Source organism: Ostrinia furnacalis, unplaced genomic scaffold (genome assembly GCF_004193835.3).
Source record: "Ostrinia furnacalis isolate ACB-3 unplaced genomic scaffold, ASM419383v2 OfSCF0519, whole genome shotgun sequence".
Lineage (NCBI taxonomy): Eukaryota > Metazoa > Arthropoda > Insecta > Lepidoptera > Crambidae > Ostrinia > Ostrinia furnacalis.
Genome location: NW_021130758.1, coordinates 265,200 through 326,118, shown reverse-complemented (window position 1 = coordinate 326,118; position 60,919 = coordinate 265,200). Strand labels below are relative to the sequence as shown.

Below are 60,919 nucleotides of genomic sequence, written 5' to 3'. Positions count from 1 at the left end.
GGCTTATTATTATTATTATTATTGGCAGCATATAGCAGGTTTCATGATTGCTGAACTTTCTGTACCTTGTCTGTTATGTTAACAATACATTGTTTTATATGACGTCCATTTTACGTACACACTATCAACAAATGAAAAAATATTAATAATGTTCCTAATTCATTACTATCCTTTTAAGACTGATTGTTTTATCTGATTGTACTTAGGTACTAGGTACTTATTATTTCTTATAATAGCGAGTTTTTTTATAAACCTTATTTAGTTAATTTATGTTTTGTCCCTAACTCTTGTTGATGCCAGTATTTGACATTGATAGAAAGTGAGAAAACATATTTTAACTAAAATAGGTTAGTAGGTAATTTGTTTTAATAACCATTCACGTGGGTACCGAAATTCCCGAATTTCCCGGTTTTCCCGGTACTGGCTTAGACCTGGTACCGGTAATTCAGTAACACTCCTTAGTACCGGGACTTGCAACCCCTAGTGCAACGGCATGATCGCCTCACACATAGGGCGACCTAGGTTCTACCGGGCCATGGGTGCTTCGGGCCATTCCTCCACCGTATAGGCCAAGAGCCTGTAGATGGTTGTCAGTTAACACTGCAGTCTTGGCACGTGAGTCACCGCAGCAGACTGACACGCTCCAACAGTGCCCAGCCTAAGCGAACGAGTGGCGGTTGGAAATGACCTCTCCCTACCAATCGGGAAGAGGCGTGAGATAGATAGATAAATTGTTTATTTGTTGTAACACACTTTTTATAATGCTTTTAACACACACATTATGTATAGTTGCTATTGAAATTCAATTCAATATCGAAATAAAGTTAGTCAAGAAACACACTAGGTGACACCACTGGTATTTTGTTACACAGGTTAATAATAATTTCAACAGTTGCAACATAACAAAAGTGACAAAACAACATAAGATAAAGATGACTAGCGTTTCAAATAGTCCCCTGCGTCAGAGTGATGTGTGCCGCAGCGATGCAAAAAGCAAAGAGCTCAGTATAAACACTACCCTCAATAGGGCAGAACACTGATTTTCAGCTTTTGCTAGAGAACGCATAAAGCGTACAGGTACGGAATGAACCCGCTCGCTTTCTAAACAATATCTACATTAGTATAAAATATATTCTTATGAGACAAATAATCTTATGGTATAGTGTGCAGTGGAAAGGGGGAGCGAGAGGCCTCAGCCGACTTTCCGGTTATCCACCGCCGACACCCTGGGCGCAAGAGGACAGCTTATGGTCTCCAACTGTCTCTTCTTAACAGGCCTGGGTCGCTAGACATGGAGGTGTCTGGTGGCGGCTAAGGACGAATACTACAGGCAACAGCCAATGGCGATGTCCCGCGTTTCCTCATATCACTCATATGGATCATGGCAGAAACAGTCAGGTTTTTAGTGGGTGTAGGTAGGGGCTACCCACCTTTTCTGGTAGGAAGAACCCCACATAACCCACTAGCTGCCCCCGCAGCTGGTGGGTATGAAATGTTATGCATTTTCCGGATAAAAAAAGAATAGTTAACAGGAAAAGTTTGTTTTGAATAGGACCGATTTGAAAAAAATCTCTCATCATTAAAATTCAATTTTTTTTTCTGCTGAACATAGGCTGTATAAAATATTCTCAAAATAGTAAAAAACCTTTGACAATTTACTATTTGATAAAGAATTTACGTATTTATTATTGATTAGGACTAATGTATACCATGATTTATAATTATGAAGTCGGTGTTGGAAGATTTGAAGATTTTAAAGTTTCCTTGAGCTGTCACTTGACAGCCTGGCACACTTTTACGATGGTGGATCAAAGTATTTTGGTTTGACTATAGAGCGTGAGAACACGCACACAGTCACAATTATTTTAGTGTGAATAAAAACAGCATCGAAAATACCTAAACTTGACATGCCACGCTAGACGTAAACGCTCTTAAGTACTAAAATGCTACAAATGCCGTCCAAAAAACAATATCAATTAAAATATTGTTTTTTGGACGGCATTTGTAGCATCAATTTGGCCTAGTAGTGACATAAAATATTATTCAAAATGATTGGCAAAAAGCAATGTCATGTATGAAAATATACATTTTATATCGTCGACAATAACAGTGCCAATATTAATAACTGACCCAACGTAATATTTTGTGATTTTATAACGCACCACCTCAGAATATACATGCACGAACCGTAACTTGACATGAACCTACCATAAAGTTACTTATACTCAAGACATAATGTTCAAAATGCATTGTTAATATTTGTGAAATGCTGGTGGTGGTTGAAACGTTTAACATAGGAAAGACATCTATGCATTAATATTCAGTTTCTTTTAGATTTTGCTTCAATTTGTCAGATATTGTCAACAATAATATTGACAAGTCGGTATTTTAGTGTTATAATATGACATTCAGCCCAGCATAATAACATTATGAGCTTTATTAACAACAAAATGCATTATTTTTAAACATTATACCAAGCAGACCCCATTTCTGTTTCATCTAGAAATAATGTAAATAATCTATCCTCAATAATGGCTAACTGTAGTCATGAGAAATTGTTATCAACTTGTATGAAAAGGAGAACAACCACTTTCTATGAAGCGTTGGGCCCAGTACTAAGTTATTTGTACAGCTACAAATTTTATGTCGTTTTTATGCCTTCATAAACTAGTTTATTATTGTGTTTATTTGAGGTTGCTAACTAGTGTCATTCTCGAGAAAACTAAATTAGAAAAAAACTAGAAAAAATGTTACTTTTATACAAAATCAAGTCGTCAGTTACCCAAATCGCAAGCAGAATCCGTTAGAAATAGCATAAAATGTTATTAATCGATAGTTTTATTTCTTCTTCTTCTTTTAATTAGTTTTAATTCAACAAGCATTCGCAACAGTCTCATCCTTTAGATCCTTTAGACATACTCTCTAATCTGTGGTCTCATCTGTGATTCGCAAGTGACATTGCTGCATTGACAGATGACAAAACGAATTATTTTCATTCATTATTTCATTCAATCATTTTAGTTTTGTCATCTGTCAGTACAAACCTTCTTAAAGATCAAATACACTGAATTGTCCCACCCGTGACATTGACAGGGGGCGCCACCGTCAATACCGGATCGCTGGTTCCGATTTTTGCCATGTTAGAAACTATATAGTTGAACGATGGTGGCGCCCCCCTGTCAATGAGTTTGGTGGGACAGTATAGTGTATTGAGTCTTTAATCGATTGACTTTTAACGTTCCATTTTACGTTATCTTAGATTAAATCATTAATTCGTTTTTATTATTGTATACGACTTACGACATCAGTTAAAATTATCATTTTTACCGTAAAATACTCCCTAATGTATGCGTAATATAATATCAAAAACCTACCAATGTACAACTCTGTACAAACTTGGGCCCAAAATGGTTGTTCTCCTTTGGCACAATTAGGAGAAAAAATATGTAATACACATACATATTTCAAAGCAATTTGTATAAATTACTATACTCAATCAAACTCAATTCAAATTAGGTATACCACATGTGCCCAATGTGAAATACATAAAGGAGTTAATAAATGTTGTAGATCAAAATCAAGAGTACTTTAGTAGGAACTATTGCTAGATGTATGTACAAGACGTGTAAAAATAACGTGGCAATGTTACGTCTAAATTACTCATAGATTAATGCAACATATACCCACAAAAATACATACAAACACCAACATTGAAATGTACATGTATCTCCTATTAAAAAAACCAATATTCATTGTATTAATCTATGAGAACTTTGCGCCATGTAATTACGTCGACTCGTAAAAAATGACATTTTAGATCAATACTCATATCTATTTCAACATTACTTAGAAACCTGGCTAGGAGTTCACTGCTGCCGATATTTTATATGATATCAATTTAATAAAAAACAAACAGCACGTTGACAAATGTTGACATTTTGACTTTGTTAAGGCAAAGTCATATTATACATACGGGTCAGAAAAGAGCCAAGAACGAGGAAACCAGATTGTAATAGATTATCTATAGTCTGGTCTGTGAGCACGTAGAATTTTGTCCAATGACCCCAAGCTACCAATCCTTATCACTCGCGCGTAATTATGTTGCTGTCGCGCTCGCACACACACTGCGGGTGCCAGTCGCACAGTCGCGACAGTAATATAATTACGCGCGATCGAAAAGGATGGGTAGCTAGGGGTCATTGGACAAAATTCTACGTGCTCACAGACCGGGCTTTAGTGTATAATGTCAAATCTGTGTGACTTGCCTACCCAGGTGAGTTACGATGGCCGCGAATGTATAATTAAAATCCAAAGAAAAACAACACTTCCTATTTTGTATCCAACTCTGTCGTGCTATCCAACTATCAACATTAAAAAAGCAAGCCTCCGACAGTTGGGAATGTATATCGGCTGACTAAAATCTGATGTCTACCAACACAGTGAAATGGAATAGTAAAATGTCTTCGAACTAGAGCGTATCAATTTTTTATTCAGCTGAGCATAATGTGAGTGTATAAATAATTTATTACCACGTGTTGTCGAATAATTGACAACTTTAACCTTCTGAAATCTTGTTACTTCTTAAAACATGTTGTGTATCTACTGAGTGATTGCATTGTCCCAGTAATTTCAACTTATCTTTGTAATAATCGTAACAGTGACATTTGTGACAGTCCTTTTTTCGAAATGCTCCACCGAGCTAAATACATACAAAATATGCCAGAGTGAAGCGATTTCGTAATTTATTACGCCTGTCACCTTTATGTTAATTTGAACTCAGTACGAAGATGCTTTACTTTCTCATTCCACTGTGACAAATTATACTAGTACAAAAGGTATGAAAGGCGGGCTGTAACAGTGACAGTAACACAGTGACAGTACCTAGAGCGTGACCTCGGTGGTGGCTCGGTAGTTGCTGAGTAGGAACGGCGTCGGAACCAGCTCCGCTCGCCGCCGGAGCCGCTGCAAAGAGCGGCTGCGGTCGTGTGCAAGCGGCGCAACTGGAATGACAGACGGTCTACTTAGCTTGATACCCATTGTAGTACTAAAAAAGTAGTTGAAGCTAATCTTATGAAGATAGCAAAGTAAGTTTATTCAGAAAATGTATCTATTAAACGTCTAATACAGAGTATCGACCAGAGTAAATACAAATGAGTAGGTCATCTTCATAGAAACGCACGGGCGCGGTTTGTATGTGAGCGCGCCAACACGTATGCGGCGCGCACGCACACACTGACAAAATTTAGCGGGGATTAGCGGGGAGCCAGTCGTGGTTGCGCCGAATTTTGTCAGTGTGTGCGTGCGCGCCGCATACGTATATTGGCGCACTCACATACAAACCGCGCCCGTGAGTTTCTATGAAGATGACCTACTCATTTGTATTTACTCTGTTGATACCCATTTTAACACGAAAAAAGTAGTTGAAGATAATCTTATGAAGATAGCAAAATAAGTTTCTTCAGAAAATGTATCTATTAAACGTCAAATACCGACATTTAATTCGATACGAAGTATCGACCGACAGACATTAAATATCGGAGTAGAAAAAAAACCAACTGAACATCTTGCTGTCACAGTTAAGCTTCGAAAAAATAGTAGTTATCTACTAAGGCTGGCTTGCACCATCTTACTTCAACTTAAAAATCACTCTATACAAAAAAACACCGGTTATCGTTATAGTTACGGTCAAAGTTAGGGGGTGCAACTCAACCAAGTATAAATATTTTGACCAGTTTTTGTAACTTGAGTCGCATCACGTCATGCCCTGAATAGGACGTTGCACACCTCTTCTTTTCTTCTCTTATTTCTTCTATAAGGGCTATATTTCACCGGGACACCGTGGCGGCGCAACCAGTCGACGCTACCAACAAAATGTATACAGCTCTATAGAGAGTTACTCACCTGGTGTCCGTTTGGTTGCGCAAAGCTGCATACATTTTGTTACATACGGTGAAATATAGCCCTAAGAGTGGCAATAAATGTGCATGAGTCATGAGTGAGTTCATGGGTGAGTGTAGCATCTAACTGATAAGTAGTTCACATACCTGGGTGACGCGGCCTGGGCAGCGAACACGTGTGCGCGGGTCAGACCCAGTACTGGTTGCGGCGCAGCATCGGGTTGGCGGGAGCGGCGCCTCCGCGCACCGGGAACGCCGACTCGCTCGCCTCGTAACTGCTCCAGTCTTCGGCCTGCTCAAGATAAAATTATGACACGTCAACACGGTAAGACTTATTGACAAGACTGACAGCGATGTGCAGCTGACGAGTATATGGAGAACATACGGAGTCCATGAAACACCTACTGTGCGAATGCGACGCGCTAGCTAGAACTAGAATGGGTCTCCTGGGGTCGGCTTATCCGACACCAGAAGATTATAGGTCCCTCTCACCCAAGCACTTGATTCACTATATGAATAGGATCTTTGCGGATAAAAAGGTAAAAGGGAAGCACAAAAGATCCTAATGGGTCGACGTGCACTGCGCCCACGCGCGGCCCTAGATAAAATAAGACAGCGATGTGAGAGTATGCTAGGCTGATGAACACGGCTACGCGTACTTTACCGCATGTTTTGGCCGAACGGACGCGGTTGGCCGCAATCGCAAACGCGCATATGCGCGACGGTCGCCGCTGCGCGCCGTTTGATGTGAATCCCGGATTACTAATGTTTGGCCAAAAAACGTTTCCCAAATTATCACATCGCAAACAACGTTTCGCAAATTTTCATTTGGCAAATTCTCATTTGGCAAAGCAACTTATTGCAAACTTTTAATTCGCAAATATTGTTTTTGGCATATTATTGTTTAGCAAATTATTGTTTGGCAAAGTATGGTTTGCCAAATGTTTCATTAGGCAAAAATATTTCACGATAAACTATTTACAAAATAATTTGATTGGTGCATAGAATGGATACAAATTAGCTTGTGGTTATTATTTTGTTTAGTGGGTAGTTAATATAAAATTTGTTCTACATTAATTTCCTTATTTCATTCTTTTTATCGAAATTTCCAAACGATTCATTAACAATAGAGGTGATTCTAGCGCTCGGCGGCCGCTGCCGCGGCACGCTTCGCTCGCCTTCGCGCATTAAGGGTCACTGTTCTAACCTAACCTAACCTACTTTTTTCTGTAATACCTACTTTTTGCAACCATACTATTTCCTGCAATGTTTTACATAAAATTCTTGTGAAAACCATGATCATGTGCCTTATACTTTGATTTGTGGGTAACGGTGGGTAAGTATGTGAAGTGTCAATTTGGCCAAACAAATTATTTGGGATATAATATTTGGCAACATAAAACATTTGCTATATAAACGTTTGCCAAGTAAAATTTGCCCAAATGATAATTTGACCAAATGAATTAGTTGCGAAAAGTACAGTTGCTAAAAGTTGATTTGGGAAATGAAACTTTGGCGATAAGTTGTTTGCGAAGTGAAATTTGGCGAAAAGTAATTTGGCCAAACGGAAGGATACCGTGAATCCCGCCTTAGTTCACATCACCAAGTCCACCAAGATAAAAAAATCGCAAGATTCAATAGCTTTTATTGGGGGGGGGGGGTCTACAACTTCATACACCAGTGGACTAAACTCGATGATGAAAAATAAAAATTGGTCTAAAGTCTGTTCGCCGAGAGTTGATAAAAAAAAATATCAGAGGTTCTAGACTCATTATAAATTGCGGCCCGCTAATTATTTTTGTCGATATAATGAAAAAGTTGGTAGATTATCATTATTATCTCTTTTTAATTTACGGGAATTATTCCGGTTAGGGCATACGTGGGGATACGGATCAAACACGTGGCGTCCATGTGTTGGATAAAAAGTATTTCATTATTATCAAGTGGCTTATAGTGTATCCCAATGTTGGGCCCTACCCACTGTCATACCATTCATTTCGGTCTTATGTAAAATAAATCTATTCCGTTTCACACATTGCGGCCCACCGGCCGGGGCGCTTGACGACAGCTACGTGGCTCGTACCATGGTACTCAGTGCGCGTTGTGACAAACGACGCCCGCCATACAGAATGCGATAATTAAGCGACAGTCGCTATTGCAAGACATTTCATAATATTTATTAACTCTCGGCGAACAGACTTTAAACAAGGTTAACTTACACTTACATCTGTGTGGTCCTCAGTGCCGTAAGGGTAGCGCGTGTTGAGGTCCAGCGCGGCGTCGGCCAGCGGCGTCACCTTGCACGCCACGCTGCCGCTCGACGGCAGAGGCGTGCTCGCGCCGGTGTGCACTGACTGCTCTGACGACACGTACCTAGGGAAAGATCAATGTGAAATGAAAACGACTGTCAAGTGCACATGAGAGCTACCCTCGGAGATGACATCACCCCACCATGTACCTCGTCAGCGCAACCACGACCATGGATTCCGTGGAGGGTAGTTGAACGGGAAGCATGGTCGATCTGTTTTAATGGTTTCAATTTATTATTTAATGGACTTTAGTGTACAAATTTGGTGTTATTTTGTGTTCTAAAGTGCAGTGAAGTGATAAATTATAAAAACCATTGAAATACTTCGAATTTGAGCGCGCATCGAATGTCGAGTGGGTTGTCGTATGAACAACCCGCTTTGGACCCGGTGGCGTCTCGAAACCTGCTTACAGGCATACTTAACTCCACGGAATCCATGAAAAATCAATAGAACTGAAACACTACGTTCTATTGATAATAACTTTGTCAATTATTTTTCACTCGACATTGGCAAAAATAAACCTCCCAGAGAGGTTTGGTTGCCATTTAAAAAAAAAACCACGACCATTCTGACAAGAGACAAAGAGTGTCCGACTAAGAAAAAGAAGCCAAGTGACATCATAAATCTATACTAATATTATAAAACTGAAATTGTGGAACATGACGCTCAACCACCATAAGGAGTTAGAGCATTTAATTTACACAATCTTGGTTTGTCTATATATACTGGGCAGGGTAAAAAACTTCGTCACCGCGATGCAGGATTGTATGCGCGGTGGAGTTTGCCATAGTAAGATCGTAACAGCGCCATCTGTTGGTACGGTTTGTAGTGGCGCAATTTATTAATCACAGTTTGTTTATTTGGTTGAACGCGCTAATCTCAGGAACTACTGGACCAATTTGAAAAATTCTTTTTGTGTTGGATAGTCCGTTAATCCCTGAAGGCTTTAGGCTATATATCATCACGCTAAGACCACTAGGAGCGGAGCACCAATGAAGAATGTTTCAAATCAGTGATTTTTTTCCTTTTGAGAGCTGACGCTGCGTAAACGGTTAAAGTTTCGCATAAATTATGTATGATAGGATTTTCCCCTTTAAAAGTTCTACAAAAAAGTCCGCTACAGCATATGTCTATCTTTTATGGTTGGCTCACTGTAACCTTTTTGTCTGGATGTCTGGATGTTTGTTCCTCTTTCACGCAAAAACTAATAAACGGATTTTGTTGAAACTTTACAGTATTATTATTTATAACCCAGGCTAATATATAGGCTACAATTTATGACGATATGTGACAAACTAAATTTCAATAAATAGTTAAGAGGTGAGAAATATCCTTAAAAACGCCATCTATCGACGTGCTTTTGACGGTCGTAAACATTCATGAGAGCGAAGCCGTGAAACGTATCATTAGTCCTAATTAGGAACTAAATATTACATTTATAGAACTGTTCATAATATTTAAAATTTAGTCATTATAGATATTTTATGTAATTGAATAATTCACTGTGTTTAAACGAGCAAATCAAAGTCTAAATTAGTGACCGCCATCTATCGACGTGCTTTTGACGGTCGTTAACATTCATGAGAGCGAAGCCGTGAAAAGTATCATTAAAATTTTATGTAATTGAATCATTCACTGTGTTTAAACGATCAAATAGTATTCAAACATTTAGATAATAACGTTAAAAACCATTTAAAAATCCTATGAGAACTTTTTCGACTTCTACACGGACGAAGTCGCGGGCAAAAGCTATTTGTAAAATCATCATCATCATCATCATCATTTCAGCCATAGGACGTCCACTGCTGAACATAGGCCTTTGTAAAATAATTAGACTAAATTATTAAAAGTGCCTATCCAAAGTCATTAGTCCACGCGGACGAAGTCGCGGGCACAGCTAGTAATAATGATAAAAGTGATAATTTAATATTTTTTTTGTTAATTAAATATTATTAGTAATTTGTGAAATATCAAATTACTAAAATTACTAATAGTCCCGTTAGCCCCTCGTACTAATCCATACATGCCGCATGTGCCCACCCATTAATGTGGAAACAGCGCCCACCCCCCGCCGTGCGTATAGAAACGTAATACGCATGTGCGCTACTTTCAGCGAACGAAGCGACCATAGCCGAACGGTGAAGGTGTCGCACTGGCCGAATCGTGATAGGTACGGCTAGCACGAAAAACTTTCGAGTTCGAATCGTTTGCGTATTCGAATCGCCATCAAAAGATTTAGTACGAAAACTACAACAGTGCCCTTGTGAACGTGTCGTAAAGTAAACTTAGAAATGAAAGAAATGGTTACAAGAAACTTATTTTGAAGATCAAAATTGTCACGTTATCGTTTAATTCGAAGGTTGAGTATCGAATTTTGTCGAATACGCAAACGATTCGAAGACGAAAGTTGTTCATGCTAGAGGTACCGAGGAACCCGGATTCGATCCCCGTCGCCGCTCGATTATTGTGGTGAACCCAACTCGTATCTCGAGCATATTTAGCTTATCAAGACGGGTTAACGGGACTATTAGTAATTTTTATTTACACATTGCGAATATTCTTTTAAAAAATACAAAATCTGTTTATACTATTTTCGATACATAGCTGTTCGCCCGCGTTAATTTTAAGAAATCTTTGAAACTCGAATGGAAAGATGTTGAAAAAAAAACAGTGGTTGCTGTGTTCCTAACTGAAAAGACATTGATTCAACCAAAAAAAACCTCGTCCAGACTTTTAGACAACTAAAGACGTTAGTGTGTTTATGGAGGATTTCCACCTTTTATGTAGTTTCAGATGATAGGGGAGGTAATAGCTTAAATGTATGTGTAGTCAAAACATTGATTCAATCGAGTAATACAACGTTGACAGTGCATGACACAGTATCTACAGTAGATTATGACATCTCATTCAATCTATAACCAGAGCCCCGATTACGGTAACTTTTAACGTTTCCAATCCAGACACGCTTCTCGATTCTGCGATACGATTGGTCGTTCAACAGCGTACGTCAGCTGTTTTGACCAATCGTATTGCAGAATCAGAAACGCGTCTGGATTGGAGACGTTAAAAATTACCGTAATCAGGGCTCTGGGCTGTTGTTAAACTGTATTTCTGAAGTTCACAATGTAACTTACCGTTTAATCGGCGGCGTGCCCGACGAAGGCGAAGGCATTAGGTGATCGGGCGGCCTGGGCAGCGGTATGGGAGCGACCGCGCCCTGGCTTTGCCCGTGAATCTTGACGAGGGCGTTCTGGTCCCGCATCAGGTACCGGCGGCATTTAAGCAGCCCGAATATCACTACGATAGCCAGGACTGTACCTGACAGTGCCATCAGTATCATCATATAGTAGGACGCCGTTTCGCCGTTTGATACCTAGGAAAAAGACATGATAGTTTCATTGAAGATTATAAATAATGACAAGAATATCACATAAAGAAGAAATGTTGTCAAAACTTACCAGAACTCCCTCATGACTCTCCGGATCATTGGGTCCCGGCAAATTCTTCTTAGGCCTATTGCCAATGAACACTTTAACCTCCCCCGCCGCAGGCTGGAAAATAGTCGCGGCCAAAAGAAACTTAAAACTATCCTCTATCCCATTTAAATCACTTATCTTCTTCTTAGTGACGTAGTATATCACACCGGCTTTTATGTCCTCGTGAGTGAAATACGTCACCTCTCTAACACTCGCACTCGTTTTCTCCCCTGAACTCCTAATTATCTTCTTTATAACGCCGTGTCTGGGCTTTCTTAGTATGGTGTACACAGGATCACTTGCAGTCAGTTTTGCTAGACCCGTGGCATCCATAATATTGAGATTGATCTTAGCTTTTTCAGCTTCGACCTTCAAATCTCCTAACAGCTTCATCAAAGGCTGCACTATCACTTCTATCGTGAAGGGCCTCGTTGAATTACTATTATGAACATATGCTACGAGGTCGAAGCTATCATTAGCAGTAGTCATGTCATTCTGCATGTAAATAACGACCTTATCTATTAAGTCTTTATGAGAGAAGTAAGTCACTGGACTCCTGCCTACATAGATGATACCATGAGACGGTTGTCTGGTGATGTTATACCACACTTTAGTCTTCTTAGCATTGGTCTCCACGTATATCTGATCTGTGGTCACCGTGGCTACGTTTGAACCTTGTTGCAAGTTGATCGGGTGCATAGAAGTCGCATTTAAGATTACTGGCAAGACATCTATGGTGAATACAGTGTACGTAGGCTTGAACTGTCCGTCCCACACTCTAAAATAGAACGTCGCAGTTTGTAATATACCAGAATGTTCATATATGATGCGTCCGCTATTTATATCTTCTTGCGTGAACTTATTTATCGAAAGAGCTTCGTCTATGGTCTGGTTTTTGTCTAACATGACTATCCTCCCTTGAGTAGGGCCGCTGATGATGTCGTAATGAATGCCAGATGGACCTGTATCCGCGTCTTCGGTCAATAAGTCGTTTCTGGTAATCGTATAATTCTCTCCTTGGACGACTTGTATTTGCGGCGAGTCTGTCAGCAGTCGGAATGGTTGGTCATTGACTGGTATTATATGAATGGGGATCGTGACGTTACATAAAAGGACGTAATCTGGCAGCAAGTATAACGACATGTCGATTTTGTCCTGTAAAGTGTCGGAATCATCGTGCTCGTAGTTTACGACTCCGCTTTCGAGTTGCGACTGTGTGAGTGAGGACATGGACGGCTGTAACTCTCCGTGAGACGGCGAAGACCACTGTGCCTCAACTTGTGGCTGCCTCAAGCCAGCTTGAGTCTCTAAATATGATATTACGTTAGTCACATTCACTTTTATCGGCACCTTGCCTCCTTCTTGCACCTCAATTTGAGGCACGTAAACGTATTTTGACAAGCCGCCAGATGATACAGAGACCTCTATGTTAAACGTTTGGTCCATAATCGGTTTTGCCAATGCCGCTTCGACGGTAAAGATGAAGGAATCATTGGTGTATAGATCTGAGAAAGGGTGCGTGTGCTCGTAATACACTTTAGAATCGTTGACATCTTGTTGAGTGAACTGTTTTATTGTTCTGTGGTGGTTGTCACCATTCAGCATAATAAGTCTACCGAGGGTAGGAGCTCTCTCAATTTTGTATACAATTGTTCTGGTAAGATCTGAGCATTTTGACATAAGAAAGTAGTTGTTCAATGGCTCCCTCATGAGTGGGAATACGCGGAGTTTATTTTTTCGGACCAGTTTCAGTGAGACTGATTTTGTAGAGATTAGAAATGTGATTTTAGATAGTTCGTGCAGACCGTCTGTGACGTTGAAGATCATCTTGCCTTTCGTGCCATCTGAAAGACGAGCACTTAGATTATTAAAAGAGCTTACACAAAAATAGCATAGCTAAGTTGTTTCGCATATTATTATGAGACATAATATTTTAGATGAATCGTGAAGTGTATACTCACTCTTATGCACGAATATGACTCGTCCGTTGTCAATGTCGGCTTGTGTGAACCGACTGACGGCGGTCTCCAGGTCACCCTTCAAGGATATGTAGCCAGAGACTATGTCTACCACGCTGATTGTGACATTCTCCAACGGCGTGTCGATATCATTCACATCTGAAATCGGAGATTATAATACTTATAGTACATGTTGGCGTGCTGAACAAAAATGAAAGACTGACGTGAACAAAATTTGATCTGCCTCTATAAACATTATCCTAATCTAATAACGAATAATGTGGTTTACATTTGCCAAAACACAGCAAGGGAAAAAGCTAGGAGCTGGACCCTATTCTCTCTCATCCCACCGGGATAGGAGATAGCTCAAAGAGGACCTGACTCAATTCGTTTCATACCGAGCCGGGCAACACTGCGTACTAATCTCTCGTTTAGGTACTACATTCAGTTAATTTACAAACACTATAACAACTAATAATAACACTTAAACCTACAATCATTTAATTTACAAACACTAGAACGACTCTACTAATAATAACCATAGAGATAGAGAGATGCCAACTAATGCGCAGAGTTCGAAACTCAGTGTCACATTAGAAATTCACACACACAAAGTAATCAAAATATGTACTCATTATCCACTACGGAATCAGTACTCAACGTTCGAATAATCTTTAGTACAACGCAAGCAATGTAAACTGCTTACATTATGACGTCGCTGCTGTCATCATTGCTGTCACGAGCAACGTATTCTGTTTTTGGGCAAATTGCTGCGACACTGGCCCCGCCCCCTTGTCACATCTCCCTTTAGTTTCTGTGATCTGTGCTAATAACACTTAAACATACAAATACTTACACAACTCGTTCCTTGTGAAGGTAAAGGTGCCTCCCTCCCATACACAGAGCCCGGTGTTGGCAGCCACGATTGGCGTCTCATCGTTCACCGGAACTATGTTTATTCGGACGTGGAAGGGCTCGCTCTCTTTGCCGCCCTCTGTGATCGCTGCGAGTTTGAACGCATCTGCTGACTCTTCAGAACCGTCGTTGACATACTGAAAGAGATGTCATTTGAAGATGGAATGTAGTCATATTATTACATAAGTTAAAGCCTGGTCCGTGAGCACGTAGAATCCCGTCCAATGACCCCAAGCTGCCCATCCTTGTCGCTCGCACGTAATTATGTTGCTGTCGCGCTCGCACACTCACTGCGGGCGCGCGTCGCACAGTCGCGACAGCAATATAATTACGCGCGAGCGATAAGGATGGGTAGCTTGGGGTCATTGGACTGGATTCTACGTGCTCACGGACCAGGCTTTAGAGGTAAGATAGCCAGTTCCTCCGTGGTTGATTCCGGGTGAAGGTCGCTTGCACCTTCGGCCTGATACTGATCATCACTTACCATCAGGTGAGATACAGGCCAAGAGCTTCCTCGTTGTGGATAAAAAAAAAGTTTTATAAAACCTGGCTGGGACTTGAATACAATGGTGCAGCTTTTTCGTATGTCTCCGTATTGGACGAATTATTGAATACTGACGTAGGTAAGAACTTCAAATCCTGCGCTGTGCGGATTGTGAAGAATTTGAAACGTACGTTAAGTTTACCACAGTGGATATGTCGACATGTAAATGTCTTCCCATTTCGTTAATCATCTATAGATTTCATTATCATGAACTGTATAGCAATAACAAGACACAGTTATATATGAATAAAATTATAAATTAATATGTCATCACTGTACCTGTATATTTCCAGAATTGAGTTTCAAAACGGGCAGCAAAGTCAGTTCTTGATCAGCCATCACAATCTTGCCGAATTTGGGTTTGTCCAGGACCTTGTAGCTTACAACTTTGCCCCTATAATACTCCGTAAGAGTCTTGAACAAGTCTGGTTTGACACTGACCGTGTCTCCTTCGACCACGGTCAAGTTTGACGCAACCACGTAGAAGTGTTCGGGTATGATGATGACGCTAAGTTCTATGTCTCTCAGCCAGCTAATGCCGTTGGTTACGTCCATTTTGATTCGGTCTCGTGTTCGATTGACCCCCGACTGGACGTATAAAAGTCTGTTGGCGTTGATGATTGACTGATCGAAAACTTGGGTGTGGACTGGTTCTTCGTAGTTCTCCAATTCTATGGTGCCGGGAGTTGAGGCTATTTCTAGCCAGCCGTGGTAAGGGCCTTCGGTCACTTTGTATACGATGTTTGACGGCTCGATTTGCGGATGCATTACCTGAAGCAAAAACGTGGGCTTTAGACAGCTACAGATGTTATTCGGGTTAACGGCGCGCGCGCTTCCGAGCTTAAAAACATCTGAACCAGGGTTATTGACTACCCCAGTACACACATTACTGAAGTGTTTTGTGCGTAATTTAGCGTATTCATTTTTTTTTTGTCACCAACCGTGACTAGACAAGACCATTTGGATATCGTAACTCACGAAATATAAACTCTACTATAGTTTATACTCGTACATACCTCGAGGACATCTTTAGTGATGTTAACGCTAGTGGACTCTTCAACCACAAGCGGGCGAGAGGCGGTCACGCGCAAAGGCTCCCAGTAGCTCGACGGGAATATCCTGATCGGGTACGAGCCTTCGCCCCACGTTTCGAGGCACATCACTTTGAATCTACAAATATAATAACGTTATATCATCTAAAACATTATAAATCGTCTAAAATTCAAAAATGTTAACTAAGGCTTTTGACAATGCCACTCGGGCAATAAAATTTGTGAAGTTCTAGATTTTACACAAAAATGTGTCGATCAAGTAATTTTATCAAGGAGTTTTCGACGCGTGCTGCTGATGCTAAGCTTGAAGCTTATCAATTTCAGGTGTAAGGAATGCAAAGCAAATACTGCGCTTGATTTATGGAGCAAAAACTGAACTGCCAGCACCGAGCTGAATTGATAAGGCGACGTTTAGCTCCTGGTGAACATTATAACCTACTCGACCAGTCCACTAAAGATCTTATTTTGATTCAAGATTTACCAATAACAGATTATTCTTACCTGAACTGATCAGACGGCGTCTTAGGCTCCCTATGCCTGTACGCCACTCGGCCTGCCGCGACATCTAGTTGTGTGAACGTGTACGCGCCTTGTCCTTCGCCGACCTCTATCGAACCATGCTTCGGCTCTAAGGTCACCTCGTAGCGGATGTCTTCTTCAAGGCAGTTCATGTTTGTGTCCACCTGTGACGATAATAAACGTGGGTTTAAGAAAGGCATGTCAGATATGTTTTAGAGAAAACAACTATCACGAATCCTTACTACCCATTAAGTACATATAACGCCCCTTTTAAGGAAATTGGTAGCCAATGTCAATTCAAAATGAATAGAAAAAAATATTTATCAACCAAATATTATATGCAGTTGCTCACCTGCATATCTCTAGCTGTAATAACAACAGCTTTTCCATTTTCTACAATAGAACCATTTGTTGGGTACATCCTTATGAATGGCGGCGACGCCTGTATCTCCAAATTCCCGTTCACGTCGAACAACCCGTCTGATATCCAGAACGCCATCTTCCCGTACTCCTTCCCTTGATGCTTGAATAACACCAGATTCTTATTAATATCGTCCTGAGAAAACTGAGCGATCTGTTCCGCAGGATTGTCTGCCCTAAAAATTCCACCATTCGGAGGATCTTTCGTAAACCTTTGCACCGTGTAGATGATATCCGAAGGCTTAGTATCCAAGTCGGCATCTGTATAACTCAGATCCCTAGCCGTGATCAGGCGAGCTCCCCCGTGGACTATGTGAAACACGTTTTCATTGGCACGCACTGGACTATTATCATTCTTGAGTATTATATCAATGTGGAACACGCCTACGTATTGGAAATCCTCCGGCTCCGGACTTAGAGCCATGAAGTGGAATGAATCGTGCCTACTCTCAGAATCATCATGCGCATAGTAAACCCTATCTGAATTCAGTTCTTGCAAGGTGAAATAGGTCGTGTTATCTCGAGCGATTTTCAAGTTATCATTGATGACCTCAATTTTTCCATGCTTCGGAAGATGTGTTATGTTGAACACGAGATTAGTTACAGCATCTGTTCGGAAATTTAGATGGGTAGCAGGGATGACCATGCGAGATCCTTCCATGACTTGTAGTCTTTCTAGCGTAGTGTGCACTCGACCCGATGAATAGTCTGATGAAACTGACCCAGGAACGTGTCTGATCGTCATCACACCAGTAATGTTCTCGCACTCAGTAGCTCCCACTACGAAAGAGAATTCGTCTTGTATATGCGAATAGGCTCTCCTGTGTAAGCGATACCATAGCTGGTCCGTGTCTATATGGTGTTGGGTGAAGGTGCTGTGCACTTGTAGATGATGCTTCCCTGATGACAAGTGAAGTATACCATACTTGGGCGCTTTCAGAATAGTGTATAACACTCTGTCACTCGGCAAAGCTAGTGGTTTCGTTCTAAATCGAAGATGCTGAGCGGATATAAATGCTTCCCTTGTATTGTTCAGCACAAGCTCTTCGTTGGTCGATTGGTATAATTCGAGTTTGATAAATGTCAATCGAAAGTCGTATAGTGTGTTCGTTCGTATCGTTCCCACTGATGCTTTGAACTAGAAAAAGAAATCATATTTAGGACAAACAATTTTAAAATGTAAATAATTACTAATAGAACTAAAAATACCTTGAACTCATCATGTGTCGGGCTGCCCAGTAAATGCATGTAGCGGACGCGTCCAAAGTTGACCATCTCACTTGTGAATGAGTCGACTGTTTGCCACGTGCCGTCTAGCACTCGTAAGCGTTCCACAACGCCAAATTGTGGCGGTTTTACAATGTCGTACCTGAGGGATAGAAAATATGGTTACACTGTAGACTAGTAATTTTTAACATTATTGGTATAGAGGTAAGATACATTGGATTTAATCACATAAGTACACAATTTACTTTAGAAGGAACTACGACATTGATGGACAGACTTTTACAAGCGTAAATTTCGAAACTATACAACATCAATAAATCATTGATTTCGGCCGATAGTTGGGCCCGATTGTAATTTATATGAAGATTCGGCCGATACCAATGTGCGCACTTTCATACATGTCCATATTGATCAACAGCCCGGGCCAACTATCGGCGAACAAAAAGTCTCTAGTCTATGGCTAGGCTTAGTTATTCCAATACTCTTAATTTATCGCCGATACATACATATCACACTTTTTATTTATTTAAGGCAACATACAGTCATGTACAATCAATAGTATTATAGTAAAGATGAATATGATTAAAGACCAAATTAGTGCCCATTTATAGCTATTACAATATTGGTTACAAATGAGCCACTCTTAGGACTAAAATTTTTAACACCAAGCCAAAACCTGGTGCACAGACAACAGCATATCGAGCCAACCACTATGGAATCTTATGTAGTTGTAATAGTTACTTTTTGCAACTAAAATATATGTAGATATAGGTCCGACATGCTGTCAGTCGGAAACAAAATAAAATAAAACAGAAAAATAAATGAGGAACACAAAGATAGTGACAGATTGGAAAGCTATTCACTAGCCAACTTATATCTAAAGTCGGATTCTTTAGAAATTTCCCTAAATGTAAACAAATATGGCCAACTGACATTAAAACATTTTTAATCTGTGCCCTAGTGAGACGACAAAACCTCTCGTTAATCGCGGATTGAAATTATTGTAGTACTTACGTACCTATAGAAATAATTTATAATGCTTTATAAAGCAATGCATTAAACAATTAGTAGTACATTCAATGAAGAAAAAATACATTGTTGATTAAGACCCTATTTAAATCTATTTAAATGCAATCAGTAATAAAAATAATTGAAATAAAATCAATTAAATTTACCGATTATTGTCTATGACTTACAGGTTATAACACTGATGTGTCAGAGACAACATGGAGATAACACATAATTTTAAACTTCAAGTCAATTTGACAAGTCTCCCAAATTTTCATCTTTCACATAATTTTGCTAAAATAATTTGTTTAAAGATTGATTCCAAACTTGTATAATCGTGAGTATAAAGTTGGTTTCATGGGCTTGTGAAATAATGTGTATGATATTATGAACACGTAAGTGATTATGGTGTAATTGTGTGCAGAAGTGTTTGTTTACATTTAAGGAAATTTCTAAAGAATTAAGGTATACGACTCACTTCACGTGCACATTGGTCTCGTCGGCATTCGTGGTGAATGTCAAATTGTCGGCGAATATGATAGCGTGCGCGTTGTGAACCAGTTGCAGACCAGTGTTGTTGACCAGGCGCACTTGTAAGGGAACCACGGAGATGCGAAGCACGCCTGGCCCGCTTGTCTCTATGCCGTCTGACACCTGAGGGATGGAACAGAAAATATGCTTAAACTAAGTCAAATAAAATTTCATCAACAGCCCTTTACAGTCCACTGCTGGACTATGATCCTCCTCCACTATAGTGGAGGGTTTTGCCATAATCTCCACGCTTGGCAGGCGGGTTGGAGATCGCAGTTTAAAAGATTGATGTTTTTCAGAGAGCGCTGCTGCCCATTCTCTGTTTGATGTGTAGTCCCTAAGTCGCCTCTTACGACACCCGCGGGAAGAGTAGAGGTTGGTGACAAATGTATTCTACTCTGCCGTCACCACACGGCTTACACCCGCGGGAAAAGTAGGGGTAAAAATAAAATTTTGTCTCAGTGATAGGATGCACTCGAAAAGCGAGCTTTAGACCAGCAATAAAACTTGACTTCCACAAGCTATTTTTTACAACTGTGTAAATAGATGTGGCAAGCTAATTTCACAACAAGATTTACAGTGGTATTAGCTTGTAGAAGACAACATCTGCAAATTTTATATCTAAACCTCGCTTAAGACAGTGAAACAGCTTATTAAAAAGGGCACGTCGGAATATAGATATGTTACGGTTAAAGGGATAAATTAATCACATTTATCAGTGATTATTACATAATGTAACCTTAATACTAACAAATATCATAAAAGAGAACACCGGCTTATGTACAGCCTCACATTTTGAACGTTTTGGTATCATATATTAATATAATTTGGCAAAATGAGTTTGGACTGTTTCTTGCATAACATTACTTTGCCATAATGCCTATAACACATTGTTTTGATTTAAAGTGAAAAATAGGTTAAGGTGCGGCGGGGGCGGCCCTTGGGCCACCCCTAAGCCGCCTATTTAGTTTTATACACACATAAATGATCTCAGATTAATCACATTTACCAAATTATGAGGTAATTATTCATAACTAGCTTTCCGCCCGCGGCTTCGCCCGCGTGGAATTTTGTCTGTCACAGAAAAACTTTATCGCGCGCGTCCCTGTTTCAAAAACCGGGATAAAAACTATCCTACGTTCTTTCCCGGGACTCAAACTATCTCTATGCCTTTCATCAAAATCGGTTGCGAGGTTTAAGCGGGAAAGCGTAACAGACAGACAGACAGACAGACAGACAGACAGACAGACAGAGTTACTTTCGCATTTATAATATTAGTTGGGAAGTTGGGATAACCGGCGATTATTCATAATTTTCACATTTATCACATTAACGGTAACAGATATATTATTTGTCGTTTTAGCAGAGTAACAAGTTATATACCAGTAAAGAATAGAATAAAATCTCAGGTTACAACCCGCGAGTTAACTGCGCAGCCTCAGAGGTGAGCAGCGCGCTTGCGCGTGACGTCACCGTCACATCAACGCTCTGGTACTGACAGAGCGAACGCGGGGAGGTGTGCTAAGCAGTGGCGGATTTACNGGCATTGCCATTTGCCGCTAGTAGGCCATTCAATTTTTGCCGCCCCTACCTACTGACTTTTGAAATTCAATACGTTAGTTTAATCCCGTTATTAGTATGATTGTGAACTTAATGATATTTCTGTCAGTTACTAGATTATTATTGCAACCTGCTATGTAATGAAGAGTTTAATAATGTTGACCTAAAAACAGCAGTATGTACTAATCTATGTACTAATACTAAGGTGGGCAAAGGCATGACTTAAAAATAATATGAACACAGACAAAATAATGTGTGGTCAGTAAACATTGTTTTTGGTAAATATTTTTTATTGGACTTAACAGTTTAAAAACAATACAAACAATTTCTATTAAAATATAACATGTTAACAATTCAGTTAATGGTGACAGACAATGAGATCAAATAAGTTTTATATTATTTTCTTGCGAGATTTTAAATTAGCAAAATCATTAATTATATCAACGTATGAAATCTTTTTCATAAGTTCTGACTCTATGCACAAAAGAGATAAAGCATTACTTACTAGGCCAGAAGAATTAGATTTTAAATCGGAAATAATTCCTACAAAAGATTTTATTGCTTTAATGGCCTCATTGGTTGCCCATTAAGACTTTCCTAGGTTTTCGACTTCGACGGAGTTGTGCTTAAGTGGTGGGGGCCCCCGAAAGAGATGCTTTTTAGGTTTTCCGGTTATACCGCGTAAAGTACTTACCCTATCGAAAAGTGGTCTTCCTAACGGTTGAAGGCCATTTAATCCTGCATTAAATAAGACCTAATTAATATGTTTTGGACAAACCGTTCTCGTGCAAATGTTCGGCAAAGTAGAAAATATGTGTATAATTAATGGCCCTCTCCACGTCCAATAGTTCGTAACCCGTAGGCTCCCTACGGAGAAAGAGGGGCAGCCACAGTAGGTAACACAGAGTCGTTCAGGTGAGTGCCAGGAAGAGGTGCAGCAACCGCAGTTAAGGAACGGCTGGGACGAACAAGGATAGGCGCATCCAGCTCGTAAGCCTTGATAGGGTTACACTGGTTGAGGCGCTCCTTTTCAAGACTTGGAAGCCTGCGGGTAATGAGCCATTGGACGTGGAGAGGGTCATTAATTATACACATATTTTCTACTTTGCCGAACATTTGCACGAGAACGGTTTGTTCAAAACATATTAATTAGGTCTTATTTAATGCAGGATTAAATGGCCTTCAACCTTCAGGAAGACCACTTTTCGATAGGGTAAGTCCTTTACGGTTATCGGTATCGGTATAACCGGATAACCGAAAAAGCGCCCCTTTCGGGGGCCCCCACCACTTAAGCACAACTCCGTCGAAGTCGAAAACCTAGGAGAGTCTTTATGGGCAACTAATAAAGCCATTAAAGCACTAAAATCTTTAGTAGGAATAATTTCCGATTTAATTCATTTTTGTGTTTGATTCTACTGGCCTATAAGCTTTTCTTGACCTTAAGTTTTTAACCCGTTTTAAGCAAGAAAAGCTTCTCTGTGAATCTTCTCGCCTGAATGTGCATAATTAGCTAAGAACTACTTAAAGGTAAACAGCTTTCTGTTTACCAAGGCTTGGTAATACAGGGTGGCCCAGAAGAAAATTAACTTTTGAAAATTCAAGGAAACGAAAACTGTACCTACATTTTTACAGAACTTTAACTATTGCAATTTAAAGAAAATTTAATGCAATTTATTTTTAAATTTACTTTTATTAAATTACATCGCCCAGGAGATTTCCTTGACGCTTACAACATTCGATCAAAATACATCAAAATCTTGGAATGCGTTCGTCAGAATTACTTTAAAACCTATTTTCAATTTTTTGCCGAATGCTCAGCTTCAGTTGCTGCATGGTTGTTGGATTATAAAAGATACTCTATTCTTAATGTAACACCACAGAAAATAATTTTCTGGAGTGAGATCAGGGCTTCCTGGTGACCAGGAGATGTCACCCCTGCCTGAAATTATTTTTTTGTGTCTCTTACCATCTAAATGCTCTCAGTTGAACTGTGACACGTAGCCCCATCTTGATGAAACCAAGTGCTCCGGTCATAACCTTGCAAATCTTGCAGCTTTGAAATAAAAAAGCTTTTCAGCCTACCAGTATAGCGCTCCCAAAATTAATCATCCTTTCAATGCAACAAACCAATTAAGCAGTGGTGAAATCTCACTGGCCTGCCTCTAAGAAGCGCTAATCTTATTCCAGCAGACTTCTTTCTGTGAGGTTACCTTATGAGCAGAGTATACCTACTCTAATAATCCAAAAACTGTGCAGCATTCGGCCATCCTGAATCCATTTTGAGGTAACTCTAAGGGCTCCTCCACACGACGCTGCCACCGCGCCGCCGCGCCGACGCCGCGCCGCTACACTGTTCATTACGCACCGAGTAAAACCGCCGCCGCGCCGCCACCGCGCCGTCAAAGCATAAAATCGCGCGCGGCGCGGCGGCGGCGTGGTAGCGGCGTCGTGTGCATCAGCGCTTACGAAAGTTTTCCAAAATTGATGTATGTTGACCGAATGTTGTAAACGTCAAGGGAATCACATGTACGATAAAATTTATAAAAGATAGTACATTTTAAAATAAATTGCACTAAATTTCCTTTAAATTGCAATAGCTTAAGTTCTACAAAAATGTACAGTTTTCGTTTCCTTGAATTTTCAAAAGTGAGTTTTCTTCTGGGCTACCCTGTAAAACAATATACACGAAGTTGTGGAGAGATGGTGCTCGTGCTAGGCTCCGAAGATCCTGTGTTACTTAAGAGTTTTTTATTTTATTTTTATTGAAACGCTATTGGAATATTTTAAAATTCATGATCACATAAGTACCTAAGTATATATTATTACAGTCGTTTATTAATCGTTTATTTATATATGGATTGTGTAGGTATACGTATAATTATTATTTTTTTCCTGTAAAAAAAAATGGTAAATTTGCCGGCCCTCTAAATCTGCCGCCCTAGGCACTGGCCTACTTGGCCTATTGGTAAATCCGCCACTGGTGCTAAGTAGGTGGGAGGGAGAGTCGAAGTGCGCAATTTCCTCGATCGAGTTGTATGGACCATAGTGTAGAATATAATAGGGATGTTTCCTGGGTCAAAAAGCAAGAGTTTTAATTAATCAGGGTTAACTTATCAAAAAATACTCTACACGTATTTTTCATTTTTTCAAACCAATGAAAATTTAAAGAGATAAAGCGCGCCAAAGTTCATAAGAAGAGGCCCGTGACGTCAATGCGTGCATAAAAGTGCCGCACGTTGTGACGTCGTGCGGAACTTCAACGCACCATAACTATGTAATTATTTGGTAGATTGACAAATAAAAATATACGTGTCCAATATTTTTTGATATTAAACATGACGGACTAAAAAATTTTTTTTAGGAATCTAGCCTATTATAAATTCGTTTTCAAATAATGGTCCACGACAAACTGTACAATCATCGTGAAATAATTCGTGTCGTGTAGTTCGACACCCCATGAGAACAACAAGTTAAAAACAAACCTTATTTCAATGAGGGCTATCGTTTTAGCGCTCACCAGTTGGCGCCACTGTAGAGTAAGGTCCTGTCACTTGCTAGTAGCGAAGACAGTGGCACCAACTGGTGAGTGCTAAAGTGGTAGGAGGACTATCGCATTTGCAGTCATCGAGATGGCGCCACTGTAGAGTACGGTCCTGTCAATCGCCAGGGGTGCCAACTGCTACGTATAAAAACGATAGCCCTCATTGTAACAAAGACACGTTGCGAACTTATTAACTATTTGACGCTGACTGTACTGTTGATTGATTGTTGATATTACATTAGAATGTTTTGTAATAAGGTAATAAATAAAATTATCGTATTGACAAGGTTGTTTGCTAGTAGCATAACTGAAATATAGTTCCAAAATACTGGACTGTCCTGTCGATGACATTGACAGTGGGGCGCCACCGTCAATACCGGATCGCTGGTTCAGATTTTTGCCATGTTGGAAACCATATAGTTGAACGATGGTAGCGCCCCCCTGTCATTGAGTTTGGCGGGACAGTTCAGCGTGGGTTATCTATAGAGAACAACGCGTCATTTTTTACACTCCAAATGTCAATGTCCTGTCAAATGTCCTTTCAGACTCAAAATGTCTGCTTGTGACCACGGCTGTAGCCTAGCAGCCGAAACGTCAAGCCAGAGTACATATAGCTCATATAAAAATGTCACGTTGAGACCCGGTTTCTCTATTCAAGTTGAAATGGAACGCAAAAGTTTAAAATCTTATAGTATAGTTCCAAAATACTGAACTGTCCTATCCATGACATTGACAGTGGGGCGCCACCGTCAATACTGGATCGCTGGTTCCGATTTTTGCCATGTTGGAAACCATATAGTTGAACGATGGTAGCGCCCCCCTGTCATTGAGTTTGGCGGGACAGTTCAGCGTGGGTCATCTATAGCATAATGTCACAGAAATAGACACAACTCAAAAGAATGTGTAAACGATAGTTCTCTCTCTCGTGAACCAAACAGAAGCACATAATAAGTAAAATACATTTCGACGGTGAAGTGACAATAATACCTCCTAACTGCATTTATTTTTTTGGTTTTCAGGAGATACAAAAAAATACGTAAATATTACTTGCGCATATAGCAACTGTTTCCACAGTTTTATTGCTATCTAAAAAGAAATATAATGTTAGTTAGGAGGTATTGTCACCACTGTCTATTTGGACAATGACCAAATATGAGTTGTTTACCTGCAGCGTGAGACGTAGCGATGTTTTGTTGAGCTGTTTGTCGCCGTTGGCGCCGTGCACGTACGAGACCACGCCTGAGTCCACGTCCTGTTGCGTGAATGAGTCCACCGGCTGCCCGGACATCTCGATGTGCCCACTGTTGGGATAGTGACAAGCTTCAAGAAAAGCTTTGTACCAAAAAGAAGAACGGTCATCTGTGACCCAGGCCCGACAGAAACGAGACATACCTCAGTTTTTTTGTCATGTCTTAATTAGTTAAATTATATATTTTTTATATTCGAAATCTATTTATAACACTAAAATATTACCCTTTGTTTTTGTTCAGGCGTTATACAAAAACTAATATAAAATGCCTATATATCACCAAAATTGGTAAATGTATGTACCTAAATGTCTATTACAGCTGCTATGGAATGTATCTAAGTGACCTGGAGATAAAGCCGGATTATACAGGGTGGAAACGATAAGTGATCTCACTCGATTATTTCTAAACTATACAAGATATTGAAAAACTAGTTACTGATTTTGAAAGTGCTTCACGAGCTGTTTCAAATGGTACCAATATAGGTTACAGATTATGGAAGCTGGTAACATTGAATTTTTGAATTTTGTAACTTCTCGTTTCCAACCTGTATAATCCGGCTATATCTCCATGTCACCTAGATACATTCCATAGCAGCAGACATTTAGGTGACATGACAAAAAAATTGAGGTATGTCTCGTTTCTGTCGGGTCTGGGTTTTTTTTGTATGGGGCGTGACCGTTCTTCTTTATCGCAAGCGAGCCGATGTCGCGTGTTAAATTCCCGCACCGTATAGATCGTTTCATCCACGAAGACGCGCCCCACCAATTTTTGGTCGAGGGAAACGCGGGGTGCGGGGAGTTTGATCCGAGCAATCCGAGCCTCATTATTGTACTGTGCGTATGCACTCATGGACAATTTAGCGTGTACCGATAACACTCAAACATTAGCGGAAGGTAGCGGGGCGCGTCCTCGTGGATGAAACAATCTATACAAACATTTGTGTGGATGTACATATTTGTTTGTATTGGTCTGGATGTGTTCTCTCTATAATACGTATGTATTTACAAAAAAGCATTTAAGTATGATTATAATGCTATCAGTGTAGCCCATAGTACAAGCTTTGCTTACTTTGGGACTAGAAGCGCAGTGTAAAATGTCCAATAATATTTATTCAATAGCCGAAATTGTAATGACAAACCAGAAGCTTAAGGTTTACGCTAGAACTCGACGCATGTCTGTGTCGAAAAATAATATGAACAGCGCATGCGTGTGGCGGGAGGCGGGTTCACGCCGCGAGTGTGCATTTCCGTGCATAGATAGGCGTGTACGAGCGCAAGTTTTAGTGAGAGATCACACTGCCGGATTGCAATCGTTTTCAAAGCGGAGCGGCGACGCAGTAAATACGCCGCGCAGCCGCTTTGAAAACCTTGTAATCCGCCAGTGTAGCAAGGTCCTTAGCATAAGCCCTAAATGTTGCTAAAGCCTGGTCCGTGAGCACGTAGAATCTCGTCCAATGATCCCATCCCTATCGCTCGCGCGTAATTATGTTGCTTTCGCGACTGTGCGACGGGCGGCGCAGTGAGTGTGCGAGCGCGACAGCAACATAATTACGCGAAACACTTGCAAAAACTACCATGGAACATTGACAGGTAATACATCTTTATGATGTGTATCAGGTGATGTAATTAACACCATTTTGTTTCTGTTATTTAAATGACACCAACCAGAACATTCGAATCTAAAAGAATCTTTTAGATTCGAATGTTCTGAATCTTTTCTTTTTCCGAGTTGAAATGTCACACGCATGCACTGTTACGACTCTGACGCATGCACGGCGGGGAGCGGGCTCACGCCACGTTTGTGCATTTCCGTACATAAAACATAAAGTTAATATTGAACAAAGAAGAAAACTGTGTGATCTTATTACCTGTTAGCCTCGTTCTTTCCATGCAACACAGTGTACAGCAAATCTTCAGGCGGAGTGTCTGGATCCTCTGCCTTTAGGATGTCTGACGTTATGACTTTGCGAGTCCCCTGGAAAATTGGTAAAGAACAGTGAATTACTCAGCATGACACTTTTGGTATGTGTTTCCTAAATTTTCTGTGGCTTAGTAAACAATCAAGGAAAGCGCTACAACAACCCGATAGAGCTAACTGCGCAACTAGCTGGAATGAGTCTCCCTCCCACTTAGGGGTCATCCATAAAGTACGTCACACGTAAAGACGGGGGGAGGGGGTTGACAAAGTGTGACATGGTGTGACAAGGGGTGGGAGGGGTCCTAAGTTTCGTGACATCACATTTCAATTGTTTCAAATATTGAATATAATGTTGATTTCATATAAAAAAAATACTTAATTTAAATGGAAATAAAACTAATTTCGGAACTGCTGTTAATTTAATAATTTTTCGATGTGAAATTGCAAAACATGTGACGTCACACTAGGGAGGGGGGGGGGGGTCTCAGAAATGTGACCACCTGTGACAATGACGGAGGGGGGGTCAAAAAATCATGAAATTCGTGTGACGTACTTTATGGATGGCCCCTTACCCACACACCTCCCTGCGTTCTTCCCGTCCGTACCGGAACCACAGAATAATAATAAGTACTACGTACAGAAGTTTCACTTCGCGAAGGTATTTAAAAAATGTATGCTCAATGTCATTAACAATATGGTGTAATTTAGCTTGTCTCAAGAGTCAAGCACCATTTTGTTGACAAACGTCAGTGATCGGCACTGCGCCGAAGCTATAGGGCTGACTTCGGTAAAATGATGTGACGTGAGGTGCCAAACTGCGGAAAATGGCGGAGGAAATACATGATTTAGCATGAATTATCATGAATAATATTAACTACTTATTTACCTCTCAGTGTCTTCAGGCAACTTAAAAAAGTACATTCTGTGTTATTATTATTATTTAGGCAGTTAAATACTGCACAGTATTTAGTACACCATTTTCTTTATTTTTTCCATCATACACAAGAATACGCGTGCGTGTGTCAATGTTCGCTCGTATGTGAGGCCTTGTCGAATAGTATCCTGTAGGTGGGCCATCGTGCGTGTTTTGTTTTCGATGTAAACTCGTGGAGATGAACAGGCCTGCCGGAACGTCGATGTAACAACACGGCCGCCAGGTACGCAGTTAAAAAAAAACGGGTTGTAAAATACCCATAAAAGAATAAGTCGGTTAGACGGCCCATTTAAGAATCAATGCAGGCAATATGGCGGCGCACACGGCAACCATACGAGGTCGCAAAGTTGAAATTCGGAAAGAGCACATCGAAATCTATAATACCAATTTTCAGAACTCCCGGTGAACTTTCTAGGTGAAACTATCAAAAGACTGGACTCCTAATTAGTATTTGTAGCGATCGGTGACTTTTATTTGAATGCATTATTTTATTATTAATACAACCACCTCGCGGCGCTACCGGCACGGAAGGCTTCGTAGATATTCGTGTTTCGGGTATCATCGGCGCTCAATCGTGTATAATCGACTTTCTCCTACAGTGGTGATCCCCTAAACATGCTACCTTCTGTAACTACATATTGATTCACTGCATATACTTGCTTCCTATGTGTATTACCACAGAATAATAATAAGTGCTACGTACAGAAGGTTTACTTCGCGAAGGTATTTAAAAAAATGTATGCTCATTAACAATATGGTGTAATTTAGCTTGTCTCAAGAGTCAAGCATCATTTTGTTGACAAACGTCAGTGATCGGTGCAAGCCATAGGGCTGACTTCGGTAAAATGATGTGTGACGTGAGGTGCCAAACTGCAGAAAATGGCGGAGGAAATAAATGATTAAGCATAAATTATGATGAATAATATTAACCACTTATTTACCTCTCAGTGTCTTCAGGCAACTTAAGAAAGTACATTCTGTGTTTTTAATATACACCGTGTTACTTTGCATTCTTGCCATATTCACAGAGATAAAAGTAGGGAACAATACCTATTATCTACACTAATATTATAAAGAGGAAAACTTTGTTTGTTTGTTTAGTTGTAATGGATAGGCTCAAAAACTACTGGACCGATTTTAAAAATTCTTTCACCATTCGAAAGCTACATAACTCACGAGTAACATAGGCTAAATTTTATTTTGGAAAAAAAAAGGGTCCCGTAAAATATTTGGGATTTTCATAAGACGTGGAAAAGCGCCATCTATCGTCATTGGTTAAAATCTTCTTGCGCCTGACAAAAATTTTTGAGCCTACGTAAATATTCATGAAGGCAAAGCTGTCAAACGCCATCTATCGACATCATTAGTAAATTAGTAACTAAATATTACATGTACTATGAATAGCGCTGTTCGTAAATAATATTGAAAATTTAATATCATTAACAATATGGTGTAATTTAGCTTGTCTCAAGAGTCAAGCATCATTTTGTTGACAAACGTCAGTGATCGGTGCAAGCCATAGGGCTGACTTCGGTAAAATGATGTGTGACGTGAGGTGCCAAACTGCAGAAAATGGCGGAGGAAATAAATGATTAAGCATAAATTATGATGAATAATATTAACCACTTATTTACCTCTCAGTGTCTTCAGGCAACTTAAGAAAGTACATTCTGTGTTTTTAATATACACCGTGTTACTTTGCATTCTTGCCATATTCACAGAGATAAAAGTAGGGAACAATACCTATTATCTACACTAATATTATAAAGAGGAAAACTTTGTTTGTTTGTTTAGTTGTAATGGATAGGCTCAAAAACTACTGGACCGATTTTAAAAATTCTTTCACCATTCGAAAGCTACATAACTCACGAGTAACATAGGCTAAATTTTATTTTGGAAAAAAAAAGGGTCCCGTAAAATATTTGGGATTTTCATAAGACGTGGAAAAGCGCCATCTATCGTCATTGGTTAAAATCTTCTTGCGCCTGACAAAAATTTTTGAGCCTACGTAAATATTCATGAAGGCAAAGCTGTCAAACGCCATCTATCGACATCATTAGTAAATTAGTAACTAAATATTACATGTACTATGAATAGCGCTGTTCGTAAATAATATTGAAAATTTAATAAATAAAGATATTTTATGTAATTGAACCATTCACTGTATGTACCTATTTGAATCATTCACTGTGTTTAAACGAGCAAATCAAAGTGTTAATTAGTGACTTTTTACAAACTTCCTTGCAAATTCTTACTATGTGCCGCCATCTACCGAGATGAATATTAGGATACGGTTCAGCGGCGGACAAATGGGTTGGGCGCGTGGGCAATTGTAGTTAAATAGGATAAGAATTACTTCGTTTTTGTTTTCTGTATGTAATTTGTTATTTTTTTTGGTAGGGTCTTTATTTTAATTACTTAGGTTGGTAGGTACTTACTTATTTGATTTTAATGATAATTACTATAGGTACGTATAATTTTAGTAGAAAGAAAGGTCATTATTCAATGACCTTTCTTTCTGTCACTTAGTCATTCGACTAAGTGACTCACTCACTCATCACGAAGTCTCAGAAACTACAAGTCTCAAAAGAGTTCTCATAGGGTTTAATGGTCTATTCCACCTGGCTTTGATCACCAACATGATCAAAGTTATTGTAATGTTAGTATAGAAATTGAAATGATGAATTTTAATTTCTGTGACGGGTCTGGGTGTGACTATGTATAATATTTATGTATTTAAAAAAAAACAAAAAAAAAAAGGTATATAAGTAGTATATCCGTTAAGCTAGCACCCATAACACAAGCATTAAGTTGCTTACTTTGGGGCTAGCTGGCGCTGTGTGAAATTGTCCAAAGATTTATTTATTTATTTATTTAAAGTGGACTCCAGTTAAATTATTTTTTAGTGTTCTTTGATCACCTATAAATAAATCATACCTCTGAATTGTCACATACATGTCCAATTTGTTTATTGCGGTTTTAGAAAATATCAAAAATGTTACAAAACAAAATATGTAGTACAACAATTGGACATGTGACTATTCAGAGGAGGTGTGATTTGTTTGTAGATGATCAAAGGACACTAAAATAATAAATTTAACTAGAGTCCACTTGGCTCACCCAGGACATCGTATCCGTGGGTGATCAAAGGCACACAATAAATTCAAAGTCACTAAATTGTCGCTGTAAGTCCACTTTGATCACCTGGCTGATCAAAGCCAGGTGATCAAAGTGGAATACACCTCCTTTTAGAACGTAGGTAGACACTAAGACGAAATTTTGCAAAATTCAACCCTTATGGGAGTTAAAAATGGGTTAGAAGTTTGTATTGCAGTCCTCGGTGTTTAAAGTAAGGGACTTGAAAGTTAAAATGTATGCTCACTATGATCTCTAGATATTGTGGAGGTGTACATATACTGTTCAGTACACTGTGGTACTGTGTACACATCGGTTTGCCGACGATATTGTGGTCATGGCAGAATCGTTGGAAGATCTTGGCACAATGCTCGAAGACCTTAATCGATTTTCCCAACAGGTAGGCCTGAGGATGAACATGGACAAATCGAAGCTTATGTCGAATGTCCATGTTGCGCCCTACCCAGTTTCAGTTGGGAGCTCAATTCTCGAGATTGTCGACAAGTAGGTATGTCTACCTCGGCCAAACGATCCAGCTAGGTAGGTCCAATTTCGAGAAGGAGGTCAATCGTCGAATCCAACTCGGCTGGGCAGCGTTCGGGAAACTATGCAACATTTTTTCGTCCAAAATACCTCAATGCCTGAAGACTAGAGTGTATAACCAATGTGTGTTACCAGTGATAACTTATATGGCTCGGAAACGTGGCCTCTCACTATAGTCCTTATACAGAAGCTCAGTTGCACAGCGTGCTAAGGAGAGGGCTATGCTTGGTGTTTCTTTGCGAGATCGAATCAGAAATGAGGAGATCCGTAAACGAACCAAAGACGCTGACATAGCCCGGTGTCAGGTCCGAGGATCGTGGTGGTCAAGCTACTGGACCACTCGTCCAATCCACTGTTCACCAAACGTATTATTCGCGCACTTGACGTCCTTATTGTGGGGGAGCACCATCCTGCTGCTAGTAGAGCATTGTTTGGTGTAACGCTAAGGGTACGTCATCAAGCATTTCGTCTAAGACGTCTTGCAGACACTCCAGGCACCATTTTGATTAAATTATTCGTTGTTTGAATACACTTCAGACATTTTTGTATAATTTATAACGTGATTTGTGATTGATGGATTTCTCAGTTTTTTACAAGTGTCAAAAAGACATTTTAAAGACAATAGATTGCAAATATTGCAATAGATATTTAAAAATGCAATAAAAAGTAAAAAAGTCTTCATCGCCATCGCCAACAAGCAACAAGTGATGTGCATGCGTTACGATAATTAGTGATGTGTTTAACAGATTGTCGATAAAATAAAATACTCAAGATTAAAAAAAAAATTTTCGGGCATTATTTTTTAACGGATTTGTGATCAGTATCAGTAATATAGTCACCTCTGTAAATATGGCAAGAATGCAAAGTAACACCCTGTATTTAGGCAGTTAAATACTGCACAGTATTTAGTACACCATTTTCTTTATGTTTTTCCATCATACCAGGCCTGTTCATCTCCGCGAGTTTACATCGAAAACAAAACACGCACGATGGCCCACCTACAGGACAAGGCATCACATACGAACGAACATTGACTCACGCACGCGTATTCTTGTGTATGATGGAAGAAAATCATGCTAAATCATGTATTTCCTCCGCCATTTTCCGCAGTTTGGCACCTCACGTCACATCATTTTACCGAAGTCAGCCATATAGCTTCGGCGCAGTGCCGATCACTGATGTTTGTCAACAAAATGGTGCTTGACTCTTGAGACAGGCTAAATTACACCATATTGTTAATGACATTGAGCATACATTTTTTTAAATACCTTCGCGAAGTAAAACTTCTGTACGTAGTACTTATTATTATTCTGTGATCATACACAAGAATACGCGTGCGTGAGTCACTGTTCGCTCGTATGTGAGGCCTTGTCGAATAGTATCCTGTAGGGTGCCATCGTGCTTGTTTTGTTTTCGATGTAAACTCGCGGTGATGAACAGGCCTGGTATTACGCCCATTATTCCTTTACGGGTATCAAACTAATTCATATTACTAGATTCAAAAAAGGCAGATGCACAAAACAAAATTAATCTAGAATAATAAGTTATTGCAAAGTTACAAAAGTTAATTTATTAATAAATGCTATAATTGCAAATCAAAATCTTTAGTATACTTACATATCACGCTAAGTGTTAGTCTCGTGTGCTTTTGGTACGCGTGACAATACATTCATGCAACTACTCAAAAGCAAACCAATGAAAACAACTGAATCGCGGCAAAAACTCTGAAAATCAAAACAATACAAAATAAATTAGGCAAACACTGTTTCGTACTATACAGGGTTATTTATAACTAGCTGACCCGGCGAACTTTGTTCCGCCCTAATGGCAATAAATAAGCAGACTTTTTTTTTATTTCGAACGGGATAAAAAGTAACCTATGTCCTTCTCCTGGCTCTAAACTACCTCCCTGACAATTTTCAGCTAAATCGGTTCAGCCGTTCTTGAGTTATAAGTGGAGTAACTAACACGACTTTCTTTTATATACAACGTGTCCCAAAATTCAAGGATAAGCCGGCGCCGCAGGGTGGACCTAGTCATGACTGCTTTAGGAAAAATAAGAAAAAAAATCTATCTCAATTATTTTTTAAGTTACACAATAAATTATGAAATTCGTCGAAAATTGACACCCCTTATGATATTTTACATTACCACGACTACAATTTTTCAAATACTTCAGTTTTTTTGTTTGTATCGGCAACTTAAGTAGTGCTGCTGTCCACCCCAATTCTTAAAACCCTCAGAATCCTTGCAGTTTTTACACAAAAGTTAATCAAAATATGNCCAAACTCGATAAGCTTCCGCCGTTTCGTTTAGGAGTTCCTATGGCCAGCTCCTGCCACCTCTTGACTTCATCATCAGGACCCTGAACATCGTCTAGCACTAAAGTGCTCGAAAAGACAAGTCCAACGAACCCAAACTAGATGTAATTCCGCCGTTTCGTTAAGAGTTCCTATGGCCACCTCCATACTCCATCCAGCTCAATGGTACCATAATATTGCATTGTCATCGTACTTACACAAGTATACCAAATTTCAGCTCAATTGGTTAAGGAGAACTGGTTTTAAATTCAGTTGCAAGATTTATCTCATACTAACTTACAAGCGAAATGCTTGTAAAAATGGTACGCATATCTTTTTTGCGGCTAGTTTTCTTAGAGTATTATACCATTTCGGAATCTTGAATAGTTGCGTCAACTTTATAAAAAACTTGCCGCAGTAGTGTTTATACTGTTTTTTTACAAAACGACGAGTCAAAGTGGAGTGTAAGTAAAAATCGTTCAAAATTTTAAGGAAATATCATATTTTGATTAACTTTTGTGTAAAAACTGCAAGGATTCTGAGGGTTTTAAGAATTGGGGTGGACAGCAGCACTACTTAAGTTGCCGATACAAACAAAAAAACTGAAGTATTTGAAAAATTGTAGTCGTGGTAATGTAAAATATCATAAGGGGTGTCATTTTTCGACGAATTTCATAATTTATTGTGTAACTTAAAAAATAATTGAGATAGATTTTTTTTCTTATTTTTCCTAAAGCAGTCATGACTATGTCCACCGTGCGGCGCCGGCTTATCCTTGAATTTTGGGACACGTTGTATATAGATTATATTTCGTTCATTTATTTATTTAAACTTTAATGCCAAAATAAATTTGTACATAAGGCGAACTTAATGCACCAAAGCGTTCTACGAATTTAACGTAAATTATTAAGTAACATAAAATATTTTTGAAGTTTTCATAGTACTGAACATTTATTAGTCTATGGCCCAGAACAGACAGTGAAACGCAACTGCAACGAAACTGCAACTTTCTGATGGATTCTTATGAATGAAACTGAAACTAAAAGTTTCAAACTTGTCAACTTACGCTATGGCAGAAACTTAGATGCAACTCAAAAGTAACTAGCAGTTGCAGTTTCGTTGCAGTTGCGTATCACCGTCTGTTCTGGGGCTATGTCTCATTTATAAACGATGTGACTGTTTGCTTATCCCATTTATACACATAAGTCTCACAAATTCAAATAACCCTGTATAAAAGTCATAAAATCATAATAATTAAATACTCGTTAATACATGCACTAATGCATAAAAATAGTAAATATAGTAGGTAACCGTGCAAAATTAATATTCGGCATGGTAGTAAAAAAATTCTAAGCACGAATCAGCCTCGCGTGCATGTTTATGCAGTTTTATTCATGTCCATCTCTTCAAGTAATAGGCAATTAATATTTTCCAATTTTTGACCTCTGTAATAGGTCTTCTGCTAATATTTATTTATTTATTTATTTATATTAGGGAAACAAACAATTTTGATATACAGACATATAATATTACTAGTATTAAATTTATTGCTTAAGCTTTTAGTTACTAGTTAGAGGTGATGTGAATGTATTTATTGAACTTTTGGCATTGCTTTCATATGCGGTCACAGACTAACAGACAGATGTCAAGATGTCTGTTACGATAGTGGTATGTACAAATTTTCCTAGAAAGTTTTTACTCTTCGCTATTACAAATTATCATTCGCATTTCAATTTATCATAGTACGTTCATAATGTTTATAGTATGTCGCTACAGCGGTAGAAAATATTTCTAGTAATATGACGTCACACATCAATGTGCACCTTTATTATTATTCTGTCTAATGGCTTCAATGGTGCGTATTTGAAGCACACTAGTTTTTGCAATGTCGAGTGTTTGGAGAAACATCTTGACACTTGTCTGTGTACAGCAAATTCATTAGGTTCTATTAAAAAAAAAAACAAAAGATAGCTAAAATTTTTCTTAAAAACGTACAACATACTCCATTCATACCTGAGTCAATCTCAAAGCCTTTCCCGGCGTCAGAGCCAGCACGGGCGGGTCATTGACCGGCGTTACGTTGACATGGAGCACGAAGGTGTTCCGACCTTGCAAGTAGCTTGGCAGCGTGAACTTACTCTCGGGAACCAACTCCATGTCTAAAACGATCGCGTCTTGGTGGTTCTCTGACCCGTCGTGGACGTAACGAACCTGGAATTATTAAAAGTAGTACTTAGAAGAAGAAAGAAAATAAGTTTATTTGGCAACAAAAGAAACGTCCACATACATAATTAAAAAAAATGACAATGAAAAGATCACCCATCCAGTATCATAATGACCGCATAGCTGAGCCGCTAGGCAAGGCAATTAGATTTTCTCAAGTTACTAGCTCAGCCCGCGACTTTGTACGCGTGAAAACCCGTTTTTGTATCATTTTTCATTGTTGCTCTGCTCCTATTAAGCGTATCGTGATGGTATATAGCCTATAGCTTTCCTCGATAAATGAGCTTTCTACTAACACTGAAAGAATTTTTCAAATCGGACCAGTAGTTCCTGAGATTAGCGCGTTCAAGTAAACAAACAGACACTCTTTAGCTTTATATTATTAGTATAGATAGTTTTTGCCGACAGAAAAGTCTAAGAGCCTATACGCTAAAACGTCTCTATCGAAAAATAGTATGAGACCGCAGGCGCGCAGGCGTAAGATAGGTTACGATACGCGCGGGAGTTAGGAGTAAGATCGTTAATTATTCAGTCAAATGAAAAGAAAAGAAAATCAATACGCATGGTTATATTTTCATATTCACTAAATGCAGAAATAAATAGTCAGGTACTATTGGGAACGTGCGAAGTGGGTGGAAGGGGTAAAGAAAACGATCGCTGCGCTCGTCGCGGCACAAATGTGTAACATTATGGGCAAGGGAAGCAAACAAACTTGTCTTGTCATTGTCAATGTTGTTTTGATTTTAATGTGATTGTGTTAATTTATTCAATTGTATTGATGATATTGTACATGTATGTTGTGTTTTAGTTAATTTACAGCCTCCAATCTTTTCCAAGAGTAATACTGTTGTAAAAGGTAAATAAAATTCAACTTTTGAAAAACATAACTGTTTTTTATTTTATAAAGTTCTGCACTTATATTATTATCATTATAATATTAAATTAACACTTTCTTATCAGTATCATTACTGCAACACATCCAAACATAAGAAGTTAGCATAAATTGGAGATATTTGACGTAATATAGATTGTGGTTCACAACAGTCAGTCTTAGATACTGATCCAAACATATCTTGAAAATAGCTCCCTTTGGAATATTTGCAAGCTACAAATTGACGAATAATGGGTTCTCCCCATTGTTGTTCAATGCTCGTTTTTAAATTACTAACTTTGTTGTTAATGTTGTAACATATTAAAGCAGCAACATATTTGCACTTGCCACTCTGGTTATAAACGAAGTTGCATTTTACTCCTGTGACAACCCTAGCATGATCGATCTGTATTAAATGCAATGAATATTAATTGTATAACTTTCTCTAAATCTTTAGTCATATTTTTAGGTTAGGAGATTACTTACGTTTAAACTTGTTTTATAGGGTGTCGAGGTCACCGATGTTTGACGAATGATGGTGGCTCAATAAATAACTATTGCCATTAGTTCTCAGCTCTTCTACATTCCTCACATGCTCTGCTAGCACCAATTTTTTTTTCCTTTTAGCTGAGTTTGGGGTTGGAAACTTATTGTGTGTTTTACACACTCAAAACCAGTTTTTATAATGACGTCCATTTCTCCATAAACAGTTTTTATTAAATTCCATTCAACGTACCATTTATTGTGTTTTAAAAGTATATTTTATTTACTCTAATCAATAAAAATAAGAAAGCTGTTGTTATTTATTTTTTGACATATGCCCCTTAAAGTTTCGTTGGCAGATGGCGCTAATGTCGTGCACGTTCCCAATAAAATATAGCGATGTCTAATTTTATAACAATTTTTTCTTATAAAAGTTTTACGGCTTTGGAACAGATCCATACGGCATTTTATAACTATTTAACTAATAAAGCCCGGTCTGTGAGCACGTAGAATTTTGTCCAATGACCCCAAGCTACCCATCCTTATCGCTCGCGCGTAATCATATTGCTGTCGCGACTGTGCGACGGGCGGCCGCAATGAGTGTGCGAGCGCGACAGCAACATAATTACGCGCGAGCAATAAGGATGGGTAGCTTGGGGTCATTGGACAAAATTCTACGTGCTCACAGACCAGACTATAGTGCAGCTCCTTTTCACAATCTGAAGGCTGTAGCCGTATAAACTATTGAATAAATCCTTTTTAAACAACACTAATCTCACCTTGTCTCTAGTGAGGTCTAGCAGCGTGAACAGCTGTCGTGGTTTGCCCTCGCTTTCAGCGTAACTGGTATGGCTTCTCTGCAGCGACAGCTCCACTGCTATCCGGCCGTGTTGCGGCGGCGAGGCGACGTGTAGCACCACGCCCGATGGTCTCACGCCATACTTGTGGTGGTCTAACACCACGTCGATGTTCTGTGTGGTGATAACGGCTACCCCGCCTTCTTGCACTGTTAGCGGGTAGAGCGCGACTAGTTCCAGCTCACTGCTTGATCTTGAAAACACCTGAAGATGGAGTTAACGATTATGAAGATGTTGCATGTAAATTAGGAAAGACATATTAATCTTCTATTAGAGTAACTTACATTCATCAACACACAATTGAAATGAGGTAAAATTCTCAGCATAATAGGGATGATAACTGGGTAATGAAATCGAAATTCTATTTAACTAAATAGAATTTCGATTTCATTACCCCATTTCATAAAAAAATGTTGGACACATATTTTTGATTTTTTTTCATAATCCAATAATTACAGTATTGAGTTGAAACATCACGTGACGTCACTTATGAGTAAAAATTATATTCAAGCGTGACATAACGCGCCATTTCAACTCGATGTAGCACTGTTATTATTTAATTGTGTAAGAAAATAAAAAATATGAGTCTAATATTTTCTAATTATCTGTCTGACGGACAAATAATTGAAATTTTGTCATCTAGCTTATTATACCATTTTTATCCTCTGATGACCTTTACTAACCTTGTACTTCTCAGCATAGTCCGGGTTGATGCACAAATCAGAGTCACATTTACAAGTGAAGTGGTCTACTCCATGCTGTTCACACACTGCCCGGGGCACGCAAGGCGGGCTGCCCGGGCTCGAATGGCAGGGGTACCACCACACGCACTTCGGGCTCACTCCGTAAGTCACCACTGCGTTGGGAAGCCCGTATATCTTCTCATCCACTTCTACAGGTTTGATGCAGCCCTGAAAGATTAAAGTTTTGCTATTTCATGCAACCATGTTGTAAGACCTGTAAGTAATGCCAATCCGCTTCTAGGAAGATGATAGACAGCCCTGTGATATTTTGCCAACCTATTCTAGCGCATCATATTCAAAGGAAGAAAAATGCCTTGTATTATAAACAAAGTTTACATGGGAACGTCGACGTCAACAGTAAAAGTCAAGGGCACAGACTAATAGATACTGACAAGAACAATAATCATAAACTTGAAATTCACACTAACTTGAAATTAAGTTTTCAACAGCAAAAGCATGAGTACACCAAACAGAAAATCACACAAGTGTGTCACAAAATGAACATGGACAAGACCAAATGAGACGTGGGCGTGAGACCGAACTATGTCAAAGGGCGATGGATCGTGCTAAGCTCAGATTTTTCAATGTAATCTAGACATAGCAATAGCCCGTAGAATCGCCATACTTAAGGGTCTTATCATAGCGGTTTGCGAGCGGATGCGGGGCGGGACGGACGCGCAACAAATGGGTCGCAAACACGCTGCGGCTGAATAGCGAGAAAATCGCGGACGTGTCATGTGCCAGATACGTAACGTCTTCGTCGCGCGATTGTAGCGACTTAACGACGTACAATTTACTCCATAAGAAAATGGATACCGACGAGGAAACACTGCTGTTGGCTTTGTTACTTCGAAACGAAAGCTTAGACGAATTTGGGAGGATCCGTTAACAATTACCCGAATGGAAGAGAGCGACTATTTAGCGACAACAAAATGGCATCCACGCTGCTATTCACACAAAGCCATCTTGTTGCGCTTCCGCGATGAATTCACCGCGAATGCGTGACGTGTTCGTTGCGCAGTTACGCGCCCGCAACGGTTTCGTTGCACGCCCGCTCCGCTTTAAGGACGCTCGCAAGCGTATGACAAAGCACTAAGTGACAGTGGGTGGTGCCATAAAGTTAATATACCTAGCGGATTAGAACAGCAAAGAACTGAGCGAGCGAGATGTGATTAGCAGCAACACTGTATGTTAAAAAGAGATGCGTGATGCCATCGCCGTCAAGTCAAACAGAACCGTCTTTTGCATTTATTTGACAGTTCAGAGGCACTTATTAGCAGGCTGAAAATTTGAACTCTGAGATATTTTCAGATTCTACGTGAGTGAAATCGTGGATGTTTATGAGAAATAATAGTGCTTCAGAAACGTGTTGACTGGTTCAGTGATTGATTTATGACAAACAAAACAGTGAAATTTAATCTGACACTGACACATAAATGATATCCAGTGTCATCCAAAATCGGTTCCGTTTGACAGCTCGTGGTTGTTACTCTATTCCGAAGAAATATTAACTTTATGGGTGGGTCGTTTGGTTTGATAAAGATAGAGCCGATGGCCCGACGATCTGGTGAAGTTCGCGGATAAACGGGACTATTCCCACCTCTCGTTCCCACCGCTGCAACTCCTGTGTAGCCAGGATCAGCTTGACCGCCAATAAAAACCCAACCAATGAAGGTCGTTTATCCTAGGGGAAAGTTAAACTGACATTGGACCCGCAACGAAATTAATCAGAAGAACATAGGAGGAGTTCGAAGCCTTTATCCAAAAGTGGACTTGGTTAAAACGACCAAACGATATAATGTGACTTGTAATGCACACTGATACATACCATGATACTAGAATCCGCAGCTTTTATCCCTTTAGCGAACGCTCGTTGTCGTTTCTCACTCTCTATCCCGCCGAGATAGAAAGAGTCGGATAGATCGAGATATCTCGTGCCGCCGCTCTCGATTCGTGTGCTCATTGCTACGTTGTCCACAGACAGCTGAAATGGGAATATGACTTGTGACCGTCTAATGGCGCTTTGTTTAAAAAAAAGAAAGAAGAACAGAAGGGATATGTGAAAAAACAAAGAGCAGAAAGGTTTATTATGTCGCCTTGAGCATGTTAGCGTTAGTCTGTCGTAAATTAAAATAACAATTCGTCTCTTGCAGTCAATAATTTGTGCTGAAGGCCCTTATGCTACTTAATCGCATCAGACTTTTACGAAAATTCTCTGATTTGTTCAAATACGAACTAGCGAACTTTTCCTTTACAATAATGCTGATATTAGCTTTTGCCCGCGGCTTCGCTCGCGTAATATTCAGTTTATCATAAATTATTAGGAAAGCCTATATTTTATTCTTAAATAAAAACATTATACTGTACTTTTCAGTCGTTTCTGTGTGAGAGGTTTTAGATAATCATAATTATTATTTTCTGAATATTCAAATGTGACTGCAGTCGCATGGTCAAATAGGTAAACCAAGCAAATAAAGCAAACATTTCGCACATGTTTTTTTGCACAAATAATTATAGTCTATCGCTTTTGAAAATTCTTCGCAAGCAGTTCAGCCTTCAGAAAATAGGATTTTTAGGGAACAATTTCTCAGACAATTTCTGCAGAGGTTGTAGGATGAAACCAGTGAAGTTTGGGTAGGCTCCATGGAAACTTTACGCATGCTATAATTTTAATCAGTTTTCTTTAGGCCAATGGACTAAAGAAAACTTTGTTTAGGACTTTTACAGCTTGTTGTACAGGCTTTTTGTCACTGTCGTCTATGTTAGCATCTCACTTTGAGTATAGAGATAGACAGACTCGTGCTACTAAGTATAAGCTTTCCTATAACTGACAGTAATATTTTCAATTTTGAGTGCTGAGCATGTTATCATTTTAATAGGTCTTGCTTTGCATTAGAAATAGTATACATATACTATTTCAGCATTCGCGTAGCTTACACAACAATCGCAGAGAGCATAACGCAGTCGCCTTGCTTGCTTGCTTTGCATAAACATACACAGTTAAATCAATAAAAGTAAAATAACACAGCAAGGAAATTAAAATCATAAGCAACAAAAAATGCATAGCCACAATTGCAAATCATAGTAACAAAAAAATAAGTTTAAAACAATCATCATTATCATCATCATTTCAGCCATAGGACGTCCACTGCTGAACATAGGCCTCCCCCAATGCTTTCCATGTTGATCGATTGGTAGCGGCCTGCGTCCAGCGCTTCCCTGCTACCTTTACGATGTCGTCGAGTTTAAAACAATATTCGACTTCAATCAAGCAGCAGCAATAAATACAAGTCAATAGGGAAATATCAAGTGGTATTTATTACATTTGAGAAAAAATTACCTCAATAAGGGATGGGTTGAAAGACAAGTGCATTTTGTGCCACTGTCCGTCGCTGACTCTGAGCGTGTGGACAATTTGTCCTCTGGCCATCTTTACGCGCACCACTCCTTCCAATATTTCCACGGCAAGAAAGTCCGAACCGCGACCTCCCCCAGGATTGTACAGCACAATGGCGTTTTGAGTTATTGTCTTGAATTCTATGTGCCATCTGGAAATACAAGAAGGCTGATTAGAAACAAAAACTCATCAAAAATTCATAATGAGGGCTATCGTTTTTATACTTAAGGCTTGGTATTTCTTCTAAAGTAGGTATTTCGCGCTGTCAAAATCTGCGCGCGCAATTCTTCGCCGAAAACAGCGCGTCAAAGAGCTCCCGCCACAATTTCCAGCTACACAGTATAGAAATACGCAGTTGGTTAGGTTAGGTTGACTTCCTTCCCTTCAAGCGTCACACTCACAACACTTTCTAATAGAAATCATATCCAAGTGATACAAATTAAAACACCTTTCAGACTTTTTGGGAATATATTCTAGAATCGAATAAATATAAAATATAACTGCATAAGTAAACACTGTTCAAAGTGGCCGTGGCGTCGCCCGACCTTCTGGAAGTTCTGCGCCGGCTTAAAGAATTTCAAGATTACGTCACCCGACCTATCGGTAGGCCCTTGGGAGCTTGAGCGATTGGAATTTTTTTTTATGACAAGTTACTCTTAGTAGCGATTATTTAGAGCTTGGATAATAAATTTAATTATAGTTGTTGCAATTCACGAAGCTTTGCATGTGGTTAATAACATTAATCAGTATAGGTACGCATCAATTTTGTTCAGTCTCTTTGTTTATTAATAAATAAAAATATCATACTAAAATTGCACCCCCCCCCCCCCCCCCCCCCTCCCTCCCTACGGGCGGCAAATCTGTAAATCTGCCACTGGTTAAAAATGTTCTTAAACTTGCGTGTCAAACAGTCAACAGTGTCTTATACATTACATCTAGATTTGGACTCTTAAAATGTGTGAATTTGTGAATGTGTATGACGTATGTAGATAAGATTACATAGTGTCGTCCTTGCATGTAGGATGGTGATGCGAATATATTGCGGATTAGTATGATAATATCATATATTTTATGATCAATACGGCCGCCCGGCCTTGAGATTCATATATCCAGACATAAAGTAAAATTAACACAAATTCTATCTGTGGAAGGCGTTACATGTAACGCCACAGTGCTGTTGTTAACGCGACTATGAGATTATAGATATTTATACATTACATATACTGACTTCAGTCAACAGCAACTCATTACGTCATGACTGATCAAACACAATATAGATCGTTTCATCCACGAAGACGCGCCCAACCATTCTTCCGCTAATGTTTGAGTGTTATCGGTACACGCTAAATCATCGGACAAACTCCCCGTGCTTCCCCCGGGTTTAAAATTGGTGGGGCGCGTCTTCGTGGATGAAACGATCTATTAGAAGACAAAATCCTTACCGTCCTCCAGCCCTGGAGTTGATCTTAGGGAGTATAAGATAGGCTCCTTCGTCCACGAAACTGATGTCAGAGTTGAGATCAGCATCAAACTCAGGCGCGCAGTTCCAAGTGACTCCTTCAACATGTACTGATCCACTTCTACTTCTGGCTTTCTCCAAAATCTTTACGCTGTTGTAATATACCTGTGGATTGTGAAATAGTATTGATTCTATATCTGCTATTTTGTCTCTGTTTTCTGCTGTTTTAAAAAATTTAGAATTTATTTACCAGCAATGAAAACCTCGATTTAAAAATTAATAGATAAACATGCTGCTTTATCATAAAAAAAACTACATTGATTTCATCCAAGCTACAATTTGACCTAAAAAAATGCTTATCAGTGGTAAACACAATTTTATTTCTCATTCAACAACATGTTTATGTTGTTGTTACAATGAAACAAATAAAATTATATTGCACCATCATCAGGGCAGTTAAATTATAATGATTGGAGATTGAACAAAAACAATACGACAAATCATACGCACATCTTCCATGCAGCCGCGGAAATTCTCCATATGACCAAGAAATAGTTCAGAAAAATCTCCCTGTCCTCCCAAAAATATTCCAAAGTGTATGTTCAGCTCAAAAAATCTGCCAGGAAGCTTCTTTTTAACTGCACTGTCATCAACCTGAAAAAATATGACAGAAACAATAAATTGATTGTTATTATGTACGTTACTAATGAGATTTACAGCCTGTGTCCATGTGTGGTATACACACACTTTTAGATCATCACATATTTGGGTCATGACTGTCATGGACAGAAAAAGATTGTTTGGTTACATTTGGTTTCAGTTTTGATATACAGCCTATAAATTAGTTCAGTTGATTTCATCAAGTCTTCTCATGATTTTTTAATATTGGAGAAAAAATGAATAGAAATTAAATAGGAATCTTGTTCTGAAGAATGCACTTTCCACCTCCAGAGAATACCTCATTTACACCTCCAGAGAATGAGCATGAAGCACCATCTACATTTTTAATGTTAAAACATGAATCACCATCAGAGGACTTAATAAAATTATTATGCTACTTACCTTCATTGTCAAGTTGGCTTCCCGTCGAATGATGCTGACATGGTGCCATTGGGAATCGTTGAGAAACAAGCCTTTAACGGATGACAACTCACTCTCGCCAGCACCCAGGTTTATGTGCAGTTTTAATCTGCCACTTTCCAAACGGATCTAAAAGGATAAGCATACATCTTCTACACTCTAGCACGATTATAACATCTTGATAAACTCAGATCTATGTTGTGTCATCAGTGTTTCTTATTTAGGTAAGTAATAATAGATAAATAAATTATTGAGTATTGAAAACAAAATTGTACAAGGCACTTAGAATGAAGAAAAACTTTAAGCCTTTGTGGCCAACAATAAAATAAAGTCAGCAGACGCAGAAAGGCACAATTACTAGAGAGAACTAAAATAATATAAAAATTACAAAATACAGTGTGAGTCACGTTAAAGTGTACATATGAAAATAGATGAAACTAGACCTATTTTTATCGACAAAAAAGTGGTCAAAAATTTTTGAGTTTTTTTTTTAATTTTTTATAGAATTTTTTTTCTACTAATTACTTATTGTAAAGAAAACGTAATAAATTTTAAACTAAGCAGTATATCCTGATAAAATAAAAACAGTAATAATGCTAAATAACAGGCGATACTAAAAAAATACATACAATACACAAAAAATGCCAACAAATAATAAAAAATGATACTTTTTGAAAAAAATCTGCTTAAAAATTCGTGTTTTTTTGGTTATTTGATAAATTTCTCCGAAAAATGCCCCTATAACAGGTGGTTTTTATTGTTTTGTATTATTCTCTATTGTATTACCTTTGTAAAACCAAAAATTGCATGTCTCTATCCCTATCACAACATTTGCTATGATCGTTTGAACTAAGCCTCTCTGGGCGCGCTATTCAACGCTTTGTTAACAACGAAACTGAAAATGGCTCAAGATTTCAAGTAAAAACAAAAGATTTCGAAGTAAAATAAGCATTTTAGTTAAAATTAAAATTGTCCCTACCTGTAGAGGAGAATAATGTTGTGGTAGGCCTTTGTTCAAACTATCATAGCAAATGTTGTGATAAGGATAGGGACATGCAATTTTTGGTTTTACAAAGATAATACGATAGAAAATAATACACAACAATAAAAACTACCTGTTATAGGGGCATTTTTTGGAAAAAATTATCAAATAACCAAAAAAACACGAATTTTTAAGCAGATTTTTTTCAAAAAGTATCATTTTTTATTACTTATTGGCATTTTTTGTGTATTGTATGTATTTTTTTAGTATCGCCTGTTATTTAGCATTATTTCTGTTTTTATTATATCAGGATATACCGGTTAGTTTAAAAGTTATTACGTTTTCTTTACAAAAAGTAATTGGAAGAAAAAAAATTCTATAAAAAATTAAAAAAAAATCTCAAAAATTTTTTGACCTCTTTTTTGTCGATAAAAATAGGTCTAGTTTCATCTATTTTCATATGTACACTTTAACGTGACTCACACTGTATAACATTCCTTACCATGCAGTAATCCGTCTTCCCAGCAGCTAGCAGTAACAAGGCATCAGACAGATGGGTTCGGAAACGGAAACTTATATCTGTTAAACCTTTGGCCTCTTGTAAAGGGTAGGATATAAAACTGGCCCCATAAAAGGAAGCTAAAACAAATAAAACTTTTAAAAAGAGAGTAAGCAGCTATACTAAAAGTACAAACAACAAAGTTTTATAACCAAATCTACACAAATACTGATGATAATATTAATAATTGATGGTGATTCATAATCTTACAAACAGGCATAGCATGTGCATTGATAAATAGTAGAGATGAAACGGATATCCGGTAACTATCCGGTAGGCCGGATATCCGGTCTAAATTTACTATCCGGCCGGATACCGGATAGTAACTCACTATCCGGCCGGATACCGGATATTAAAAATTTACGACAATTTCCTATTAATAAAATGAAATACATTAATCTTTGAGGTAAACATCAATAAAATGGCTTATAATGACGGCTTTTATTTAAAGTCCACAAAGTTACAAAAAAGCCATATTAATGTAATTAAAAAAACTAATTTCTTTTTTGGGCTATTCACTCTAATGACGAATACATAAATAGTAAATATCTGTTAATGTGGAAATAATGCCAAATAAAATAGGCGATCTTTTTTTCACTGATGGTCTGATGTCATGATGCATTACAGTCAGAGCCCCGATTACGGTAACTTTTAACGTTTCCAATCCAGACGCGCTTCATCGATTCTGCGATACGATTGGTCAAAACAGCTGACGTACGCTGTTGAACGACCAATCGTATCGCAGAATCGAGAAGCGTGTCTGGATTGGAGACGTTAAAAATTACCGTAATCGGGGCTCAGATTACGCAGCAAGTTAACTAATTTAATTTTCGCTGTTCAATCACACACTCACGATGGCAACCGAAATCGCCCGAATTGATCTGCCCCCTAGACAACTTGTCTAAGACAAGTGGCAAAATCTGAGATTATATTCGGACTGATTCGATTTTCGAAAAGTGTGACTAGTCTAGTCTACTAATAGACCCACTGATTGCGTTTGAAGCACCTGTGCGGCGCTAAACTCGTCACGACATGCAACAAGCCAATGGGCCAACTATCCGGCCGCCGGATATCCGGCTATCCGGCCACCTGCTAGGCCGTCGGTATCCGGCCAAACAACTATCCGTTTCATCTCTAATAAATAGTAAGAATGTGAACCCCTTCATAATTACAAGTTTAATGAATGGGTTGTTACATTATACTCAATACTCAATACGTTTATTGCTTCCTTAATAGTACATTTAGGTGTTACATAGTTATATTTGGAGATCATTAAAGACCCTGTTGGGCGCTGCAAACTAAAAATTTATAAGAGAGGAGGCTTCTTTTTATCATAGATAGAAAATTATAGTTTAGGTACATCGCTAATCAACTACAGCCATATTACAATATATCTTCTGTGATATCTAAGAGTAACAAAAATACTTCTGTGCATCATTTGATAAATACTACTGTATAGCTGGATATCAACAACATCAACAGTGGGCTAGTAGGTTGTTGTAATCTGTTTCCTTGCAACCGCATTCTTTTTCGAAAAGAAATCGCAACATTAGCATTAATATTCTTACCTTTATCATACGCAAGTCCCGCAGAAAGGAAGGATAAAATTAGAATTAGTTCCATTATAGAACAAAGACGAAATCTTGAAACAAAATTATCCATCATTCTTGACTAAAACATGTTACATTCAAGGTTTTGATGTAAGTCTAAACAAAAATATATTTCTTGATCTTTTGTGCAGACGATCATTGGAGACATCTCAGGAAATCAACAAGCCAGGCGTGGCGGCCCTAAGATGCAATGCTAATTAAAGGGCAAACAAGCATAATGCCCTGAATGAGTTTGTTTTTCCCCAGTTCTCAATAAATTGCCAAATGACTGTAACTGTCCGTAACAATGCTTTATCATAGAAGAAACAAAATTATTAAACCCGGAAAATAATTACACACACATGAATGCACATCATTTTAGCATGAAGAAACCAAGAAACTTCAACATTTCACAAGAAAACCATATTTGACGTTTAAATCACCATTCGTTCGCCGTTCATTCCAATATCATAGACTAGGATTTGCTCGGGATGGAATGGCTTTGTTAGAGCCAAAGATGATATAATTTATTATAATTACAAAACAAACTAGGTGTACTACAACCATTACTTTAAAAACTGGCAAAGGAAAGTCAACATTAAAAAAAAATTAAATGAGAGATTTTATGCGAAGGGAAGTCAACAATAAAAAATTTAACCTTTTAATTAATTAACCTCTAAACCAATTATGATGAGTATGAGTGTTAAAATTTTACGAACTACCTATATTATTTTTGTACCTAACTATGTTAATTTGTCGTAAAATCAATTTGAAAGTTTTATGCGATCTGAAAATTTTTTGATTAATAATTAGAGAATTACCTACTAGATATAAAGTCAAAATGTTAGTATGTGAGTGTACCTATCTACTATTTTATTAAAATAAAAAAAAAAACAATCAGTCTAAATGTTTTAGTCATCGAGTTAATAAATTAATGTAGGATTGTAACATCTATGGCGTAAATACTCTATTGTCTTAAACTCTTTGGATGAACGCACGAGTGTGAGCGAGACGAATGTATGGAGAGTGAGTGAGAAGGAAGGAGAGGGGTCATGGCGGCAAGACGGTTATGAGTAAGTGTGGCTCTGTATTTTATAAAAGAAGAATAAACATATTGTTGGAAGAAACTGATTTTCCTTGCGAAGCCCCGTCCCTACAAATTTTGGGGGCTCGTCCGGGATAATTATCTTCGCGGTGGACNGTAATTGAAGATTTAATAGATAAATTAAAAGATGCCAAAGTGTTCAGCGTGTTAGATTTAAAAAACGGGTTCTTTCACCTGAGAGTAAGTGAAGAGTCGGTAAAGTATACATCTTTTGTTACGCACAATGGACAATATGAGTTTTTAAGGGCTCCTTTCGGTTTAAGCATTTGTCCGAAGTCACTGGAAAAAGAGATCATAAAACAAGTTCATGATAAAGGACATTTTTCTATGAAAAAGATGAAGGAGATAATTAAACAAGACTATTACATACAAGACTTAGAAAAGAAGTTGCAAGAGTTTGTGGTTACCTGCATACCTTGTCTTATGGCAACTAAGAAGGCTGGGAAACAAGAAGGCTATTTGAACCCAATAGATAAAGAAGGTATTCCCTTACACACACTTCATATAGATCATGTAGGACCATTGACAGACACGAAGAAACAGTACAACCACATTTTGACAATAGTAGATGGATTCACCAAGTTCACATGGATATTTCCAACTAAGAGTACAACGAGTAAAGAGACAATTGAGAAGCTGAAGATGCACCAACAGCATTTTGGAAATCCTGTAAGAATAATAAGTGACAGAGGAACAGCATTCACCGGGGGTGAATTTCAAGATTATTGCAAAGAAGAGAATATTCAACATGTTACCATCACGACGGGTGTACCAAGAGGAAATGGACAGGTAGAAAGACTACATAGGACTATTTTGGCTGTGTTGACCAAGTTGTGTATAGAACATCCATCATTATGGTACAAGCACATCAGCCGAGTGCAGAGGGCTATAAATAGTACCTACCAGCGTAGCATAGACACGACTCCATTTCACCTGATGGTTGGTATAAACATGAGATGTAAAGAAGACCTGGAAATATTGGATTTACTAAGACAAGAAGAGATTGATCAATATGATGAACAAAGAGAAGACATTAGAATGAAAGCTAAGCAGCAAATACTTCAGGTACAGGAGGAAAATAGGAAGACTTTCAATGAGAAGAGGAAACCAAGTTCTCAATACAAAGAAGGAGATTTGGTGGCCATAAAGAGGACTCAGTATGGACCGGGTTTGAAGCTGAAACCTAAGTATCTAGGACCGTACCGGGTGACGAAGGTTAAGCGGAAAGATCGTTACGACGTAGAGAAGGTGGATACTGCTGCTGAAGGGCCTAATAAGACGTCCAGCTCAGCTGATCAAATGAAGCCGTGGCCTAATTAGGTAAAGTATCTTGCTATTTAAATAAGAGGTGATGAATGAAAGGATTTGTAAATTAAAAACCATTTTTATTACGATTGTTACGGTCATTCATTATTGTATATTTTATTTCACTTAAATGTAAAGTTTATTGTAGTTAATGTTTCACTAACTGTTTAATTTTATAGATGAACAATGTTACAGTTTTGGTGTGTTTAAAACTTGAATATCTTAAGACTTGATATTGAGTAACCTGAAATTAAAGATTTCGAATTATTTCTATAAGATTAATAAATAAGATGATATACACTATCTTAGATGTAAAGTGTTTAAGATTAAGTTGAAAGATTGATTTATAATAAGATGATAACTGTAAAATGTGTAAAAATGTAAAATGAGATGTGTACTATGTAAGGAGTCAAAAATCTAAAATGTTAAGGATTTCATGTAAATTGTTTAAGAGTAGTTTACCGTTAGATGCTCAATTTAAGTAGTTATTTACAAAGTATGTTTTGTGTAAGAAGTTTAAAGTTAAGTGTTTGAGAGTTTGAGTTTTAAACTATTGGATGTTTGAATAAGTTTTTATTTACAAAGTTAGCTATGTATAAAGTTTAAGATGTTGTTGTTAGGAATTAATGTAACTAAAGTTTAATGAGTTGAGTATTTACAAAGTTTAATGATGTTTAATGAAAGTTAGTGTTTGTAGCCTAAGATTGTCTGAGGACAGACAAAGACAGGATTGCCGAGAGTGTAGGATTGTAACATCTATGGCGTAAATACTCTATTGTCTTAAACTCTTTGGATGAACGCACGAGTGTGAGCGAGACGAATGTATGGAGAGTGAGTGAGAAGGAAGGAGAGGGGTCATGGCGGCAAGACGGTTATGAGTAAGTGTGGCTCTGTATTTTATAAAAGAAGAATAAACATATTGTTGGAAGAAACTGATTTTCCTTGCGAAGCCCCGTCCCTACATTAATTATGAACTAGGTAAGTGTTGGAATTCATAAATAGACTTTTTAGTATTATCATTTATTATGATTTAGTTTTTCTTACAATAGGTACCTACACTGTAGGTATAATGTTTGACATAAAATATTATTATAAATACGCACATTCATCATGAAGCAAATTATTTTCGTCTTCTAAATTAAAAATTTCATCTAATAGCGTATCCAAATTACTAAGGTTCCAGTTCTCTTTATTTTTCAATTTAGATAAATAATCGGTTTGCTTGAAGTTCGATATAAAATCATATGGTGTGATAGTTTTGCGCTTTGATTGAGTCGGCGAATCCTCAATACAGTCATCGTTTTTAATAGAAATATAATTATCAAACATTTCCCCAATCAGTTCAGCATCACTTGTTGATGTGATCTTATCTATAATAACATTTCGATCAACTATGTCACTGTTGTCAAACGACATCATATCGCTATCGAAACCCATAGGATCACTTGCAATATTTAGTTCAAAATTTTGCAACTGATCAGGCATAGTAGAACTTGAAAAATCTGTAATTGAAGGTATTTCATATTTGTAATAATCCAAAATAGACATAATATCTTTGGATATAGCATATGCCTGTTCCATTACTGTTGTATTATATTCTTCATTTAGGCACTCAACTAAAACGTCCAAACATCCGATGGAAGACAAAGAGTCCATTATGCATGTAAGCTGTCTCGTAATCTCGGCATTATTCAAAGTGATTATCTTTCTCTTTTCTTTTGAAAATGTCATTGCAGGAAACTTCCCGTCGATCATGCCTCTATCTGATAGAAGTGATTGAATAACTTGTTTCCAAAAGTTTAACGCCGATAGTTGGACTTCCCAATGCAAGTCATCAATAGCTGATATTGTCATTTTGCTGTAGAGACATTTAATAAACGATTTTGGAAGTCTCTGATGCACATACAGTTCTGTTAAAACATTTATTGCTTCCATTCTAACCATCCCCTCAGGATTATGGCATATTACACATAGTAATTGCTTCTGGAAATACAGAAATTATATCATTATTACATTATTGTAACGGTGTTGGATTTATTTTATTTTAAGTCTAGGTACTATTAAATTAAATCAAATAAGTGATTAGATCGAATAAAATAATGATTCAGGAAATTTCAAAGATGTATTAATTTTTCCATGTCTTCGAATTTGATGAGTACCTTATACAAGTAATATGATGTAAGTACATACATATAGATGAGGATGCACCAATAGAACTTCTCTCCAAATACTTTCTATTCTGGCGGCTGAAGCTAGACATTTCATAGCGCTGGCCTGAACATAGTATTCGTTATCATCAATAACTATTCTAGCAGCTTCTGCTATAAGACTATTTTGTAAAATTAACTTTTGTAGCGGAACATACTCTGAAAGAATACAAAAACATAAGAACACATTAGCGTGGCAATATCTACGTAACATAAAATTGTTTTTAGTTTACCTGACCTGTAATTTGATAAAAGAAAAACAACGCAAATTACTACTTACTTACGTAAGCAACGTCTGTACAACTCAATACTATTTGTAACGCAGAATCTCTGATTTCCCATTCTTCGTGATACATAAACGATCTGACAACTTTTCCTATTTCGTTCAGTGTGCTCCCATTTTTACTTTCTACCAGAAGTGATAAATCTGGTGATAAGAAATTTTTGATGCTCAAGTCGATCAAATTTAGAGCCTGAATCAAAAGCTGAAACAATAAAACATTACTTCAATCTACTAATCTTTTTCGCCGGAAGACGTAGCGTGGGCAGGCCTCCCTCTAGGTGGACCGACGATCTGGTGAAGGTAGCGGGAGGTGCCTGGATGCGAACGGCGCAGGACCGGTCTTTGTAGAAATCCTTGAGGGAGGCCTTTATCCAGCAGTGGATGTCTTTCGGCTGAAACGAACGAACGAACTAATCTTTTTCATAATAGGTGAGTAAGTGTGATCTATTGTTAACAACAAATTAATATTATTGTTCTTACCTTGGTCGGCAGAATATTATTATGCAATACATTCATTATGGTATTTTGATAACAAATGATTTCTAGACTGTCGTACCAATTGATTTGGTGCTCTTTAAGGAGTTTAAACATGAAATCGAAGACGAACGATAAAATCTTTGTGTCTTCCACAGAAGTCAATGGGGTTCTGTTTGGAATCAAACTTCCTGATCCATCAGTGGCCACATGACAGTCTAGTGCGTAATACAGCGACTGGTATACAATTCCTGCTTGTGCTACGTTCAGGTATCCCTTTAGTTTAAACGCTTCTCTGAGAGCTAATAAGCAATTCTTTTTTATATCAGTCGATTCCAAAAGTGTTTTGTACTTAAAATATAATTTAACGATATGTTCTGTTGATATTGCGGTAAATTTAAAATAAAATGTATCGACAAAAGTGTCTTTTTTACTGTAATGTGCGGCGTAAGTAAGTATGGGAACAACCGCAAGCAATACAAGTTGATTCCGCATATCAAACGTATGCCCATTAATATCGAATGTCTGTGAGATACCATCCACGCTCTCAAGCTTAGACCAATACATAATGCATTTTATTGTAAAATTTATTAGTACTGTCACCATTCGCTGGCTAATTAAAAAATTTATGATATTATTATATGCTGCTAGAACATCATTTAAAAAGTCACTGTTTGTTTTTCCGTGTGCCATCATGTTATCTCTGGCTGACGCAACAAAAAAACGAAAAATACATTCTACAAGAATTATTTGTACGTCATCATCTCTAGTCGCTTGAGACAGGAAGTGCAAATGGCCTTGTACGATATAAGTTCGGTTTAGTAGCTGCATCACTCTACTTGGTTTCATAAGATTTGGTATATCATCGAAAATAGCTAAGAAAGCATGTAAAAATGATAACACTTGATCTGCCTTCTCTTTCTCATTTCCAACCTCAATTGTCGTTAATTGGTGATTATTCATAAAAGGGCTCAGTATGTATTGCAATAATTCCTCTAAAGCGTGCTCTTCTTCATATGTATTTAGCTTCCAAACTAGCTGGGATATAAAACTGTAAATGCTTCTGGCCACAGGTGCTGGTTTGTGATGAGTCTTTGGTCGCAGTATATGTATCCATGCTTTCGTTTCAACTATTGTTGCTATTCCTGGACTATGAATAATCTGTGCTGTTGGTAGCTTTGTAAATGCTAATTGGTAGGCAGGTGTTGTAGCACCCTCACTCAATAAACTCAATTTTGCTACCATAGTTTGAAACCCATGTAAATACAATAGCTTACAATATTGTAGCTCATTCTTGACGAGAACAGTCACAATTTCAACAAGGAATGTTTTTATAGCTGTGCATGGAATTTGCTCCACATTCAGTAATGCACATAATACCAGGTCTGAAAAAAATGCTGTTTCCAATAGTTGTTTTTCAATGCCTGGAAAAAAGGCTTAAGTTTAAGTAGAAGTACTTTAGATTGTATTACTAAGTAAGTAGGTAGGTATTATAAAACACTTACTTTTCTCAGTGCAGTTATCAAAACACAGAGCAAGAGCTTTCGTGTAGTATGGTTTCAGATGATAATTTTTCTGAGTAAACCTTTCAAAAAGAGCTTTCAGTTTCTTCTTGTAATTATTTAATTCCATATTATCTACAATTAACTGAACAACACTATGTTTAACAATAATTACGTACTTTAAATCCGTATTTACTCCATAAAACTCAAAGAGATACTAGTCCATTCAGGCATCAATAAAAATATTGCTTTACTTACTAGAAACATCAAACAGGACTAGATAAGACTCTCTTTTATCAACCTCCAGTAATATGAGTTTGATAAGGACAAAACATAGTTGTTATCACTCTGTTTAAGATAAACATTAACGGTCTTATTCATAATCATTTTTCACATTTTATCAAATGCTTAATAGAGGTTTATAAAACGTTTGATAAAAATTGTTATTCATAATCGTCATTTAGCGCTAAAATCCTCTTTTATCTGTGTGATAAGTTATCGAGAGCTCGGGCCTTGTTTAAAGCTCTAATAAACCTATTTTAACCTAACTTTTATAAATGTCATTTCATATGAATGTCACTTCGTTGGTTTATTTATTCAAAATATCCTTGCTGTGATCCTTGCTTGTGAAAATGAATGCTATAAATGCAATTGTGCATTTAGCCAATAATGCCGACCCAGCGCGACGTAGAAAGCTCTACCGCCAACGAAGCAACCCATTCGATTTGCGGGACCTAAATTTTAAAATAAAATATAGGTTCAATAAGGACACAGTGCGCACCATCATAGATTTGGTGGAAGATGATCTGGTTCAGAGCGCTAGAGGTGGTGGCACGTGTCCTGAACTGCAAGTTTTAGTGGCCATAAGATGTTGGGGACGTCGTGAGGTAAGCACAAAAAAGTGTTTTATTTTATCCCTTTGTCGTGGCTGCTATAATTATTTTCATACATTTTCAGGTACAAGATGATGCTGGTGACCTCCATGGCCTAAGTCAGCCGACAGTGAGCTTATTCGTGTTAGTGTCTGTATTTTTATTTTCGATTGCATTTACTCTTTCTTTCACCAACTCTTTCAGCAAATACTGAAAAGCAAACACTAGGCGTCAAACATAAATAAAACCATGCTACAAAAATTAGTAGGCACTTTATCAGGCTAAAAATAAGTACTACCTTATCTTCCTCCAACCAGTTTTCTGATCGTTGCCTTTTAGGCGGTCTGTTCTCCTTCGTCATGGACATAATTAGTATCCGATGTAACTAGCCGGGTCGTCGTAAGAGCTTATTGCAGAGTACAGGGTAAGAGGTACAGAATCCAGAACATACAATCCCAAGTTTTATAAAAGTTTGATAAAACTTGGGAGTTGATCGAAAAAACCGAAAACTTTATTAAATTTTCGTGCCAAATGTCAATGTCAGTAAGTAAAACGTCACAGCTGCCAATTTTTTGTTTTTTTTTTCTGCGATTTGTCTATGATTTTACATGGTCCACCAAGTTAAATCACCAAAAAAGCTGTTTTCGTTCATTCTTTTTGTATAGTCTGTGGAAAGAAAATATTAAACTCTGTTTTAGCTATCAAAGGTTTGTAAACGATTATGAATAACGTTTTTTATCAGAGGTTTATAAGAGTGTTTTAAGCCTATCAAACGTTTTAGCTAATGTAGGTTTTAAACCTATATTAGCATTTTATTATGAATAAGACCGTAAATTACTACTAAAATTTATCTATACTTTGGGTTAGGTCATTATTTGCCGAACCTAATTATGTGCATTGCATTCGGCCTAAAAAAAATCAATATTGTCATTATAGGGAGTTTTGTGGTGATTTTTAGGTACAGATGACAACACATAAGACTAGGTAATTAATATTTATTGTATTTTGTGACAAATCATCTCTCCCAAATGTATAGGTAGGTATACCTACTAAATAGGCAATCGGGAACTTTATCAGCAATCAGCCAAGTAGTGAGGATACGAAAATTAAATATGACTATGATATGACTATATTATTATGTATAGGTACCATTATTACTTTTGTTCTCTAAGTTAAATAAAACAAGTTAAAATAAAAATAAAAATGTTTCGCAGACAGATTACATTAATATGAGTTTCTTTCTGATATCAAAGAGCAAAGAGCAAATGTTGTGAAGTAATGTTTTTTTTATCTTAGTTACGTTATTATCAATTTCTGGAAATAAACGAAGGTCATAGTTAGCAGCTGTCTCTCTCCTAAATCTGTATTTGTTACCGGAAATGTGTATAATAATAATTGAGGTAGGTAAATATTCTACACAATACCTAAGTATACAAGTACAATGTATTAAATGCCTGGGGCGTTTAGGCAATGGCATTCAATTCCTATCATAGAGCAAAGTAATTTCTCATAGTTTACACAATCCCAACGTTATACCTACCACAGATAGTAAAATTTACCCTACATTTGATTGAATTAGGACAACGCTATGCGGGCGGTTACAAACCAAACAGAAAGAGAGAAAAAAATCTTAATTTTGCATTTTTGTTTTTTTTTACCAACTTCAAAAAAGGAGGAGGGTCTATGTGCTACACGCATAACGCTTAGGAGTTGAAGATATAAGATCATTTGAATAATATTATGTAATACGTATTGTTTCTAAAGTTATTAACTATTATTAGTTAATAAATATTATTAACAAAATATATCCAGACTGAATGTAATGACTGCGTTAGATTGTGTGTTTGTAGTGTACATTTAAATAACACAAAATGCACGTTATAACATAAGTACCTCCACGCAGTGAAGGCGGTATCAGTTTTTTCTGGCTAAACCTCCCATTAATGTTCACAACGTACTTAGGTACGTAGGTACGCTTAGATACCTTATATCTGACAGTATGGTCTAGCCACTGGCCTTTCCACACTCCTCCACCAATCCCACTGGGCCTGCGTGGTGGAGTATGGCCCAAACCACCTCATAGTTGAGGTGAGGCCTTTGCCCTGCAGTGGGATAGTATAGGCTCGGTAAATTAGCGAATAACAATCGAGTCAAAATCTGGATAAAAATTTTGACAGCCCTAGCTAAATCTTAAGGTAAGGTAGCTTTATCTAAATAAAGTAAAAAAATAACTTCTGGATTCCATGGAATTAGGACGTAAAATTTTTATGTCATGTTCGGAAAGTAAAGAGAATAATTTCAATTAAGACAACTTTTCCCAATATTAATCTAATGTATCTGAGAAAGCTACGAGATTCTTTTAAGCTTTCGAATACGTAGAATGAGATATTCCATCTACCTATGTCCCTAACATTGTAATTGGCTAACATGCTTAGTTTACCAGAAAACAAATTTTCTAAATTATCTAAATTTTCTAAGTTATCCGGATTAAAAATAGTCAATTTTCGAAAATGTATTGTGTGAAAACTAGACATGCTAGCCAAATGGAGATTTCGTAGCTATCATTTAAATCGCCAAATTTTTATCTAGCCACTTCTTCAATAAAAATGCCATGTCCAAAAAATGGTCTTCATAAAACACTGTGCCAGCTTAAAAAACGTATTTTACCGATACCGACTCCAAAAATATAAATCATGGTATTTATCCTAAAAAAAAATATTTTTTTACTTTTTAGTGAACTCGGAGTCAGTTCAACTTTTTTTTTGTTTTTATTAATAAAATAAAAAATGATGGGTGGATGATCAATGGACAAGTTTCCAATTTTTTTCTTTTAATAAAACTTGCAAATATAAGTAAAACTAATAATAATTGTGAAAGAATCATTTGTCTAGGGGGGCTGCCCCCCTAGACAAATGGGGATTTTTGAACACTTTTCGACTGGTTTGCGATTATAATTTGCACTTTGTCTATACCCTTACCCACAGGTAGAGATGGGTAGTGGGTAAAAACCCATTTCACCCGATTGGGTTAAAACTGGGTGATTTGGGTAAAAACCCGGTTTTTACCCATTATCACCCATTCTGGTGGGTGAAAACAAAAATAGCGTTTTTTTTAAAGTGAGAAGTGGTATTTGTTGCTAAGGGGGCGTTCTAGTGTTACGTAATGCAATCTGGGGGGAGAGGAGGTCTTGAAAAAAGTTACAATGCGTTACAGTGGCGGAAGGGCGGTTCGATTTCAAGTTTTTAAGCAGAAGTACTTTGTAGTTGGTGTTGTTATTTGTAACTTTATACCGTAATGTCATCAAAGAGAGAGTTTGGCATCCAAATTAACAAAATTAAAGATCAATAACTAAAAAAGAGGATCAAGTATTATTTTTGTTTACCAAATATTAAAAGAGTATATTAAACATGAATATTATGTCACCTTAAATGAAGATCATTCATATTTTATCCGTAGATCAACTAATATAGACCCAATAATTAATATAAAGATAAAATATAATAAAAAACATCATTTATTTTTAAAAGTGCACATACAAAAAAGATCAATTAGTTTTTAGAGGATCAAATAATATTGTCCCTTCTTAAAATAACACCATTTTATAAAATAGTTGGTCACATCATCATAATATGAATAACGTGATCAATTTTACGATTTGGCCACGATATAAATGCATATTATTGTTAAATTTCACTTATTACTTATTAATCAATAAACTTAAATGAGAAAAATTCAATAAAAATAAAGAAAAGATACCAATTGAAATAATTATAAAATTATTTGTTTTCACCCGGTGTAAACACCCACGGGTGGAATGAAACGGGTTTTTATTGGGTTTTTACCCTCATGTGGGTTTTTACCCGGGTGGAAACCCATCTCCACAGGTGGCCTG

At 37.9% G+C, this 60,919-nt stretch overlaps 2 protein-coding genes across 4 annotated transcripts; both read right to left on the bottom strand.

Annotated features, from left to right (window-relative positions):
• Positions 1-4,172: 4,172 nt before the first annotated feature.
• On the bottom strand, positions 4,173-49,658 carry kon (chondroitin sulfate proteoglycan 4-like protein). 2 transcript variants are annotated; one of them, XM_028322815.1, is made up of 25 exons: positions 49,259-49,658; positions 47,634-47,770; positions 46,132-46,278; positions 45,580-45,723; positions 45,053-45,234; positions 43,554-43,761; positions 42,042-42,197; positions 40,154-40,381; positions 39,393-39,674; positions 37,050-37,247; positions 28,075-28,181; positions 26,123-26,258; positions 19,804-19,979; positions 18,300-18,459; positions 17,023-18,228; positions 16,653-16,834; positions 16,116-16,269; positions 15,379-15,870; positions 14,497-14,692; positions 13,644-13,799; positions 11,665-13,526; positions 11,341-11,579; positions 8,117-8,270; positions 6,045-6,189; positions 4,173-5,000 (listed from the first exon to the last, which is right to left on the bottom strand). In XM_028322815.1, exons 1-24 carry the CDS (start codon positions 49,353-49,355, stop codon positions 6,085-6,087), a joined length of 7,104 nt encoding a protein of 2,367 aa, XP_028178616.1. In that variant the 5' UTR covers positions 49,356-49,658; the 3' UTR covers positions 4,173-5,000; positions 6,045-6,084. The 2 variants fall into 2 exon arrangements, with proteins under 2 accessions (XP_028178616.1, XP_028178617.1); XM_028322816.1 differs by having other exon boundaries at positions 8,123-8,270.
• Positions 49,659-52,766: 3,108 nt separating this feature from the next.
• Positions 52,767-56,488, bottom strand: LOC114366046 (uncharacterized). Of its 2 annotated transcripts, XM_028322806.1 has the most exons (5): positions 56,159-56,488; positions 54,660-56,077; positions 54,177-54,381; positions 53,880-54,055; positions 52,767-53,672 (listed from the first exon to the last, which is right to left on the bottom strand). In XM_028322806.1, the coding sequence occupies exons 1-5, from the start codon at positions 56,283-56,285 to the stop codon at positions 52,779-52,781; spliced, it is 2,820 nt and encodes a 939-aa protein (XP_028178607.1). In that variant the 5' UTR covers positions 56,286-56,488; the 3' UTR covers positions 52,767-52,778. The 2 variants fall into 2 exon arrangements, with proteins under 2 accessions (XP_028178607.1, XP_028178608.1); XM_028322807.1 differs by lacking the exon at positions 56,159-56,488 and having other exon boundaries at positions 54,181-54,381; positions 54,660-54,824.
• Between the last annotated feature and the right edge of the window lie 4,431 nt (positions 56,489-60,919).

Bases quoted from the DNA above. Each gene is read 5' to 3' on its own strand.
- kon (XM_028322815.1), bottom strand. From the start codon at position 49,355: ATGATGGATAATTTTGTTTCAAGATTTCGTCTTTGTTCTATAATGGAA. The intron at 47,771-49,258 runs GTAAGAATATTA...TATTTGTTTTAG, and splicing joins GGGACTTGCGTATGATAAAG to CTTCCTTTTATGGGGCCAGT. The intron at 16,270-16,652 runs GTAAGAATAATC...TTATATTTGTAG, and splicing joins ACGCCGTCTGATCAGTTCAG to ATTCAAAGTGATGTGCCTCG.
- LOC114366046 (XM_028322806.1), bottom strand. From the start codon at position 56,285: ATGGAATTAAATAATTACAAGAAGAAACTGAAAGCTCTTTTTGAAAGG. The intron at 54,056-54,176 runs GTAAGTAGTAAT...GTATTCTTTCAG, and splicing joins TACAGACGTTGCTTACGTAA to AGTATGTTCCGCTACAAAAG. The intron at 53,673-53,879 runs GTATGTACTTAC...CTGTATTTCCAG, and splicing joins TGGTGCATCCTCATCTATAT to AAGCAATTACTATGTGTAAT.